We start from the raw sequence: 69,629 nt of genomic DNA, 5'->3' as shown, positions 1-69,629 counted from the left end.
ATCTTGAACTCCTGGGCTCAAGTGATCCTCCCACCTTAGCCTCCCAAAGTGGTGGGATTACAAGCGTGAGCCACTGCACCCAGCATGGATCTAAATTTTTTTCTCCCATAAACGAAGAGGGGTAGGATCAAAGGCTTTTGGGATTCACTTCTAAAATCATGATTCACGATTCACTGGTTCAATAACTAGAATTTCACTTTCAGATGAACCTGGTAGCACCGTGCAAGGTGAATTAGAAAAAAGACAGAATGGCAGGAAAGAGTTTGGAGCTAATGAATAAATAACATGTTGAACAGTGAGAGAAATAGGTTTTTTAAAACATGAGAACAGTTAAAAGCCTGGGTATAGATTAAGCAGCCCCAACAAGCAGCAGTTAGGAGCTTCAGAAAAAAAAAAGACAAAAGGGGATAGTAGATGAGAAACATCAGAGGAAAAACTGGCTGATCATTTTTCAGAATTTAAGACATGAGATTTCACAATGAAATACAATCTGGGAACTAAGCAAGAGAAAGAAAAGTAAGCATTCATGTAATCACATCAGAATAGAATTTCAGAATACCAAAGAGGAAGAGAAAAATCTCAAAACCTATGAAGAGAAACACAACTGCAGACTTCTCATAACAAACAACTGACAGTGGACAATGGAGTAACAATGCCAGAGGCCTGAGGGAAAATAACTTTGGCCCAGGGAATTCTACACTCAAACTACTGTTTAGTATAAATGTAACATATCAAAACCTTTGGAATGCAGCTAAAATCCTATTTGAAGGGAGATTTATATCATTTATTATAAAACAGAGATAGTGAAAATAAACTAACTATTTAATTCAGGAAAGTAGAAAACATCCACAGAGTAAACAAAAAAAGCAGAAGAAACAAAAGAATAAAGAATGGAAATTGATTAAATATATACCCAATAAATATTTAAACGAACGAAACAGAAACAACAAAACCAGGGCCGGGCATGATGGCTCACACCTGTAATCCCAGCACTTTGGGAGGCCGAGGTGGGTGGATCACAAGGTCAGGAGTTCAAGACCAGCCTGGCCAACATAGTGAAACCCGGTCTCTACTAAAAATACAAAGAAAAAAAAAAAAGAAACAACAAAACCAAAAGTTTCTTTTTCCCTCTTAGATATGTAAAATTGGCAAATTTCTATAAAGACTAATAAGGGAAAAACAGAGAAACCAAAACTAAACACTATTAGGAATTAAAATGGGTTCACAATACAAATGCTTTAGAAGCTCAAAAACTCCCTTTATTTCACAAAAACATTTTAAGTAATAAAACAGGGCCGGGAGTAGTGGCTCACACCTGTAATTCCAGCACTTTGGGAGGCTGAGGTGGGTGGATCACCTGAGGTCAGGAGTTTGAGACTAGCCTGGCCAACATGGTGAACCCCCGTCTCTACTAAAAATACAAAAATTAGCCGGGCATGGTGGTGGGCACCTGTAATCCCAGCTACTCAGGAGTCTGAGGCAGGAGAATCGCTTGAACCCAGGAGATGGAGGTTGTAGTGAGCTGAGATTGCGCCATTGCACTCCAGTCTGGGCGACAGAGTGAGACTTGGCCTTGAAAAAAAAAAGTGATAAAACAATGCTATGAAAACTTAAAATAAATGTGAAAACCTAAGATCAACAGGACAATTTTCTAAAATTATAAATATCAAAAAAAGAGTTAAGAAGGGATAGAAAATTAGGATAACCCCCATTGCCAAGAAAGAAACATATTTGGAAGTCTCAAACTTTCCCCTGAAAAAGACACTAATCCTAGACAGTTTATAGAAGTTACTGACAAAAATTTAATGAACAGGCCAGGTGCGGTGGCTCACACCTGTAATCCCAGCACTTTGGGAGGCTGAGGCAGGAGGATCATGAGGTCAAGAAATCAAGTCCATCCTGGCCAACATGGTGAAACCCCGTCTCCACTAAAAATACAAAAATTAGCTGGGTGTGGTGGTGCGTGCCTGTAGTTCCAGCTATTTGGGAGGCTGAGGCAGGAGAATTGCTTGAACCCGGGAGGCGGATGTTGCAGTGAGCCGAGATCATGCCACTGCACTCCAGCCTGGCAACAGAACAAGACTCCATCTCAAAAAAAAAAAAAAAAAAAAAATTAAATGAACAAAAAAATCACCATACTACACAGTGTTTTAAACAACAGAATAAAAGTTGCAAAATTCATTTTCTAAGAATAAACTTCATACATAACTAAATAGGAAAAAGAAAAAGAAAATAAAATTATAGGGTAATTTCAATTAATAATACTGATTTAGGTGGGGTGTGGTGGCTCAGGCCTGTAATCCCAGCAGTGTGGGAGGCCGAGGCAGGCGGTCAGTTGAGCTCAGGAATTCAAGACCAGCCTGGCCAACATGGTGAAACCACATTTCTACTAAAAACACAAAAAAATGAGCCAGGCATGGTGGCGGATGCCTGCAATCCTAGCTACTTGGGAGGCTGAGGCCAGAGAATCGCTTGAACCTGGGAGGCGGAGGTTGCAGTGAGATCCGGCCACTATATTCCAGCCTGATTGACAGAGACTCCGCTTCAAAAAAAGAAAAGAAATTGATTTAAAAGTTCTAAATAAAGCATAAACTATGTCAATTCATCATAGAAAATAATATATGCTTTTCTGTGGAGGATGTTTCAAAAAAAAACAAAAATTTTTAAATTAAAAAAAAAGAAAATAGGCTGGGCATGGTGGCTCACGCCTGTAATCCCAATATTTTGGGAGGCTAAGGCTGGAGGATTGCTTGAGGCCAGGAGTTTGAGACCAGCCTGGGCAACACAGCGAGTCCTCGGGAGGCAGAGGTTACAGGTGAGAGGAGATCGTGCCATTGTACTCCAGCCTGGGTGACAGAGTGAGGCTCTGTCTCAAAACAAAACAAAACAAAACAACAACAACAAAATTTTGCATAGGATATTAGCATTGGAAAGGAAGAGATAAAACTGCCATTTTTAAAAGATAGTCTCCAAACTATTAGAATAAATAATTTCTTTTTTTTTTTGAGGCAAAGTCTTGCTCTGTCGCCTAGGCTGGAGTGCAGTGGTACAATCTTGGCTCACTGCAACCTCCGCCTCCTGGGTTCAAGCGATTCTCCTGTCTTAGCCTCCCAAGTAGCTGGGATTACAGGCACATGCCGCCACGTCTGGCTAATTTTTGTATTTTTAGTAGAGACGGGGTTTCACCATATTGGTCAGGCTGGTCTCGAACTCCTGACCTCAGGTAATCTACCCACCTAGGCCTCCCAAAGTGCTGGGATTACAGGCATGAGCTACCGTGCCCGGCCGAGAATAAATAATTTCTAAATTCAAGACCAAATAAATTTTTTTTTTTGAGACAGAGTCTTGCTCTGTCACCCAGGCTGGAGTGCAGTGGTACCATCTCAGCTCACTGCAACCTCCACCTCCCGGGTTCCAGTTCCCCTGCCCCAGCCTCCCAAGTAGCTGGGACTACAGGTGCATGCCACCACCCACAGCTAATTTTTGTTTTTTAGCAGAGACGGGGTTTCACCATGTTGGCCAGGCTGGTCTCGAACTCCTGACCTCAGGTGATCCACCCGCCTTGGCCTCCCAAAGTGCTGGGATTACAGGCGTGAGCCACCATGCCTGGGCCAAATACCAAAATTTAGACACTAGTGATGATGATAAATAATAGCAATAGTAGAAGAAGGTGCAGTATAAAAATGGTTAAGAACAAATACAGCCAATAGAGCTGGGAACCACTGACAATTAAGAACTCACATAGAAATTAGAAGGAAGGGGCTTGGCGTGGTGGCTCACGCTTGTAATCCCAGCACTTTGGGAGGCCGAGGCAGGAGGACTGTTTGACCTCAGGAGTTTAAGATCAGCCTGGGCAACTCTGTCTCTATTTTAAGAAAATTAATTGATAAAAAATTAGTAGGAAGAAATAGGGTGACATTAAGATTTAGAAATCAAGGCCGGGCGCGGTGGCTCACGCCTGTAATCCCAGCACTTTGGGAGGCCGAGGCGGGCAGATCATGAGGTCAGGAGATTGAGACCATCCTGGCTAACACGGTGAAACCCCGTCTCTATTAAAAATACAAAAAATTAGCCTGGTATGGTGGCAGGTGCCTGTAGTCCCAGCTACTCGGGAGGGTTAGGCAGGAGAATGGCATGAACCTGGGAGGCGGAGCTTGCAGTGAGCAGAGATTGCACCACTGTACTCCAGCCTGGGGGACAGAGTGAGACTCCGTCTCAAAAAAAAAAAAAAAGATTTAGAAATCATATGATAAAAACTATTACAGCCCTATTAGAGACCGCCTAGACCTTAAGATCTTTGTTTAAGGCCGGGCGCTGTGGCTCACGCCTGTAATCCCAGCACTTTGGGAGGCCAAGGCGGGTGGATCACCTGAGGTCAGGAGTTCGAGACCGGCCTGGCTAACACGGTGAAACCCCGTCTCTACTAAAAATACAAAAAATATACATATATATATTAACCAGGTGTGGTGGCGGGTGCCTGTAGTCCCAGTTACTCGGGAGGCTGAGGCAGGAGAATGGCGTGAACCCGGGAGGCTGAGCTTGCAGTGAGCCGAGATGGCGCCACTGCACTCCAGCCTGGGCGACACAGTGAGACTTCGTCTTCAAAAAAAAAAAAAAAAAAAAAAAAGATCTTTGTTTAAATCTTAAAAATGAAAAACAATTTTGTTAGTATTTTTCTTTTTTTGAGATGGACTCTCGCTCTGTCGCCCAGGCTGGAGTGCAGTGGCACCATCTCAGCTCACTGCAACCTCCACCTCCCGGGTTCAAGCAATTATCTTGCCTCAGCGTTCTGAGTAGCTGGGCTTACAGGCGCACACCACCACACTTGGCCAATTTTTGTATTTTTAGTAGAGACGGGGTTTCCCCATGTTGGTCAGGCTAGTCTCGAACTCCTGACCTCGTGATCCACCTGCCTTGGCCTCCCAAAGTACTGGGATTACAGGCATAAGCCATCGTGCCCAGCCTTAGTATTTTTCAAAGCTTTCAAAATGAGACTTCTGTTTTTTAGCTGCTTAAAACAACCACTATTTTATCTCATAATTTTGTGTATCAGGAATTTGGATGGGGCTAAGTCTGGCAATTTTTCTTCTCCACGTGATGTAAGCTGAAGTCACCAGGTAGAATTCATCTGGTGAGGCCTGGTGCAGCCAAATAATAACTTTTTAATTCCAAAGAATATTTGAAAAGAGACAAAAACCGGGCGCAGTGACTCACGTCTGTAAGCCCAGCACTTTGGGAGGCCGAGGCGGACAGATCACTGAAGGTCAGGAGTTCGAGACCAGCCTGGCCAACATGGTGAAACCCTGTCTCTACTAAAAATACAAAAATTAGCTGGGCATGGTGGCAGGCACCTGTAATCCCAGCTACTCAGGAGGCTGAGGCAGGAGAATTGCTTGAATCCGGGAGGCAGAGGTTGCAATGAGCTGAGATCGCGTCACTGCACTCCAGCCTGGGTGACAGAGCGAGACTCCATCTCAAAAAGAAAAGAAAAGAGACAAAAGAACACAAAACAGGTGGGTAAGTAGAAAGCAAGTACTAATATAGTAGATGTAAACCAAATATATAAGTTATTACATTCAATGTAGATGGTGTGATGGCTGGAGGATCGCTTGAGCCCAGGAGTTTGAGGCTGCAGTGAGCTACGATCGTGCCACTGCACTCGAGTCCAGGAGACAGAGTGAGATCCTGTCTCTAAATAATAATAATGATAATAAAGTAAAATAAAAATGAGCATAAAGATTGGATAGGAAGAAGTAAAACTGTCATTCTTTACAGGCACCATGACTGTGAATGAAGAAAACATAAAGGAGTCCACAGATAAACCAAATTAATTACAAATTGATCAAGGTTGTAGGATTTAAGGTTAATAACATGAAAAACAATGTCTATATATATCAGTGCATAAATTTAGAAAATAAAAAAATTAAATGATACTATTTATCATAGAATAAGAAATAATAAATATCCAGGAGAAAAATTTTTTAAATGTGCAAGACCGCTATATAGGAAGCTACAAAAAAATTACCGAAAAAAATTAAGGACAACATAAATAAATGGAGGGATATACCATGGCCATGGATTAGAAGACTTAATATCATAAGATGTCATTTCTCCTAAAATTGATCTAATGATTCTAACAATGTAATCTGAATGAAAAGATATTCAAAATGAAAATCAAAGCACATGGAGATGAAAAGTTTTAACATTCTAAATAAACCAGATCTACGTAATAAAGGAAATCAAAACCCATATCTCAGACTATTTAAAAAATGCAAAAGTGAGATCACTATCCATTAAAACCTGTGGGATTTGCCAAAGCCGTACTCAAAAGAAAATGTAACAGCAGCTGGGTGCGGTGGCTCATGCCTGTAATCCCAGCACTTTGGGAAGCTGAGACAGGTGTATCACTGAAGGTCAGGAGTTTGAGACCCACCTGGCCAACATGGTGGAATTCCTTCTCTATTAAAAATACAAAAATTAGCTGGGTATGGTGGTGGGTGCCTTTAATCCCAGCTACTTGGGAGGCTGAGGCAGGAGAATTGCTTGAACCCGGGAGGTGGAAGTTGCAGTGAGCCAAGATGGCGCCACTACACTCCAGCCTGGGTGACAGAGAGACTCTGTCTCAAAAAAAAAGAAAAAAAAAGAAGTAAACTCAACCAATGTTTGAGAGGGGATAAGCAAAGAAATTAATTAGTTAGAAAGCAAGATGTGAGCAAGGGCCTGGTGATATGCATCTGTGATCACAGCTACTTGGGAGGCTGAGGTGGGAGGATCACTTGAACCCATGAGTTCGAGTCCAGCCTGGGCAACGTAGTGAGATCTCAACTCAAAAAATAAAAATAAATAAAATAAGAAAGCAAAATACACAGATGTCCCACACCAGGTGAACAGCCATTCAGGGAAATGCATACTACTCAGCAATAAACAGGAAGAAACTGTTGATACATTCAACAACTTGGATGAATCTAGAGGGCATTATTTCTAGTTAAAAAAAGCCAGTTAATCTCAAAGGGTTCCACATTATATGATTCCATTTATAGAATATTCTCTAAGACAAATTACAGTGATAGAGACCAGATTAGTGGTTGCCAGGAGTTAAGGCTAGGGTGTTAACAATTAGGAGCAACACAGGGATCCTCTTTGTGGTGATGGAACAGTTCTGTATCCTGATTTGGTGATGGTTATTCAAATCTACACATGTGATAAAATTTCAAAGAACCATGTACACATACACATATACATGACTGCATGTAGAAACTAGTGAAATCCAAACAAGGTTAGTAATTTAATTACTGTCAACTTCCTGATTTTGATAATGTACTATTGTTATGTAAGATATTGAGTAACCTGGATGAGTAACTCTACCATTTTTGCAACTTCTGTGTGTCTTAAACTATCTCAAAATAAAGTTTAATACTTTTTTTAAAAAGAAAAAAAAGACATAAATGGAATATTAGGAAACTAAAACTGCAACATGTATAATAGCAAGAAATACTGTCCAAATCATATGAAGCCCCTATAAATCAATAAGAAAGTGATAAATGACCCAATCAATAAATGGACAAAGCCCAGGCACAGTGGCTCAGGCCTGTAATCTCAGCACTTTGGGAGGCTGAGGCTAGAGGATCACTTAAGGCCGAGTTCAAGACCAGTCTGGGACCCATAGTGAGACCCTGTCTCTATAATAAAAGAAAATGAGCTGGGCGTGGTGGTATGCACCTGTAGTCCTAGCTACTTGGGAGGCTGAGGCGGGAGGATTGCTTAAATCCAGGAGTTCAAGGTTGTAGTGAGCCATTATTGCACCACTGCACTCTAGACCGGGTGACAGAGCAAGACCCTGTTTCTTTTTTTTTTTCAGATGGAGTTTTGCTCTTGTTGCCCAGGCTGGAGTGCAATGGCACGATCTTGGCTCACTGCAACTTCCGCCTCCCGGGTTCAAGCAATTCTCCTGCCTCAGCCTCCTGAGTAGCTAGGATTACAGGCATGTGCCACTACGCGCGGCTAATTTTGTAATTTTTTTTAGTAGAGATGGGGTTTCTCCATGTTGGGCAGGCTGTTCTGGAACTCCTGACCTCAGGTGATCCGCCCGCCTCAGCCTCCCAAAGTGTTGGGATTACAAGCGTGAGCCACCGTGCCTGGCCAAGACCCTGTTTCTTTAAAAAAATAAAAAAATAAATAAATAAAATAAAAGATGTGACAGACTAGGACTTTTATTTATTTATTTATTTATTTATTTATTTTGAGACAGAGTCTCACTCTGTTACCCAGGCTGGAGTGCAGTGGTGCAATCTCGGCAAGCTCCGCCTCCTGGGTTCTCGCCATTCTCCTGCCTCAGCCTCCCGAGTAGCTGGGACCACAGGCGCCTGCCACCACGCCCAGCTAATTTTTTTGTATTTTTAGTAGAGATGGGGTTTCACCGTGTTAGCCAGGATGGTCTCGATCTCCTGACCTTGTGATCCGCCCGCCTTGGCCTCCCAAAGTGCTGGGATTACAGGCGTGAGCCACCGCGCCTGGCCAGACTAGGAATTTTTAAGTAAGCGTAACAAACTTACTGAAATCTGTGGATTCTAAATTCTAAGAGTTAAAAGCACATAGTTGTGGTTTTTATTTTTATTTATTTTGAGATAGCATCTTGCTCTGTTGCCCAGGTTGGAATGCAGTGGCGTGATCACTGCTCACTGCTGCTTCAACCTCCTGGGCTCAAGCAATACTCCTGCCTCAGCCTCCTGAACAGCTGGGACCACAGATACGTGCCACCACAATCAGCTACTTTTTTATTTTTCATAGAGATAAGGTCTATGTTGCCTAGGCTGGTGTTGAACTTCTGGGCTCAAGCCATCCTCCCACCTCAGCCTCCCAAAGTGCTAGGAGTACAGGTGTGAGCCACCATTCCGGCCAGTTGTCGTTTTAAAGTGCTAATATTTGCAACATGATGGAGATTACATCTCCTGTAACTATTTAATTTATGACTAAAAGTTTAAATGTCAGTTTAATTCTTATTTATTTTAGTTTTAGAGACAGGGGTCTTGCTATGTTGCCCAGGCTGGTTTCAAATACCTGGTCTCAAGCAATTCTCCTTCCTCAGCCTCTAGAGTAGCTGGGACTATAAGGGTGTGCCACTGTGCCTGGCTAAATGTCATTTTAAATGTGTGTAAAGTGGCACATAACTTTTCAACATCATTTTAGAGGTTATCTGAGCACAAAGAAAATCATTACTCCCAAAGGCTCTGCACTGTGCTGGCTGCCTCATCCTCACCATCTCCTGAAAATGGCCTCTCAGTGGCTGAAGCCCTCCAATGTGAATGTTCTAGACACATATGATGTGGTGACACTCACATCAACATCAAACAGCTCCATCTGGTTGTCCACCCTGCTTCCTGCTTAACCATTTCCTGCCGACTTCTGAGTGAGTGACACATAAACTAACTACAAAGTTGAACTGGGCTGCTCCTGAGACTTGTGGTTGTGGCGCTGCTGTGCTGTGCTACACTAAGAACGTTGGGCTGGGCGCAAGGGCTCATGCCTGTCATCCCAGCACTTTGGGAGGCCGAGGTAGAAGGATAGCTTGAGCCCAGGAGTTTGAGACCAGCCTGGGCAATATCGTGAGACCTCATCTATCTATCTATATATAAGTAATTGGCAGTTCATATTAAAACAAAGTTTTTGAGAGTCTGGAATTCTGGAGTTAGTCAGACCTGGGTTCAAATCCTAGCTATATTATCACCTATGAAGTCTTCTTGCCAATAACTTTTAGCCTAAGTCTAATAACGACCCCCCCGCCGGCCTTTTTTTTTTTTTTTTGAGATGGAATTTCATTCTTGTTGTCCAGGTTGGAGTGCAATGGTGTGATCTCGGCTCACTGAAACCTCTACCTCCTGGGTTCAAGTGATTCTCCTGCCTCAGCCTCCCAAGTAGCGGGAATTACAGGTGCCTGCCACCACATCTGGCTAATTTTTGTATTCTTAGTAGAGATGGGGTTTCCCTATATTGGCCAGGCTGCTCTCAAACTCCTGACCTGAGGTGATCTGCCTGCCTCAGCCTCCCAAAGTGCTGGGATTACAGGTGTGAGCCTCCAAGCAGGGCCTAATAAAGCCTTCTGACCTAACTTCCAGTGAGAGTACAGGGGTCAGGAAAACAAGTTGATTGACACTGTGAATAAACAATCAGGCAAATGTAGAATGTGGGACCTCTACAAGAAAACTGGCCTGTACTTCAAAGTCAATGTCGTGGGGAAAAGAAGTGGAGGAGCTTTACTAAGAGTCTAAAGCAACATAATAACCAAACGCAGTGCATGTACTTAATTAGATACTGCACCAAAAAAAAAAAAAAAAAAAAAAAACCCAAAAAACTATGAGACATTTTTGAAACAATTGGAAAAACAGGAATATGGACTGGATATTAGGTGATATTAGAGAATTATTGTTAGTTTTCCTAGGGATAAATGTGGTATTGTGGTGATGTTAACAGAGTGTCCTAATTTTTAGGAGCTGAAACGTTTAGGGGTGATGGGTTATGATATCTATTACTCACTTTCAAATGATCCATAAAAAAGCATAAGCCTCATACACCCACAGAGGGGGTGTCTGCCACATTTGCCATGAAGCAAATATGGCAAAATGGAAACAGCTGTTGAATCCTAGCTGGTGGGTGAACGCTAGAAATCTTTCCATTATTTTGTATGTTGAAAACATTCATAATAAAAAGCTAGGGTAAAAACGTTCTGCTGTGCAGTTGTGCTGTGCGACCTTGGGCAGTTTTCTTGCCTCCTAGGCCTTCATTTCATCACCTATGAAACAGGGTTAAAAATACCAACCCCAGTGGGGCGGTAGCTCACGCCTGTAATGTGAGCATTTTGGGAGGCCAAGGCGGGTGGATGGCTTGAGCCCAGGGGTTCAAGACCAGCCCGGGTAACATGCTGAGAACCCATCTCTACAAAAAATTAAAAAATTAGCCTGGCGTAGTGGTGCCTGCCTGGAGTCCCAGCTACTCGGGAGGCTGAGGGGGGAAGGATCGCTTGAGCTCGGAAAGTTGAGGCTGCAGTGAGCTATGATGGAGCCACCAGCCTGGGCAACAGAGCAAGACCCTGTCTCGAAACAAAAAACTCAAAAAAACAGCCTCACATGATCCAGGCGCCCAGAGGCTGTGGGTGCTGCAGCCTTAATTATTATTATGACCACCTTCGGCACGGCGTCTGGTACACAGTGAGTGCTGAGCTCCCCGGGCCGCGGTTTCTCCACCCTAATGGTGAACAGGTAGGAACAGCCTTTTAGAAGCCGCGCTAACCTCGGCCTGGGACCTGCAAACGCGCCCAGGCTGGGGCGTGTGAGCCGGAAAGCGCGCAGCGCAAACGGGGGCACCTGAGGCTGGGAATGCAGAGTAGCCTTCCGGGGGGCGGGGCGGGGCCTCCCGTGCAGACCAATGGTGGAGTGGATGCAGATGTCAAAACGCGCGCTCAAGTGGCTTCCGTCAGGAATCCAGACGCTTAGGGAGGCGGAAGGAGGATCGCTTGAGGCCAGGAGTTTGAGACCAGCCTGGGCAAACAAGCGAGACCCTCGTCTTTTTACTTAAATAAAACCAAAAAACGAGCACCGAGGGAAAAAGGAGTGAATCCCGGGGCTAGCAGCAGCCTGCGGCGGGCGTTCTCCTGGGAGTGCATGCATCGCCCGACCCCCCAGAGGCGGAACCGCCCGCATTACCGCGTGGCCCTGGGCGCCGCCACCTCCTCCGCAGCGGGGCAAAGTTGCCGGACCTGGGGGGAGGAGGGCCACGCCGAGATGAATCAGGTTCAGCGCGGGAGGGGAGGATGGCGACTTCACCCGGCCTCTAACAACACGTACGCGTCTTTCGGCGTCTTCTACAATGGCTATGTTAATTACGTGACGAGGAACTAAACTATCAATGAAGCCACCTCTGGCTACTTCAGTTACAGTGAGTTTAACAGGAGCAAAAAAGCACGTGGCCCCCTAGGGCAACCGAAACGAGGGTTTTAGACGTTGATTATGGAAAATTGAAACCTGAGTTGAGTATGAGATGACACCAATAAATTATAATTTTGTTAGATAATAGCTTTATCAGCCATAAAGTAATCAATAAAAATACCAGTTTCCTGGAGATGGATGCTTTAGTGTGTTTGGGGTGAAAATGGCAATGAATGGCGAGTTGCTTTAAACAAATCATGCTACACCGAAGTTTTAGTTGTGGCTTTGTGTAAGGAACGTGATGGTCACTTATTCCTGCAACACGAGAACACTTCGATTACAAGTCCGTAGTACTTTTAAGAAATGAGAGAAACAGACCTAGGTGGGGAGGGTACCTGTCCCACCCCACCCTCTTTAAAGTATCTTATCTAGAAAAGGCTTTGTGAAAAAAAAAAGTCCCGGGTCTCTCAATAACAGCCTTGAGCGCAGCTGTTGAAGCTTTCTCCGGTCAATGGTTTCTTCCTTGGATCTTAAAGTTTCTTTCTCTTGCTTTATTTTTGGCATTTTGCCCGTTGCAGGGCCTGGCAAATCAGAAAGCCACATAGAAAATTAAATGAAAGCTATTGCTAAGTTCCAGTCTCTACCCCAGTGGAGTTTTCAAACTCCTCTTCAGCATATTTGATGCCCAATGAGTAGTACATTAATCCCTGGTCCTAAAATCATTCTGTGAACTTTCTCCCAGAATTTTTGCTCAGTTTGCAATTAAAACAACTTTTTTTCTTCTCTTTTTAATGGCAGGGGCGGGGTCTCACTATGTTGCCCAGGCTGGTCTCCAGCTCCTGGCCTCAAACAATCCTCCTGCCTCGGCCTCCCAAAGTGCTGGGATTACAAGCGTGAGCCACCGCGCCCAGCCACAGTTTGCAATTCTTAAGGCAAGGGTGACAATAGGGGACAGGGGTCTGACAGGAGACAGGATTTCTGTGGAAAACTGCACCAAGGGCCTTCTCTCCATGTCCTGTAGTTTGAAGGTTTACAAAGGACTGCACATTTTACATGAGTCATCTCAACGAACGCTCTCCTCGCCGCATTAACACCCCACACGGTTACGAGTCCCATTTTACTCACGGGGACACCGAATCTGTAAGAAGCCTGGTCGCTTGTCCCAGTCACAGCAAAACGAGCCGCGGGGCTCAGCGGCCCTAACTTTTAGGCTGTAGGGTCCTCGCCGACCACCCCGCCAAAATGTCAGGCCTCGGGGCCCTTGCACCCCCACCCCAGGGACACGGATCGAAAGGGTCGCAGCAACGCCTCCCCCGCACCCAGGAGCGTTTTCCAGGCCTTTGCACCAACCTCGTTGGCTAAGCCCCCTGCCCAGAGGCGGCCGGGCTGGGAGGAGGTGCTTTCGGGAGGCGGGGCAGCGGCCCGGGGATCGTCTCCCGCCTGCGGGCTCCAATCGCTGCGCCTCACGCAATCTTAAACGGTTCCCGGGCGAACCGGGGCCCGCGCGCGCCAAGGCCGCCGAGACCCTCAGGAGCTGCGACCCTGGTCCCGTGGGACCTGTGGGGGCCTGGGCGGCGGCGCCCCCGACCCAGCCAGCGGACGGGCCGGGGGGGAACCGGGAGGTCCCGGGGGGCGTCCACGGGGGTGTCCCCGGGGGTCTCCGGAAGGCGCCGGCGGAGGCTCCCGCGCTGCGCTTGAAAATCGCGCGCGGCCCCGCGGCCAGCCTGCGTAGGGGCAAGGCGCAGCCAATGGGAAGGGTCGGGGGCATGGTACAGCCAATGGGAAGGGCCGGGGCACCAAAGCCAATGGGAAGGGCCGGGAGCGCGCGGCGCGGGAGATTTAAAGGCTGCTGGAGTGAGGGGTCGCCCGTGCACCCCGTCCCAGTCGTCCTGTCCTGGCCGCTCGCTCTGCTTCGCTGCGCCGCCACTATGCTCTCCGTCCGTGTCCCGCTCGCGCCCATCACGGACCCGAAGCAGCTGCAGCTCTCGCCGCTGAAGGGGCTCAGCTTGGTCGACAAGGAGAACACGGTGAGCACGCGGGGAGGGCGCTGCGGGCAGAGGAGGGAGGCAGGGAAAGCGAAGCCGCTCTTCACTCACACGCGTCTCCCCGCAGCCGCCGGCCCTGAGCGGGACCCGCGTCCTGGCCAGCAAGACCGCGAGGAGGATCTTCCAGGAGCCCGCGGAGCCGGTGAGTGGCGGGAGTGGGGCAGAGGGGCCAGGGGCGGCCTTGGGCGTCTTGGCGCCAAAGCCGCATTGTTTCCTCAGCTGTTCACACGCCCGCGCCGGCTCCTTTCCCGCCTAGGCGGCCCCTCCCCAGGGCGGCCTCCCGCGCCCCTCGGCCCATTTCCCGGTTCGGGCGTGCGCTCCTCTGCTGCGACCCACGGAGTGCGACGGGACAGCCACGTTTTCACATCGGGCCCCATGAAATTGCCGCCAATGGAAAGGACTTGGTCCAGAAAAACGTTAGTTTCATATGGTTCGCCCCGTACTTAAGTGTTTTATTTTCTCCCCCAACAGAAAACTAAAGCAGCTGCCCCCGACGTGGAGGATGAGCCGCTGCTGAGAGAAAACCCCCGCCGCTTTGTCATCTTCCCCATCGAGTACCATGATATCTGGCAGATGTATAAGAAGGCAGAGGCTTCCTTCTGGACCGCCGAGGAGGTAATCGGAGGACCCCAGAAGACCCCTGCAGGGGTGACCGTGACACCTCAGACATAAATGCACTTGGAGGTTCCCGTTGGCAAGGGGGGCTAACTGTGGGGCATAGTAAGTGGTGCCAGCACACTTAAAGTTTGAGTGCTCAGTGTGAGTCCTGCAGGCTTTACTCTCTTCCTTTTATGCTAAAATTGTGACTTCCGAACCTCAGGTGGACCTCTCCAAGGACATTCAGCACTGGGAATCCCTGAAGCCCGAGGAGAGATATTTTATATCCCATGTTCTGGCTTTCTTTGCAGCAAGCGATGGCATAGTAAATGAAAACTTGGTGAGTTTCCAAAACATCTTTCATTCATTTGACGTTGACGATCTGAGGTCGAACTAGTTCGCTCTCCTTGTCTTGTACGTTTTTCCATGCTGAGTGCATCTGTGTGTGTAAGCTGGGTTTTATATTAGATGGCATTTACTGTTTTGTAACACTTTGCAGTTCTTTCTTATGGTATTTTCCTGACTCTAGAGAAGCTGAGACAATATTAAGTGGTGGCAATGTGATGATTCCTTGTGGCCACCACATCTGCTCTCTCTTTTTTTTTTTTTTTTTTTTTTTTTTGAGACGGAGCCTCACTCTGGCCCAGGCTGGAGTGCAGTGGCGCGATCTTGGCTCACTGCAACCTCTGCCTCCTGGGTTCAAGCGATTCCCTAGCCTCAGCCTCATGAGTAGCTGCGATTACAGACGTGCACCACCACGCCTGGCTAATTTCTGTAGTTTTAGTAGAGACAGGGTTTTACTATGTTGGCCAGGCTGGTCTCGAACTGCTGACCTCAGGTGATCCGCCCACCTCGGCCTCCCAAAGTGTTGGGATTACAGGTGTGAGCCACCACGCCCGGCTCTGCTCCCTCCTTTTTGTGGCTTTGCTGTTTTAATAATAATTTGGTTGTATCTCATTGCGAATGGATCTTTCTTGACATAAATTAATTAGGAAATCATGGAGCACTCACAGAAATCCTATTTTATATGTATCTATTTCCTGATCTGTAAGTTGAGCATATGACATAAAATATCAAAGAACTGTGACAAATTGGATGAAACATATAGAAATAAACCTTACAATGGTAGAGTGCGATGCTGCCAGTAGTTTTTTCTCAAGCTTAACTTTGATGTGTTTTGCCACTAGGTGGAGCGATTTAGCCAAGAAGTTCAGATTACAGAAGCCCGCTGTTTCTATGGCTTCCAAATTGCCATGGAAAACATACATTCTGAAATGTATAGTCTTCTTATTGACACTTACATAAAAGATCCCAAAGAAAGGTGAGTATTCAAGTGGTATGCAAGATTTTTAGGACTCACTAATTGTTGATTTATTACGAATTTTTAGTTCATCTAGGGATAAAAATGATTCCAGAATGACTAAGCAGACAGTCATAGGCATTCCCAGCACCCATGGTCATGCCTGCTCTTAGCAAGGGGCCTAAATTCACTTTATTCACTTAGAGTTGTGAAGGTACTCCACTTTTAGAGTTGGATGTTTACCAATCTAAAACCTTCCTTTGAAAAAATTCCTAGATATTGGGTAAGACAAACTGAAACCTATGTCTGACCATCTTTGTTCATTTGGTAAATTTGTTGAGAAGCTAGAATGTGGGGCTGCAGTGGGATGAAGGACGGGGAGGACTTGCCTCCTAAGGAGCCTGCAGTACGGTACAGGCAAATAAGACTTAGTAGGAGTTACATAAGGCAGAGGCAGCAGTGAACCCTGAGATTGATTTAGGCATGCAGCAGTTTGGCTGAATAAAGGTAGCTTAAGGTCAGTTTTGTTTTGGAGATTGGAGGTGGCGGGATTAGAAATGAGCTGTTGGAGTAGTCTAGATACAAAGGTCAGTTTTAGGGTGGGCGCGGTGGTTCACGCCTGTAATCCCAGCACTTTGGGAGGCTGAGGCGGGCGGATCACGAGGTCAGGAGATCAAGACCATCCTGGCTAACACGGTGAAACCCCATCTCTACTAAAAATAAAAAAATTAGCTGGGTGTGGTGGCAGGCGCCTGTAGTCCCAGCTACTCGGGAGGCTGAGGCAGGAGAATGGCGTGAACCCGGGAGGCGGAGCTTGCGCTCCAGCCTGGGTGACAGAGCAAGACTCCGTCTCAAAAAACAAAACAAAACAAAAAAAAAGGTCAGCTTTAGGGACCAGAACCTTGTATGGAGTGGAAGTGGTGAAGCTGCAACCTAAAGCAGCTATTGTAGACTTTGAAGTACATGAAAAGGAAAAGTGGTAACTTGAAAGGACTGAGGAAACTCATTGGGGGTAAAGAGATTTTAACATGTTTATAGGTGGAAATTGAGAAAAGAAGGCAAAGATTAGGGGTACGATTGGGGGCAAATGCCCAGAAGGGGAACAGGAAGGTCTGCTGGGGAAGCCTCAAAAACAAGGGAGAGGCAGACCCAGGTCTCAAAGAGAGGGACAGAGTGAGATGGAAAGAATGAAAGACAGCTGGGCGTGGTAGTCTGAGCTAGTAGTCCCAGCTACTTGGCAGGCTGAGGCAGAAGGATGGCTTGAGCCCTGGAGTTTGGTTTTACCGTGAGCTGTGATCATCTCGCTGCACTCTAGCCTGGGCAACAGAGTGAGACCCTCATCTCTTAAAAAAAAAAAAAAAAAAAAAAAAATGAAAGCTGCCCAATGTCTGGTGACCTTGGCTTCAGAACACAAGGTCATCTGGGTAGGAACAGTCTGGGAAATCAGTAGCCTTTCAAGGTGGGCACCAGAATAAAGGGAGGCAGAGAAGTGTGGTAAGGGAGACCCAGTTAACTGTAGTACCCATGGATTTGCTTTCCTGACCTGGGATCGACAGTGTAACACAGAGTTCTAGTAGGGAAGCAATCTTAGTTTATTGATTGGTTTAATTTTATGATATAGATGTGGCAACTGGGGCCAAATAATGCACCCAATCATAGTCTGATAATAGCACAGCAGTTAGGATTTTATGGTTCTTCAAATTTAAATTCTATGATTCTTCAAATTGAACAATGATCTGGACTTGAAATAATTTTAAAGGCAACAAATGTCCCTGCTGTACTGGACTATGTTTTACAGTTTGTAGACCCTGAAGCTCAATAAGAACTACAGAATACCCAAACTTGTATTAATGTAAATCAAATGTTGAGATTTTTAAAAGAACACTGGAGGGAAAAATTGACGAGTAAAAATCAAACATTCCGGTGTGAGTTCTTCCTTTAGGAAAAGGATTGGCAAATACTTGAATTTGGCCTTTGTCCCAGAGCTCTTATCTAGCAGTTGGTAATCGGGGGTCTTTTACTATAATGCTTCTTTTGCTGATATCGTATGTGCCTACTAGGGAATTTCTCTTCAATGCCATTGAAACGTTGCCTTGTGTCAAGAAGAAGGCAGACTGGGCCTTGCGCTGGATTGGGGACAAAGAGGCTACCTATGGTAAGGAGACCCTTGCCCCTACTTAAACCTGAGCTTCATTTTCCAAGTAATGTTACTGGATTTTTGGCCCTTGAATACCAACTCACTAGAGTCATTTTGGTGTTAACTCCTAAATAGGTGAACGTGTTGTAGCCTTTGCTGCAGTGGAAGGCATCTTCTTTTCCGGTTCTTTTGCATCAATATTCTGGCTCAAGAAACGAGGACTGATGCCTGGCCTCACATTTTCTAATGAACTTATTAGCAGAGATGAGGTGAGTCTAAATCAAATAATAGGGTGACCTAAACCCCAAACACAACTCGGGCATACTCTTGTGTTCACTGACGGGGACCTGAGATACTAGATGGCATATATCCACATTTAATGTGTGAGTTCAACCATACACATACTTGACAAAAGAAGGAAATATTTTCATTTACTGAAACTGTTTTACTTGCATTCTCAATATATTGTAATACATTAGTACGTACGTATTGCCCATAAAACTACAAGTTCTTTGTTTTTTGAGGGGACAGAATCTTGCTCTGTCGCTCCAGGCTGGAGTGCAATGGCGTGATCTTGGCTCACTGCAACCTCTGCCTCCCAGGTTCAAGTGATTCTCCTGCCTCAGCCTCCCAAGTAGCTGGGATTGTAGGCGCCTGCCACCATGCCCAACTAATTTTCGTCTTTTTGTAGAGACAGGGTTTCACCATGTTTGCCAGGCTGGGGTTGAACTCCTGACCTCAGGTGATCCGCCCGCCTCGGCCTCCCAGAGTGCTGGGATTATAGGCATGAGCCACCATGCCCAGCCAAAACTACAAGTTATTGATGGGATTGGGATTTTAAGGGATGTTTCATTATTTTTGCCTGGTATTAATATGTGATCCCCTTTTCCGTAAAAATGTTCACAGTAGAGCCAGGAGCGGTGGCTCACGCCTGTAATCCCAGCACTTTGGTAGGCCGAGGCGGGTGGATCATGAGGTCAGGATATCGAGACCATCCTGGCTAACATGGTGAAACCCTGTCCCTACTAAAAATACAAAAAATTAGCCGGGTGTAGTGGCACATGCCTATTGTCCCAGCTACTTGAGAGGCTGAGGTGGGAGAATCGCCTGAACCTGGGAGGCGGAGGTTGCAGTGAGCCAAGATCGCACCACTGCACTCCAGCCTGGGTGACAGTCCCCCCCTAAAAAAAAAAATGTTCATAGTAGCCATTATGTTTCTCCTGTTTGATCTAGAAATTGCCCCTCTACTTCAATATTAATAAGCATTTCAATGAAATGAGTATACATTTTGGTCTAGTGTATGTCTTTGATTAAGTCACATTTGAAAAGCCAGGAGCATGAACTCCATCTTACTTGGAGCCCAGTGGGCAAATCAAACATGGTTACCTTGTAGGAGGGCCTTCCTTACTGGATTGGGAGATAAGCTGTGAAGCTTGGTGTTTAATGTACTAACTTGCAAACTTGATTTACTTGAAATTGCGTACAAATTTCCTAAGCATCTAAAAACTAGCTTTATTACTGAGCTTTGCCTTTCCTGCTGGGAGTAGTGGCAAAATTAGCACTCATGGCTGTAGAAAGAACACAGTGAAGCTCTGACTCCTCCTTTGCCAACACACAGCAGAGCAAGAAATAGACCTTGCCTGTCTTCATCTAGGTGGCAACTTTGAGGGCCTTGAATGGGACTGAGCTTGCCTTGGTGACATCAGCAGAGAAGTCAGTAGTTGAAGTCATCTTCTTCCCTTTGAGAGTTCAAGTGCTCTCAGTATGGCTGAGCATGTTGGATAAGGAGAATGCAGAAAAGGACAAAGTAATTTCATATTCCATGTTAATGACAGAAGTCTTCTGGCTTTAGTGATCTTGAATTTTTTTTTCTAGGGTTTACACTGTGATTTTGCTTGCCTGATGTTCAAACACCTGGTACACAAACCATCAGAGGAGAGAGTAAGAGAAATAATTATCAATGCTGTTCGGATAGAACAGGTAAGTGGGTGATGAAATGGGTCACTCAAGCTTGCTAGAAAATGCCTGTGCTTTAGTTGCATTCAGAAGCTGTATTTTGGTTCCTAGGAGTTCCTCACCGAGGCCTTGCCTGTGAAGCTCATTGGGATGAATTGCACTCTAATGAAGCAATACATTGAGTTTGTGGCAGACAGACTTATGCTGGAACTGGGTTTTAGCAAGGTAAAGTATTGTTTACATAGCCTTCTGCTTGTTTTGAAACTGGTGCTCTGTATTTATATCTTGATGTGAACCTTTTCAGGTTTTCAGAGTAGAGAACCCATTTGACTTTATGGAGAATATTTCACTGGAAGGAAAGACTAACTTCTTTGAGAAGAGAGTAGGCGAGTATCAGAGGATGGGAGTGATGTCAAGTCCAACAGAGAATTCTTTTACCTTGGATGCTGACTTCTAAATGAACTGAAGATGTGCCCTTATTTGGCTGATTTTTTTTTTCCATCTCATAAGAAAAATCAGCTGAAGTGTTACCAGCTAGCCACACCATGAATTGTCCGTAATGTTCATTAACAGCATCTTTAAAACTGTGTAGCTACCTCACAACCAGTCCTGTTTATTTATAGTGCTGGTAGTATCACCTTTTGCCAGAAGGCCTGGCTGGCTGTGACTTACCATAGCAGTGACAATGGCAGTATTGGCTTTAAAGGGAGGGGTGACCCTTTAGTGAGCTTGGCACAGCAGGATTAAACAGTCCTTTAACCAGCACAGCCAGTTAAAAGATGCAGCATCACTGCTTCAGCGCAGATTTTAATGTTTACTTAAATATAAACCTGGCACTTTACAAACAAATAAACATTGTTTGTACTCACAAGGCGATAATAGCTTGATTTATTTGGTTTCTACACCAAATACAAAGCATTCTCCTGACCACTAATGGGAGCCAATTCACAATTCACTAAGTGACTAAAGTAAGTTAAACTTGTGTAGACTAAGCATGTAATTTTTAAGTTTTATTTTAATGAATTAAAATATTCGTTAACCAACTTTAAAGTCAGTCCTGTGTATACCTAGATATTAGTCAGTTGGTGCCAGATAGAAGACAGGTTGTGTTTTTATCCTGTGGCTTGTGTAGTGTCCTGGGATTCTTTGCCCCCTCTGAGTAGAGTGTTGTGGGATAAAGGAATCTCTCAGGGCGAGGAGCTTCTTAAGTTAAATCACTAGAAATTTAGGGGTGATCTGGGCCTTCATATGTATGAGAAGCTGTCTCATTTTATTTCTCACTATTTTCCTCAACGTCTGGTTGATAAAAAATTCTTGAAGAGTTCATATGTGGGAGCTAAGGTAGTAGTGTAAAATTTCAAGTCATCCTTAAACAAAATGACCCACCTAAGATCTTGCCCCTGTTAAGTGGAGAAATCAACCAGAGGTGGTTCCTACAAGTTGTTGTTTATTCTAGTTTTGTTTGGTGTAAGTAGGTTGTGTGAGTTGATTCATTAATATTTACTATGTCTTTTAAATCAGAAATTTTTTATTATCTATGTTCTTCTAGATTTTACCTGTAGTTCATACTTTAATCACCCAGTGTCTTATTCTGGCATTGTCTAAATCTGAGCATTATCTAGGGGAATCTTAAACTTTAGTAGGCAACCATGAGCTGTTAATACAGTTTCCATTCAAATATTAATTTCAGAATGCAACGTAATTTGGTTTTTTTTGTTTTTTTTTTTTTTTTTTTTTTTTTTTTTTGAGATGGAGTCTCGCTCTGTCGCCCAGGCTGGAGTGCAGTGGCGTGATTTCAGCTCACTGCAACCTCCGTCTCCTGGGTTCAAGCAATTCTCCTGTCTCAGCCTCCCTAGTAGCTTGGGACTGCAGGTATGTGCTACCACACCTGGCTAATTTTTGTATTTTTAGTAGAGATGGAGTTTCACCATATTGGTCAGGCTGGTCTTGAACTCCTGACCTCAGGTGATCCACCCACCTCGTCCTCCCAAAGTACTGGGATTGCAGGCATGATAAACAAATATTCTTAATAGGGGCTACTTTGAATTAATCTGCCTTTATGTGTGGGAGAATAAAGCTGAGACATTGCATGAAAGATGATGAGAGATAAATGTTGATCTTTTGGCCCCATTTGTTAATTGTATTCACTATTTGAACGTCGTCCTGTTTATTGTTAGTTTTCTTCATCATTTATTGTATAGACAATTTTTAAATCTCTGTAATATGATACATTTTCCTATCTTTTAAGTTATTGTTACCTAAAGTTAATCCAGATTATATGGTCCTTATACTTGTACAACATTAAAATGAAAGGCTTTGTCTTGCATTGTGAGGTACAGGCGGAAGTTGGAATCAGGTTTTAGGATTCTGTCTCATTAGCTGAATAATGTGAGGATTAATTTCTGCCAGCTCAGACCATTTCCTGATCAGTTGAAAGGGAAACTAGTATTTCAGTCTCAAAATTGAATAATGCACAAGTGTTAAGTGATTAAAATAAAACTGTTCTTATGTCAGTTTCTTGATTGGTAAAATTTGCATTTTAATTCAGGAAGAGAAATATTTTTTGGCCAGGCATGGCTGTAATCCCAGCACTTTGGGAGACCAAGGTAGGCAGATCACCTGAGGTCAGGAGTTCGAGATCACCCTGGCCAACATGGTGAAACCCCATCTCTACTAAAAATACAAAAATTAGCCGGGCGTGGTGGCACACGCCTGTAATCCCAGCTACTCGGGAGGCTGAGGCAGGAGAATCACTTGAACCCGGGAGGCAGAGGTTGCAGTGAGCTGAGATTGCACCACTGCACTCCAGCCTGGGCAACAGAGTGAGACTCTGTCTAAAAAATAAAAAGTATTTTTTGTAAAGGCTAACGAATTCATTTGCTTGCCACTGGTTCTGGGCAAGAGACTTGCCTTGTGCCTATTCTGGCACAAGGTGTATAGGAGACAGGTACACCCCAAAGGTGGTGCCCGAAAATATTAACTGCCATACTGCATGTGGGGTTTGTGAAGCCGGGGCTGAGTTAACTTCTCAACTGTGGGGAGCCACTCCTGGGGCTCTTTTCCCGTTTGCAAAATAGGTGGGGCTAGAGGTCTTCCCAGCTGGAGTTTTGCTTTGCTGTCCTTCGTCTGACCTGTGTGGACTCCAGCTCAGGTTTGGATTGGTCCCTGTGTCTATAAAGGCCCTTTCCTGACTCGGAATCCCACCCACTTTGATAAAGCCTTTTAGAATTCATGACACCCATCCCCAAACGAACCAATCATTCCTTGTACTTCACGCCACTGCCATTCAGTTCATTGAACAAACAGCAGCTCTCTTGTCAGGTGCCATTTTCTACCTGCATTTTAATTCAGGAAGATGGGGCGCTGAGCCAGAGGGAAGGCCCCTTCCTCTGGAGCTTGGGTTTACTCCTAGAGAGGAAAACTGATAGATGAGTAGATCTGAAGTGTTGGGCAGTGGTGAGGGCAGCAGAGAATTCTAAGGTGGATGGGAGTGATTGGGAGAGGTCTCATGAGGGAGATGATGTTTCCTTGGTGGAGGGGACTGGGACTAGTGTCTGAGGTTGTGCTGCTTCCAACTCCTGTGTTCTCATGAAGATTCCTTCCCATGCTGCTCTGTAAGAGAAAGTTGTCTTTGAGGGCACAGCTTTTTATCTGTCTCTATATTTATAAGCATAAGGCCTCCAAGGATCAGGTATTGAAGTGACTGTTACATGGGGAAATAAACTAATTGGAACTGAAGTATTTTGGGGTGGATGGTATCTTGGGTAAAAGTGTGATCTGTGTCCCAGAGGAACCTAGTAGAGAGCTTTGCCTTTACACCTAAAAGCGTTCAGTTAAGGTCATTTGATTTGTAATGTCAGGTTGGCACCGGGCCTATTGCAGAAGTTCAGGGCAGCCAGGCTTCAAGAAGATGACCAACTACTAGGACAGCCTCCCTGTGGGTGGCCTGCAGTCTGTTCTGCTCCCCCTGGTCCCATGCCAGCTGCCATGCTCTATAGAACGTGTCTCCCATGCTGCCCGAGGAGGGCCTGCAGAGAGTTGAGTGGTCAGGCTGCTGAGTCAATTGCCCTGGGTACTCATTAGATACATCCTCCCCAGCCTCACCCCCAGACCTACTGAATCAGTCTGGGGGTAAACCAGGGACCCTGTAATCTTAATGGGAGATCTCAGACATTTGAGATCGGGTGAGATAGACTCCTGACATAAATTTCAAACCAGTGGACTTCAGTCCTGGGTGTGAATTATAATCACCTGGGGGCTTTTAAAAGCTACTAAAGTCTGGATCTCACTTGGGGAAAAGGCAGGCCTGCTGAGCTTCAGCATGTTCCAGATGTGTTTTCTGGTGTGTTCTAGACATGTTGCGTAAGAGTTACACTTCATTGCGTGTGCACATTCGGGGTCCTGCTCAGCTGCAGTGGCCAGGCCTGGCTGCTAAAAGCAGACCTACAAAAACCTCCCTTCACCAGTTAACTGCTGTGGCCTCTGACCTGAGGACTTTGTCATACAAAGGAGGAACCAGATGGGTGTTCTGTCACCTGGCCAGGGAGCTAACTGGCTGTATTTTGAGGATCAGTGGCCCTGCCAGTGTTGATCTGGAGATCCTGATAATGGTTTAACTCCTCTTAGCAAGACAGGCACAGGCCCAGCCCCTCATCCATGAGTGGCTGCAGCTGGACTGCGTGGCCTGGCCTCTTCCAGCAGTCCCTGAGTGTAGAGGGGCTACCCTCCTGGTGTCTGTCTGGACACAGAAGGGAACACATCAGTGGTGTCTCCCTGCTGTTCCCTGGAGGGAATATGACGTCAGGATTTTTTTTTTTTTTAACGATGAGAATAGCTGAACCCATTGCTGCTTGAGGTTCAATAGTCATGTTCACCTTAGCCTTGGCTCTAGAGACTGGAGTGGCTCCAGCAAGGTGGTGGACGAAGGAACCGAACTCCTCTTGCTTCAAACACCTGCCCATAATAAATAGCACAGCAAAAGGTTAAATAGGTGGGCCGGGCATTGGTGGCTCACGCCTGTAATCCCAGCACTTTGGGAGGCTGAGGTGGGTGGATCACCTGAGGTCAGGAGTTTGAGACCAGCCTGGCCAACATGGTGAGACCCCATCTCTACTAAAAATACAAGAATTAGCCGGGTGTGGTGACCCGTGCCTGTAATCCCATTACTCCGGAGGCTGAGGCAGGAGAATCACTTGAACCTGGGAGGCAGAGGTTGCAGTGAGCTGAGATTGCACTCCAGCCTGGGCGACAAGAGTGAAACTCTATCTCAAAAAAAAAAAAAAAAAAAAAAAAGTTAAATAGATGATCACCTCCTGGGAAAGGAGAATGACCTCTTTTAGGAACAAAGAAAGTGACCATGGAGGCCCCGGAGCTTGTAGCAGCTCTCCGAGTGGTTGTTAGTCCCTTAGAGAAATTAAACGGGCAGGGGCTGACGTGCAATTGGATTTGGAGGGAGAGGTTAATCTAACCAGGGGAGTAGTTGGGACCAAAACCCTGGCATAAAGCTAGGGGCCCCAGTGACACGGGAACTGGACAAAAATCTCATTGGCACAGTGGGGAAGATAAGGGTTTTAATCCTTCTGGATTCTTAAAAACCTTCACCTAAATTTGTGGTCTAGGAACTACTCGAAGATAAATTAATCCCCAGTATTGATCCCTAGCCTGGTCGCACAGGATTCCCACAGGTGGGGTTCACAATCCTAAATTAGAAACTCAGACAACACAACAGATAAAAGGAAAAAACACTGTATGGTGAAGAAATAGATTTTCGGAATCAGGTAGAATGGGATACAGCATAACTACTAGAGTTCAGGCTCTTAGAGCTATTTCAACACAGCTTAGTAAGATTAGACATAGCTGAAGAGTGGACTTGTGAGTTGGAAGGGATGTATCTAAGGGAATTATTCTAAAGAAGATGAAAGAAAGCATGGAGAGAGTAGACAGGGCAGTGTTTGAGGAGGTAAAGACTGGTGACTTTCCAGAATGGACTCATCTTTGAGATCAGGAAGTCCCCAAGGAATCACATGAGAAGCAAACATTCATTCCTAGTCTCATTTGAATGAAGCTGCAGAACATGAACAAAAAGAACAATCATTAAACGAATGTTTCAACGTAAGCCAAAAGATTATGAAATATCTTCAATGCTGAGGGAATCATTGGACGAAATTATTATTCAGAAAGAAGATACATTTTCATGCCAAGCTTTTACCATTCACATCCCCAAGCCAAAATAATCCTAGCGAATTGAGCCAAAAGAGGATGGTGATGAGCAGAGAAATGGGTTGGTCCACAGTGAATCAATAGATTCAAAAGGAAGCTGGGCATCATGGTGCATGCCTGTGATCCCAGTTACTCACGAGGCTGAGGTGGGAGGATCACTTGAGTCCAGCCTGATCAACAGTGAGACCGAACTCAAACAACAAATGGAACTAGAATAATGGATGCTGCAGAGGGATAAAGAATACTAAGGTCTTTGTACTATTAGGCCTTGGAGATATATGGTTTCAAGTTTAAGGGTGACCACTGGAGGCATAGCACCAGAAGATTTAACTTCAACTTCCAAAGTGGGGGCCCTGGTGGGGGAGGGGAGGGGCACGTGTGCGGGTGTGGGATATGTTGCGGGGGAGTTAAAGCTTGACGGGTTTAGTAGAAGGTGGAAAGGGTCGGGGGTGCAGCAGAGAACAAGTTATTGGAAAGCACAAAATAAGATGGTAGAAATAAAAGCACAGTAGATGTAAATAAACAGAGTTAAAACTGTTAAGGCTCAAATTCTAGCTATAAACGATTGCCAAACTAAACACTTATAGTGTAAACAATTACTATAGGAAAAAGACTTGAAAGCAAAAAGCCCATTAGAGATAGAAGTTATTGGCATAAAGAATGATTGTTCCTCTGGGAAAACACGATGGTGATAACTGCACCAAGCAACATGGTCTCTGCAGTGTTTGGGTGTGACCTCTTCCCTGCCTCCCTAGGGACTGATGAGTCCTGGGCTCAGGCTCAGAGTGATGAAGCAGGTTATTGTCTTGGTGCTGCCATATTCTCTTAGTCATGTGTGTTTTTTTTTTATTCATTGTCCTCTGGCCCTACACACGGTCCCTGGGTTTGCTTTTATGCCAATTGCAGAGAATCTCCATGGCTCTACTGGCAATTGCTTGAGAGCTCACATTCCTACCGGATGTGAGAAGATGTTCCATCTTCCTGTGTCCGGGCAGCACCACCAAAGTGCAGGGCTGGGGCAAGCCTGGATGGGGTAGGGTGTGGTCAAATGACTGCTCACAAGTGAATGGTTTGGACAATGCAACGTGGCCACACTGGAATCTCAATAAAAGGCAGAGGGGTTGAGGCCCAGATGATACCAGGTGAAAAGACAGGTTTGCAGCACGTGCTGCGATAGAGATGCTGGGGCCTCCTAGTCTGGGGCAGGCTGAGCCTTCCTGGGTGTGGGTGGGCCTCCACTGTGCAGGGTGCTGTCCTTCCAAGCTTTGGCAAGATGGAATCTGTGTTGGGTGTGGGTGTGGCCTTGAAAAGGCACGCTCTCACCTAGAGGCCACTGCTTGACCCCCTGTTGCCCTTTATCAGAGGTGCGGGTGGCTAGGTGTGGTGGCTAGTGCCTGTAATGTCAACACTGCGAGGCCAAGGGGGAAATCCCTGGCTTGAGGCCAGGACTTCAAGACCAGCCTAGGCAACATAAGGAGACCCTATCTCTATAGAAAAATTTTTAAAAATTAGCCATGTGTGGTGGCGTGCATCTACAGTCCCGGCTACTCAAGAGGCTGAGGCAGGAGGATCACTGGAACCCAGGAGGTTGAGGCTGCAGTGAGCCATGCTTGCACCACTGCACTCTAGCCTGGGCAACAGAGCAAGACCCACTCTTAAAAACAAATACCCTGGCCATAGCCCCTGGGAGTCTAGTCTCCATACAACCAGGACCCCATGAGCCACACTTTAAGGCTTTTACTTTGGGGGTGGGGGGGCGCAGAAGGGAGGCCAAAGGTTGGAGCTGTTGAATCCATGAGGGTAGACCTGTCCAACTGAGGAAAGGAGAGCTGATCTACAGAGAGGCTGAAGCCTCATGACATTCATTTTCTGAGTCCAGCGAATTCTGAAGTCCACATCCCAAATGTTTCATAGAAGTAAGTCAATACATTCCTGATAGGATAAGGTTGATTTTCCTGCCACGTGCAGTCAGTTCCACCCCAACAGAATTCACTTGATCTGCACAGCCACCATGGGGCAGAGATGATCGCCCCCATTTTACAGATATGGCCGGGAGGCTCAGGGAGGCCATGTTCCTCACAGAGGACTGGCCTGCACAAAAACCAGTGGGTGACCAGAACTTGCACCTGTCTACATTCGTCCCCTCACTGCATGTGCCCCTCTTGATGGGAGAGCAGGCACCTGCCAGCCCCATGCTGGTCCGCCCAGGAATGGCTCCTGAAACCACCAGCTGGCCAGTGAGTCATGTGGAAGGGTTTGGTCATGCCTACCCTCGTCCTGCCTTTCCTCCCTGGTCACTGCACTGTGGTAGCGGGGGAGGGTGACCTCTGCTTTGCCCCTTGTCACCTGGGGCAAAGGGTGGGATCCCGTCCAGATAGGACCAGGGGCTCTCTTACTGTCTGCACTTCACGAGTGGGGGCCACTTTCAGTTTGCTTCTACCTGGGACGCTCTGGGTACCATGCTAGAAAAGTAGCTTATGGCCACAAAATCTAGGGACGGGTACTCACATGCCCAAATGGAGCCTCATGCTTAGTAATGGGGTGAGTGGGAAGCAGTAGCTTCCCTTGGAGGTGGAAAACGGGGAGGTTTCAGTTTCCAGAAAGCCCTGGGGCAGCAGCTGCCGTGGTGAGGTCTTCCCTGAGCCTCTCTGAGTCTTCCCTCTCCTCTACTTCAGGGGGGTCTAGCCTCTCCTCCAGAAGGGGTGCCAGGACGAGATGAGAAGGAATTTGCTTTGGAAGGCTGGGAACAGGTCCTGCAGCTGCTCTGGCCTTCCTCTGGACTGATGCAGGTCCCAGTGTTACTGAAGGGCACTTCCAGGTCCTGTTAGTGCAGGGGCCGCTGCAGCAAAGGGCTGACTTTAGGCTCCCTCTTAGTTTTGTTTTGTTTTTGAGATGGAGTCTCACTGCGACGCCCAGGCTGGAGTGCAGTGATGTGATCTTGGCTCACTGCAACCTGTGCCTCCCAGGTTCAAGTGATTTTCATGCCTCAGCCTCCTGAGCAGCTGGGATTACAGGCTCCTGCCATCATGCCCGACTAATTTTTTTTTTTTTTTTTTTTTGAGATGGAGTTTCTCCCTTGTTGCCCAGGCTGGAGTGCAATGGCGCAATCTCAGCTCACAGTAATCTCTGCCTCCCGGGTTCAAGCGATTCTCCTGCCTCAGCCTCCTGAGTAGCTGGGATTATGGGCATGTGCCACCATGCCTGGTTAATTTTGTATTTTTAGTGGAGACGGGGTTTCTGCATGTTGGTCAGGCTGGTCTCAAACTCCTGACCTCAGGTGATCCGCCTGCCTCGGCCTCCCAAAGTGCTGGGATTACAAGCATTAGCCACTGTGCCGGGCCAATTTTTGTATTTTTTATTAGAGGCCGGATTTCACCATGTTGGTTGGGCTGGTCTCGAACTCCTGACCTCAAGTGATCTGCCTGTATCGGCCTCGCAAAGTGTTGGGATTACAGGTGTGAGCCACTGCACCCTGCCTGTCACCTCCCTTTTGAAAAACTGACTGCGCTTGGAGCCAGTTCTCACTGCTTATGAAACGGTTGGGGACATCACATCACTGCTCTCAGCCTCAGTTTCCACATCGTGAACTAGGATTTGTAATCCAGGCCCAACAGGCTTGTGAGAATTTAGATGAGTGAAGCGCCTGGCATGCTTTCATAAGCAACTTTTTCACTTGCCATTCAGTTTGCCCATCTAAAGGGTGTGGCTCTTGGCCGGGCGTGGTGGCTCACGCCCGTAATCCCAACACTTTGGGAGGCCAAGGCGGGTGGATCATTTGAGGTCAGGAGTTTGAGACCAGCCTGGCCAACATGGTGAAACCCTGTCTCTACTAAGAATACAAAAATTAGCCGGACGTGGTGGTGGGCGCCTGTAATCCCAGCTACTTGGGAGACTAAGGCAGGAGAATTGCTTGAGCCTGGGAGGTGGCGGTTGTAGCGAGTAGAGATTTCGCCATTGCACTCCAGCCTGGGTGACAGAGCGAGACTCTGACTCAAAAAAAATAAAGGGTACAGTTCAGTGGTCTAGTATATTCACAGGTACGGGCAGTCATCCCCACAGTTGAACATCTTGCCCACCCCAAAAAGAAAGCTCATGTCCCTTAGTCACTCCCTGTCTCCCGTCTGCCGCCTCAGCCCTGGGCAGCCACTGAGCCACTTTCTCTGGTTTGATCTGGCACTTCTAAAGTAGAAGTTATTATTGGCAAAGGCACTGGCTCTTATTTCTAAGAGATCATTAGAATGCCAGGGGCAGCAGAGGATGGGTCTGCCTTGCAGAGAGAAGTTTGATTTACATTTCAGAAGGATCTTTCCTGGCATTTTAGGTCACTTGGCATTAAAAAGAGACTTGTGGGGCATTGTCTGGAAGGGGACTTTTACCACTGTGAGCTGGTGACAAGCTGACTAGAAGTGGGGGTGTCAAAGGCTGGAATCACCACCTTGCTGGGGGCAGATGAAGGGACAGTTAGTGGATTTGGGGTCTGCTCTTTCCCATCTCTGGTGACCCTTCCCCTCCATCAGGAAAATGGGGTACTGGGCCATCTCTATGGTCCCAGCCTTCGGTTTTGCTCTGTTCGGGGAGTTTCAGAGAGCTGGACTGTTCCAGGCCCCTTGGGAATTGGAAGCAAGTCCTAGAACTTTCTGGAACACAGAGAGTGGTCTGTTGGGCCTTCCTTTGCTTCCTCAGTTCCCACCCTCCTCCTTCACTCCTTTCTAGGACTTTCCTTCCTCCACCCCTGGATCCTCCAATGTTAATGGAGCAGGGGGCAGGAAATAGCCTGTGGGCAGGATCTGGTTGACTGCCTGGTTTTATACATACCAGGAGCTAGGAATGTGTTTTAAAAATCAAAAGAATGGCTGGGCGCGGTGGCTCATGCCTGTAATCCCAGCACTTTGGGAGGCTGAGGCGGGCGGATCAAGAGGTCAGGAGATTGAGACCATCCTGGCTAACACGGAGAAAGCCCGTCTCTACTAAAAATACAAAAATTAGCTGGGCGTGGTGGTGGGCACCTGTAGTCCCAGCTACTTGGGAGGCTGAGGCAGGAGAGTGGCGTGAACCTGGGAGGCGGAGCTTGCAGTGAGCTGAGATCGCGCCACTGCACTCCAGCCTGGGCGACAGAGCGAGACTCTGTCTCTAAAAAAGAAAAGAAAAAAAAAATCAAAAGAACATTTCGTGTTGCATGAAGATTCTATGAAATTCAAATTTCAGGGCCCATAAATAGCTTCACTGGGGCGCAGCCACACTTGTTTGTTTACGTATGGTCTGTGGCTGCCTTCACCATGGATAAGAGACTAGAATAGCTGCTGTGGTCTGTATTTTCTATCTTTACAGAAAATGCTTGATGAGCTCTGAGTAAGGCCTGACCTTGTTCCTGAGGGCTCCGTGGTGGACCTGATGGGAAAGTAGTGGATGGCATTGGTGGTGGCTGAGCCAGCGGGGTGCCTGCTCAGAGAGCCGGTTATTAATGGAGTGCTAACCAGTCACTCTAGATGAGAAATACGCAGATCACATTTAAACACAAGGAAAGCTGTTTACAGGAAAATGATAAAATAGCAGAATGTAAAATTATGGGTATACTGTGCTTACGCTGTCATAAAAATGTGTACGTGTGGATAGAGAGGAAGGTGTCCCACGTGGAGAAATGAAAAGGTGCCTTAGGGGGCGGGTTGGAGTAAGAACAGTTTTTCTTTCTATTCTATTTTTCTGTTTAAATTTTCCTATAATGTTATTATAATAAGTGTTGATGAGCATTCGCAGCCACTAGGGGAAGCAGCTACCCAGGCAGAAGGCTGTTCCGGGTCTCAGGTGGGCTTTAGGGAAAGGGACCCTGAGCTCTGAACCAGGGTTAGGAGGAGGTGCCCCGGGCATGTGGAGGCTGGCAGCCCTCGCTTCTGTGAGCCGGCGGCTGGGGCTGCATCTCGCCCACGTCGCTGTCATGTGCGGGGCCCGTGTTATGAGTTGTGTGTCTGCTCACTATTGTGCTGTAGCCTCTGGAAGTTGCTTAGGAGCTTGGGATTTCATGGAGAGGTGGGAGTTAGTTGCTTCTGTCCAAAGGGGTCGGCCAGTGGGGGCCATTCTGAGTTCAGAAACATCTGGCTTGGAGCCCAGTGGACCCAGCCAGGCCCAGCTCTGCTGTTGACCAGTTGTGTGCTCTGGTCAACACAACTTAACTTGGGTTAAGTCTGTGGGTGGCAAAACTGGCACCTTCCATCCCATCTTCCCTCCATCCCCTCCCCCCACCCCTGTGTCTCACTCCGAGCCTTAGGGAGTTGGTGCCACCTAGCTACGCTCACTGACACGCATCTCGTGCTGTGCTAGGATGTTTTCCCCATGTTAGTGTGCCCTCTCCAGGGAGACTGCCAGCCCTCGTGGGTGTGCATCTTCTGCTTCTGCATCCTCGGTCACTGCCAGCAGAGGCCTGGGCACATGGTGGTGGACAGTGGCTATTATCTGTGGTTGTGCTGGAATGGAGGAGGCCTGGTGTCTGGTCTTGGAGTCAAGAGTGCATGTGCTTAAGGGTTCCAAGATCACACGGAGGAGGGCGTGATTAGCTCTTGGAAGCGGGGAGGCAGGAAGGAGGGCAAGAGACCTTGATCTGTTCTTGGGAAGGAAAGAGCAGGTGAGGGTGGGCTACTGTTCCAAGCACGGGAAACAGAACACCAGGAGGTGGCCATGGCCCTGGGGCTGGGGCTGGGAGGCGGTTGCTCCAGCATGCAGTCACCGAGCCCTCCTGTATGCACTGCTGCAGGTGCTGGGAGACTGTGAAGTGCAAAGCAGATGGAGTCCAGGCCCTCAGGGAGACAGCACGCCAGTGGGGGAGACGGAGACCAATCACCCACCCAGTGTGCGGTAAGTCAGACGGTGACAAGCTCTGAAGACAAGGAAAGCAGGGAGGAAGGGGCAGGCTATGCCCCTTGCTCTTTCATGTGGGGAGACAGAGGGAGCCAGAGGATGTGGGGATCGACCACGTGGTTAGGGGAGGAAAGCATGTTTCAGGCGGAGGGTGGGCAAGCGCAAAGGCCCTGTGGCAGGCGCGTCTGTGAGTGGTCAGAGCAGAGTGAGGGGTGGGAGATGGGGCCGGGTCAATGGGGTGGGGTGTGCACATGGCAGGTCTGCAGACCCAGGTAAAGAGTCTGGATTTCATTTCTAAGGGGATGAGAAGCTCGGGAAGGTCTGACCAGCCTTACGTCTTGAGAGGGAACCCCCTGCTTCTGTGTGTCAGGTGTTACTCGGGGTGCGCCAGTGGAAGCGGGAGGCAGTTGCAGCTTTCAGGTGAGAAATGATGGCAACTCGCACGCTCGCACGGTGGGGGAAGAGGGGCCACCGTGGAGGTGGCTTGCGGGGCCTGTCACCTGCTGTTCCCTAGCTCAGTGAACAGGGCCCCCACGCACACCTGCCAGGTCGGAAATCAGGTACTGCCAGCCTCTGCCGTTCTACGTGTGGCCAGGCGGGGGCGCCTTCACCCTCCCATGTCCCTTGCCCCATGCCCCAGACAGCGTGGTCCTGCGAGCCCCCTCCCATTCCAGTGCTCAGCATAGCCATATCCCTCTGGGGCTCAGGCCCCCACCATGGCCAGACCCACCACCCCACCTTTACCCTCCCCCAGTCCATTGCACACATAGCATCTGGAATGGTCTCGGGCAGCACCTCAGATGATGTGGCTGTGTTGCATGAGCCCCTCCCCTCACCGCAGCTCTCGGCCCTGCCTGAGCCCAGGTGCCTGCGGGCTCCCCACTCACCCCTGCCTTGAACCTTCCTGAGTCTGAGCTGCTTTTTTTTTTTTTTTTTTTTCTTTCTGTTTTGAGACAGAGTCTCGCTCTGTCGCCCAGGCTGGAATGCAGTGGCGCGATCTCGACTCACTGCAAGCTCTGCCTCCTGGGTTCATGCCATTCTCCTGCCTCAGCCTCCCGAGTAGCTGGGACTACAGGCGCCCACCACCTTGCCCGGCTAATTTTTTGTATTTTTAGTAGAGACAGGGTTTCACCGTGTTAGCCAGGATGGTCTCGATCTCCTGACCTCGTGATCCGCCTGCCTTGGCCTCCCAAAGGGCCGGGATTACAGGTGTGAGCCACCGTGCCTGGTCGGAGCCTGAGGTTCTTAAACACCCATCCTCTAGCCTCCTGCCTTCACACAGGCTGTTCCCTTAGCCTGGACTTTGTCCCCACCCACCCGCTCCTGATCCTTCAGGTCTCAACTTAGAGGTCACTTTCCCTTGGAACCTCCTCAGACCCAGTGAGGCCAGATTAGGGGCCTCCTCAGAGCCCTCATGGCCCCAAGTGTTTACCACTTCGCTTTTTCATACTATCCAAAGTGTACAGAATCGTACACTTTTCTGATGCCTTGTTCCAGCTGAGTGCCCTGAGGGCAGGGATGGGGTCCGTGTTCCCCGGTGTGCTCAGCCAGCACTTGGCCGGGCACTCTCAGTGTTGTTGAATGAATGAGCGAGTGAGTGACCTGCAGGGGAAGCTGCTGTGTCTGACACAGTAACGTGCAGGTTGCACTGGGAGGGCCTGGTTGAGATCATGACTGGAGCCCCTGGCCCCAGAGTGAGAGTCATCAGTGGGGCTCGCTACCTCTGCACATTTTTTTTTTTTTTTTGAGACGGGAGTCTTGGTCTGTCGCCAGGTGGTACAGTGGCACGATCTTGGCTCACTGTAACCTCCACCTCCTGGGTTCAAGCAATTCTCCTGCCTCAGCCTCTCGAGTAGCTGGGACTACAGGCGTGCACCACCGTGTCCAGCTAATTTTTGTGTTTTTAGTAGAGACGGGATTTCACCATGTTGGCCAGGATGGTCTCGATCTCTTGACCTTGTGATCCACTCACCTCGGCCTCCCAAAGTGCTGGGATTACAGGCGTGAGCCACCGTAACCGGCCCCTCTGCCCACTTTCTTCCCCTTCTTCCTCCTCTCCTGTCTCCACCAAGGCTGTCTCTGGAGTGGCTGTGGATGCTGACAGAATGCATGTCTGCTCTGCCGTCACTATTCACGCACAGCGCCTGTTGGGGACTCTCCTGTAACCCAAAGGGGTGGCGGAAGGATGGAGCTTCAGGCCTTGAGGGCCAGGAAATGAACGTGGAAGACTGAATCCTCAGGGGACCCCAGCTCTGGGCCGGGTCCGGGGCTCTGTTCTGAGGACTGGGAGTGGGAGGAGGTGGCAGCAGGAGCCGGAGTCTGAGGCATCTCCTCACACTCTTCCAAGGTCAGAGACGAGGTCTCAGATATGCTTGCTAATGCACGATTTATTTCTTTTTCAATTTCCTTTGGAACCTGTGCTGTGCAGATGTTCACATGATGTGGTGGGGAAGTGAATTTTATAAAACTCTTGGCAGAGTACCATTCGGCATCCCTGTGGTGCTAGAGATTTCTGGGGCCTCGGGGCTGTAGCACCAGCTGCAGACAGCTGCCTGCCTTCTTACAGTGCTCAGCTTTTGAGTCCAGCAGCTTTCTCAGTCCCGAACACATGTGTGACCTCACGATTCTGGCCCTTCCATGATCCGCAACAAAATGTTCTGGTGTGTAGGTGGAACTCCTATTTTTAATAGCCAAGTTGTTGAGAAATTGTAGGGCTTCTATTTCCTTTTGAACGGAAGGGCTCCAGAGATATTTATATCTTTGCTTCTACAGAATCTAGGAGGTCGTCTTCACCCAGGGAGGGTCAGCATGTGGAGAGGGTCACCTGGGAGAGGCCCCGGTGTCAGCCTGCACTTGCTGTCAGTAAATGGTATGACATTGAGCACCAAGGAGCTCAGCCAGCCCCTCGAGGGAAGTCCCAGCTGCCCCCTGGGGGAAGGGCGGGGAGGCATGAAAACAATGACCCCACCGGCTGGCGGGGGTGACCGTGTTATGCAAAGTGTACACCATGTAGCATGAGCACCGGGCCGGGAGCCCCCAAGGCTGCTGGGGAATCAGGGAGACACCAAAGAGGAGGTGGCCTTTCCCTTGAAGGGTGAAGGATCGGTAGGAGTCTGTGGGAGAGTGGAAGCTGCAGGAGGGGAAGGAGGGAGGGAAGGAGGCCCAGAGGAAGGAGGGAGGCTCTTGCATTCCAGGCAGGTATGGGAGCTCCTGGCAGAGTTTGCAGTACCCAGTGGCTCAGTGTGGTTGGAGTTGGCTGTGGGCCAGCTGGGTGGGTAGACAGGGGCCAGGTCTGGAGGGGTTTTTAGTGCTGTGCTGAGGGGTCTGAAGTCCATCCCGCAAGTTGTAACTGGGAAGTGTCACGGTGGTGGGTTAGAGCCACGTCATTCAAACTTTCTCAAATTCCCGTACATAGAGACCTAGTGTGCACACTCGCAGCCCAGGCTTGTGAGCTGCAGTCGCCCTTGCCATGTGCAGCTCGTTCTGGCGTGTTCTGTTCTGCTTCTATTCTGGCTCATTTGTTCTTTGAACAATGCTGTTTGCAATCCTCTACATTGGCTTCCTGTCTCCCTGAATATTTTTGATCTGCAGTTAGAACAACACTGGATTGGCAAGAGGGAGTCTGAGGTGGGAACCCAGGCAGAGGCTGCTGTCAGTCCAGCTAGGATGAGACGCGGGTGCCAGGCAGTGGGCCTGGGGCAGACCCCAGGGACTCCGCAGTGAAGACCCCACCTCAGTGGTCCTGGGCCCCAGGCCTCAAGAGACTTGGGGCAGCTCCCGAAGCAACAAGAGGGGTCCTGTCATCGTGAGGCGTGTTGAGGATCCAGAAGCTGTGGTTTCATAACTCAGTAACTGTGTGGTGTCTGAAAGCCATTTCATTAAATGTCACATGGAATCAAAATAGAAATTACATCTCTGGGACAAAGCCCATTGAGCCAGGAGCCAGGGATTCTGAATTGGAACCAGAATAGCCTCTGAAGCTGGGACTGTGGATCCAAGGCTGCCCCCACCCCCTGGGTCTCGCTCACATCTGAACTCCCCAGAGGGGGCAGGTGGTCCTGGAGCCTAGCCTACCTGCCGAGAGTCAGAGGTGGCTGCAGGGGAACCATGACAGCCCTCCTTCTCACACTCATCCTGGGCACCCTGCACCAGCAGAAGGGTTAACATGTACAGTCACCCATCCCTAGCCCCTTCTGGGAGGGAAGCATATCTTACGGATGGCGACCTTGAGGCTCAGGGAGGTTAAGGTGCCAGCCTGAGATCACACAGCCAGTGAGAGGCAGAGAGAGGGCTTAAACTCCAAACGATGGCTCCAGAGCCCCCTCTCTTTTCCATGCCCTGGGCTGCCTCTTTCCCCAGTGCACCTTGCTTTTTGGAACCAGATGACCAACGTGGAGAGACATGAACTGATTCAATCAGAGTGTATGGGGAAGGGACTTAGAGACCCTGGCATTTTTAAAGCTCCCTGGTAATTCTCACATGCGGCTAGGGTGGGGCGCCTCTGCTCTGGGGAATAGGGAAGGGGTGTAAGTGGCCCTGTGTCTGCCCTCTGTCCCCACCTGCCACCTGCTGGTCCATCCATTCAGCCGTTGCACGGACAGGTTGCCTTCTGGGGGCTGCTAGCCCCCTTGCACTGGGCAGCGCTGTGTCCCCTCTGCCCCTCCCCCCAGCATATGCTCCTTGCTCTGCCCCTGCTGCAGGTGGGCCATGCTTGGAGGGGCGCAGGAGAGCTGAGATGGGTTGGAGATGGATCAGGCCTCGAGGGGGTGCCTGGTAAGCCCCGGGAAGGGTAGGGAGGAAGAGGAGGGAGAGGAGAGGGCAGTGCAAGGGCAGCGACCCCCAGCCTTGCCCCCGTTTTGAGCATGGGGAAAGTGTACACAGGTAGTGAGGAAATGCCTGCATTTGGGTGCGTGTTCATTTCTAATCCATTTTCACTTTTTGTGTTTTCTTTCTATCTACTTTTTAAAGGTTTGTTTCTTTTCTAACTTCCTGTTTTAGATGTATACTTTAATTTCTTTATTTATTTTTATTTTTTTTTGAGATGGAGTCTCGCTCTGTCGACAGGCTGGAGTGCAGTGGCATGATCTTGGCTCACTGCAACCTCTGCCTCCCAGGTTCAAGCGATTCTCCTGCCTCAGCCTCCTGAGTAACTGGGATTACAGGCGCGCACTACCACACCCAGCTAATTTTTGCATTTTTAGTAGACATGGGGTTTCACCTTGTTGGCCAGGATGGTCTTGATCTCTTGACCTCGTGATCCGCCCACCTCGGCCTCCCAAAGTGCTGGGATTACAGGCGTGAGCCACTGGGCTCGACTTAGTTTCTTTATTTGAAGATAAGGGTTTTTTTTATTCTGTTTTGTTTTTGAGACAGAATCTCACTCTGTTGCCCAGGCAGGAGTGCAGTGGCACAGTTGTAGCTCACTACAACCTCAACCTCTTAGGCTCAAGTGATCCTCCCACCTCATCTGAGTGGCAGGGACTACAGGCGTGCACTACCACACCCAGCTAATTTTTGTATTTTTTTTTGTAGAGATGGGGTTTCGCCCTGTTGCCCAGGCAACAAGCAAATCTGCCCACCTCAGCCTTCCAAAGTGCTGGGATTACAGGCATGAGCCACCACACCCGGCTAGAGATAAGTTTCTCAAACTCCTGGGCTTAAGCTATCCACCCACCTCGGCCTTCCAAAATGTTGAGACTACAGGTGTGAGCCTTTGCACTCGTCTTGAATTCCTTTTTCAACAGTATGTTTCCTACTAAAAACACTTATGAAAAGTGTGTATTTTCTCTTACCCCTTCTCCTTTTTTGCCATCTAATTTTAGATTATATTTCTTAGTGTTTGTCTTTAAAATGTATTTATACCTCTATGCTATCTTTTTCTTATTTTTGCCCCCTCCCCCATAAGAAAGATAAAGAAATCAGAGACTTAGACCGGGTGTGGTTGTTCCCGCCTGTAATCCCAGCACTTTGGGAGGCTGAGGCTGATGGATCACTTGAGGTCAGGAGTTTGAGACCAGCCTGGCCAACATGGTGAAACCCTGTCTCTACTAAAAATACAAAGTTAGCCAGGCGTGGTGGCAGGTGCCTGTAATCCCAGCTACTCCAGAGGCTGAGGCAGGAGAATCGCTTGAACCTGGGAAATGGAGGTTGCTGTGAGCCAAGATCATGCCACTGCACTCCAGCCTGGGCAACAGAGTGAGACTCTGACTCAAAAAAAAAAAAAAAAAAAAGAAAAGAAATCAGATACTAACAACTCTCTCCTTCTTTCTTTCTTTTCTTCCCAATTTTTGTTTAATGTATCATTTCTAAATTCAGTGTTTATATTTATATATGTCCTTAATCCTCACTCACATTGGCCCTACAGGTAGATTCATTGCTCACTGTCAGTTCTCTTGCTGAAGTTTTCCTGTTTTTCTCTTGATTTGCTGAAATTCCTTCTCCAGTAGTTTAATCAAAAGGGACTAAATGAAAAAAAATCATTGAGTTATTCCAAGTTCAAAAAGGTTTCTAGTCTTTGTGTTTGATTGACAGCTTTCCAGGATATAAAATTCTTAGGCCACACTTTCTTTCCTTGAGAACTTCGCAGATGTCACTTCTGTCTTTAGAGCAAATGCCACTGTGGGAAAGTCTATTTTGTTACCCTTTATGAATTGATATTTTCACCTGACTGTCCAAAGTCTTTTCTATTTAGCTGTTTCCCCCTTTCTTCTATATTTTGTCTAGTTACTTTCATATAAATTACCTTGTTATTGACAGATTTTTGTCATTTTCCCCAAGACATGGTGTGCCCTTTCAGTTTGTAGATTTATCTTCTTTTATTTCAGAAAAATTTTCTTGAATTATATCTTTAAATATTTATGTTCCCTTATTTGAGTTCTCTATTCTGGGATATATGATGGGTCCTTTGTAGATCTTCCAAATCTGTAATTTTCTCTGTAATCTCTTTACACCGTTCATTTTCATTTCCTTTTGCTCACTTTCCTCAGTCTTGTTCTCAGTGTCTTGATTGCGTTTTGAGCAATATTTGATGCTCCTCTGCACAGCTTTCCATTTCGTCATGACTTTGAAGATGCGATGTTTTTCCTTCTTTCTCCAGTTCTGTCAGCTCCAGTTTCATGTTCCACCTGAGCTCTCATATCTGTTTTGTGTGCTTGCTTTCTGGAGATGATTGCTGTGTTAATTTTTTTTTTTTTTTTTGAGATGGAGTCTTACTCTGTTGCTCAGGCTGGAGTGCAGTGGTGGGATCTCAGCTCGCTGCAACCTCTGCCTCCTGGGATCAAGCGATTCTCCTGCCTCAGCCTCCCAGGTAGCTGGGATTACAGGCTTGCGCCACCATGCCTGGCTAATTTTGGTATTTTTAGTAGAGATGGTGTTTTGCCCTGTTGGCTAGGCTGGTCTTGAACTCCTGGCCTCAGGTGATCTGCCCGCCTCAGCCTCCCAAAGTGCTGGGATTACAGGTGTGAGTCACTGCGCCCGGCCCTGCTTTATTAATTTTTGTTGTTGTTTAATTTGCAGCGAAAAGTTTGCTGGCAATTTTCATCTGTTCTATGACAACATTTTTACTAGCGAGTTTTCACTTGCCACTTGTTTTTCCTGTTCCTTTTCTCGTTTTTATTTTTTAATTCTTGCAGTGTCTTCCTGTAGATGCTGCGCTGTTTGCTTTTTTATTTCTCATCTTTGGGTAAGGTAAGTTTTTCTTCAACCATCTATTTTCCAGAGGTTTGTGTGGGAGAAGAAGCGAGGACTACACCCAGTGCCGTGTGCAGTTGTAGGGCTGCTCATGTGCAGTCTGGTGATTCCTCTTTTTGCCTGCAAGTATGGCTTGTCTGTGTGATTGTCTGTGTCTGATCTGCTGCTTCTGCTTCTTGGTTCCAAGCTTACCTATATCTCAAATGCCACTGTCATGAGATCACAGGCCCCACTCCTGCTCATGCAGATAAGGGATGTTGGTTGCTGGGCAGTGTGATCCCTTCTCACAGCTTCTTCCCAAACACCTGTGTGGTATTTCCTGCTCTGGGCAACCCTCTGACTCGTTTCTAGTTTGGGTTTCATCTCTCTTCTGTTTTCATTGGAAATGGAGCGTAGCTGGGCGCGGTGGCTCATGCCTGTAATCCCAGCACTTTTGGAGGATGAGGCGGGTGGATTGCTTGAGCCCAGAAGTTCGAGAGCAGTCTGGCCAACAAGGTGAAACCCCATCTCTACTAAAAACACAAAAATTAGCCGGGCGTGGTGGGGCAAGCCTGTAATCCCAGCACTTTGGGAGGTCGAGGCGGGTGGATCACGAGGTCAGGAGATGGAGACCATCCTGGCTAACACAGTGAAACCCCATCTCTACTAAAAATACAAAAAATTAGTCAGGCATGGTGGCAGGCGCCTGTAATCCCAGCTACTGGGGAGGCTGAGGCAGGAGAATCGCTTGAATCTGGGAGGTGGAAGTTGCAGTGAGCCGAGATCGTGCCACCGTACTCCAGCCTGGCGACGGAGCGAGACTCTGCCTCAAAAAAAAAAAAAAAAAAAAAAAAAGATGGCGTTTGCATCCTGTTTCTCTTTCTCCTTGTTACTGTGGGACGATTTTTTTTTCGACTTTATTGGTGTATAATTGACATACAATAAACTGCGCCTATTGAATGTGTTATTAGTAAGTTCTGACATATGTATACACCTGTGCAACTGTCACAACCATCAGCCACTAGACATCCTGTCACCCTCCACAGCTTCCTCGTGCTGTTTCTTACCTCCACTCCCATTTTCAGACAAACTCTGACCTGCTTTCCGTCGCCAGAGTTTATATTTTCTAGAATTTTATGTAAATAGAATCCTACAGTGTGTTTTTTTTTTTTTGATGTGGTTTCTCTCACTTAGCATAATTATTTTTTTCTTTTGAGAAAGAGTTTTGCTCTTGTTGCCTAGGCTGCAGTGCAATGGCGCGATCTCGACTCACTGCAACCTCCGCCTCCTGGGTTCAAGCGATTCTCCTGCCTCAGCCTCCCAAGTAGCTGGGATTACAGGTGCCCGCTACCACGCCCGACTAATTTTTTGTATTTTTAGTAGAGATGGGTTTTACCATGTTGGCCAGGCTGGTCTCAAACTCCTGACCTCAGGTGATCCACCGGCCTCGGCCTCCCAAAGTGCTGGGATTACAGGCGTGAGCCACCACGCCCGGCCTAGCATAATTATTTTGAAGTCCATCAGTTGTATATAACAGTGGTTCATTCCTTCTTATTGCTGTGTTGCATTTCATTGTATGGCTATGCCATATTTATTCATCCATTCACCTGGTGATGGGCATTGGGGCTGTTTCTAGCTTTTGGCTGTGATGAATCAAGTTGCTGCCAGTCTCCATGTAGTTTTTTTTTTTTTTTTAGACTGAATCTTGCTCTGTCGCCCAGGCTGGAGTGCAGTGGGGCGATCTCAGCTCACTACAACCTCTGCCTCCCAGGTTCAAGCGATTCTCCTGCTTCAGCCTCCCGAGTAGCTGGGACTACAGGTGCCCACCACCATGCCCAGCTAATTTTTTTTTGTATTTGTAGTAGAGATGGGGTTTCACTATGTTGGCCAGGCTGGTCTTGAACTCCTGACCTCGTGATCTGCTTGCCTCGGCCTCCGAAAGTGCTGGGATCACAGGCGTGAGCCACCACACCTGGCCACATTCCTGTTGAGGAGGTGCATAGGAGCAGAATGACTGGGACATAGTAGGTTTCACTTTTTAAGAAGTGACCCAACTGCTCTTGAAAGTGACCATACCGCGTTACATGCCTCTGAGCACATGAGAGCAACACAAGAGTCCCAGTTGCTTCATACCCTTGCCAACACTTGGCATGGCCAATCTTTTACATTTTAGCCCTCCGAGTGGGTGTCTAGTGTATCTCCTTGTGGTTTTCAGGTACATTTCACCAATAACAAATGGCATGAGCCTTTTTAAATGTACTTATTTTTTATATGTACACCATCTTTGGTGAATTGTTCAAATCCTTTGCCCATTTATTTTTATTTTTTATTTTTTTGAGGCAGTGTCTCGCTCTGTCACCCAGGTTGTAGTGTAGTGGCCTGATCTCAGCTCACTGCAAGCTCCGCCTCCCAGGTTCACGCCATTCTCCTGCCTCAGCCTCCCAAGTAGCTGGGACTACAGGCGCCCACCACCACGCCCAGCTAATTTTTTGTATTTTTAGTAGAGACGAGGTTTCACTGTGTTAGCCAGGATGGTCTCGATCTCCTGACCTCGTGATCCGCCCGCCTCCGCCTCCCAAAGTGCTGGGATTACAGGCGTGAGCCACCGCGCCCAGCCCCTTTGCCCATTTAAAAATATCGAGTTGTGTTATATATTAGATTTAACAGCTCTTTATTCTAGTTACACGTCTTTTATCAGATATATGACTTGTAAATATTTTCTCTAGTCTGTGCCCTTCTTTTTCATTTTATTCAATGTCTTTTGAAAAGTAAAAGACTTTTAATTTTGGTGAAGTCCAATTTACTGTTGCTTTTTTTTTCTTTTATAGTTTATGTTTTCTGTGTACTATTTTTTTTTAAATTTTTTATTTTTTGAGATGGAGTCTCGCTCTATCACCCAGGCCGGAGTGCAGTGGTGTGATCTTGGCTCATTGCAGCTTCGGCCTCCTGGGCTCAAGCAGTTCTCCTGCCGCCTCAGCCTCCCAAGTAGCTGGGATTACAGGCGCCCGCAAGCACGTGTGGTTAATTTTTGCATTTTTAGTAGAGACGCGGTTTCACCATGTTGGCCAGGCTGGTCTCGAACTCTTCACCTCAGGTGATTCGCCTGCCTCGGCCTCCCAAAGTGCTAGGATTATAGGCAAGAGCCACCACAACTGGCCCCTGTGTACTATTCTTAAGAAATCTCCCTGTGGTGAAAAGGGAACTCTTGGACATGGTTGGTGGAGGTGTCAATTGGTACAGCCATTATGGAAAGCAGTGTGGAAGTTTCTAAATAAATAAAAAATAGAACTACCATATGACTGACCAAAGGAAGTTATATCACCACCTTGTAAAGATAGCTGCACTCCTGTGTTAATTGCAGCATTATTCACATTAGCCACGATATGGAAACAACCTAGGTGTTGATGAATGAAGGGATCAAAGGGCTGGGTGCGGTGGCTCATGCCTGTAATCCCAGCACTTTGGGAGGCCAAAGTAGGTGAATCATTTGAGGTCAGGAGTTTGAGACCAGCCTAGCCAGCATTGTGAAATCCTCTCTCTACTAAAAAAACAAAAATTAGCTGAGTGTGCTGGCACGCACCTGTAGTCCCAGCTACTTGGGAGGCTGAGGAAGGAGAATCACTTGAATCTAGGAGGCGGAGGTTACAGTGAGCCAAGATTGTGCCACTGCACTCCAGCCTGGGTGACAGAGTGAGGCCCTGTCTCCAAAAAAAGATCTTTTTCGACTCTACGATACAAAGATGTTTTCTTCTAGGTACTTCATAGTTTTTACATTTAGGTCTATGCTGCCTTGTTAGTTAATTTTTGTGTATGGTATGAGGTTGGAGATTGGGGTTTATTTTTCTGTTCTCTTTTAGCCGGTTTCTGGGAGGAGAGAGAGGACCCACCAGCTCCTCTGCTGTGTCAGGCTATTATACAAGGCCCCATAGGCTGAGGTTTCTGTTGTTTTCTTCTCTAGGAAAAAAAGAGGAAAAGCCATCAGCAATACCAAGGGAAACAGTAAGCTAAGATTGGCATAGTTCTCAGCAAGACTCACAGCGATTCTATGCTCCCTCCCTCACCCCTTGCCTACCTTTAATCCAAAAATGATTTTACCAGAAAGTCCAACAAATAAGACAAGATCCAAAAGCACTGAGAACTTTTTCTTGCTGCCAAGTATAAAACACAGACCGGTATAGTGGCTTAAAAAAGCAAATTCCCAGGAAAATTTATAGAGATGGAAAATAGGACAGTAGAATAGCAGGGACTGGGGAGGGGAGAAGGGAGAGGTGCTGTTGAACAGGTAGAGTTTCTGTTTGGGCTGATGGAAAAGTTCTGGAAAAAAGAAAGTGTTGATGGTTGCACAACATTGTGAATATTCATAATACCATTGAATGGCACACTTAAAAATGGTTAAAACAGTACATTGGGTTACCTATGTTTTACCACAATTAAAGAGTATTTTTTAAAAAGCATATTCCCTCTGGGGTTAGTTAGCTGTAGTCAACACCTAAGTTCCCCAGTGATGAACTGAAGTATGGACCATCAGCATAAATGTGAATTAAAATTAAATATTGCCAGGCAGGGTGGGCGTGGTGGCTCACGCCTGTAATTCCAGCACTTTGGGAGGCCTAGGTGGGCAGATCGCTTGAGGTCAGGAGTTCTAGACCAGCCTGGCCAACATAGCAAGACCTCGCGTCTACTAAAAAAAATACAAAAATTAGCTGGGTGTGGTGGCGCACACCTGTAGTCCCACTACTTGGGAGGCTGAGGCAGGAGAATTGCTTGAACCTGGTGGGTGGTTGGGTGGAGGGTGGGCGCACATAGGTTGCAGTGAGCCAAGATGGCATCATTGCACTCCAGCCTGGGTGACAGAGCGAGACTCCATCTCAAAAAAAAAAAAAAAAATTACCAGGCAATATGAGGTTGCATGGTTAATATCCTAACAGTCACAAAGCAAGCAAGTGATCTTGATGGGGAAAGGGAGGAGGTGGGAAGAAAGGAGGAGGACCAAGTTCCGCCGAGTGGCTAATAAATATTATTTTGGTTAAGTCCCTATCTCCACAGAGTAAGTCTCTGATTCTTTTTTTTTTTTTTTTTTTTTGAGACTGAGTTTCACTCTTGTTGCCTGGGCTGGAGTGCAGTGGTACGATCTCGGCTCACTGCAACCTCCGCCTCCCGGGTTCAAGCGATTCTCCTGCCTCAGCCTTCCCAAGTAGCTGGGATTACAGGCATGCGCCACCATGCCTGGCTAATTTTGTATTTTTAGTGGAGACGGGGTTTCTCCATGTTGGCCAGGCTGGTCTTGAACTCCCGACCTCAGGTGATCAGCCTGCCTCAGCCTCCCAAAGTGCTGGGATAACAGGCGTGAGCCACTGCACCCGGCCTGTAAGTTCCTGATTCTTAAGCCTAACATAGTTAAATTGCTCTGTAAAAAAAACAATGGCTTTATATTCAAGACCATGTTGCTTCCAACTGAATTGGCCACTGACACTGGGATACTGAGCAGTGAACAGACCATAAGGAAGACATCACTCTTGGATCCTGTTTGAAACCAACAGCTACAGCAAAACACTAGTCTTGATTCAGGACCTAATGGGGTTTCTTTAATTAGCAAGTTTACATTCATGGAGTCTTGTGAAAATGGTTAGATAAATTGCAAAGAAATAAATAAGTATTTTGTACATCCGAGTATTATTGTTAATTTCCACCTGGCTACATGAGGCTCCCTCCTCTGGGTTTTCTCTCTGTGCCCTTTTGCTGTGGACAGAAGGTACCCTGCTCATTCATCCTTCCAGCCGGTGAGCCACGGGGCAGCCCGGAGGGAGGAGTGGAGGGGATGTGGGCCTGGAATTAGACTGAGCTGGGTGTGTCCCCAGCTCAGGCCGCACTGCCAGGCCCTGGTTTCGTTACTATGAAATGAGGGGTGGGGTGGATATCTGGTCTCCCACTCCCCATTACTGAGGGGTTCCGGGGCTCTCCTCCACCCTCTGATTCCTTCCCCTCTTCTGTTCCAGTCCAGAATGCCTCCTTTCTGCCTAAACACCTCTGATCTTCATTTGCTCATCAGCAGCTGCAGACCCATGAGTCACTGGGCCTGACCTGGGAGACACTGGCCCTCCACTTCAGCACTCTCCAGCTGGGATTTCCTCCAGAACAGTGGCAAAGAGTTCGCCCAGAGCTGTGTCCCCACACTGGGAAGCAACGCTGAGTCAGGGTTACCTGGCTCCACTGTGCCCCTAGCGAGGTGAAATTGTACCATCAAATTCGCACAATGACATTGGTTCTCGGGATAAGGAGGCTACCGCCTAAGGAGCTTGTGCACCGCAGGCAGAGCCACTCAGGTCATCTTCCAGAGCGGGATGTCTGACTCCAGAGCCCGGCAGCCCACACTGCTCTCCTGAGGACTGGGTTTCTCTGGCCTGAGTCTGCCTGAGTCTACAGGAAGAACCCTGCTGGCACCCCAGTAAGCCCCTCTAGACCTTGGAGCTCTAACTGCTCTCAGAGCTCGCTTTGCAGTTAGCCTGTAAAGCAGGAGAAGAATTGGCTTGTGTCACACATAAAATACACTAACACTAACGATAGCTGATGAGCCAAAAACAATTAAAAATCACAAACTCATAATGTTTTAAGAAAGTTTATAAATTTGTGTTGGGCCACATTCAAAGCCATTCTGGGCTACGGGTTGGACAAGCTTGCTGTAATGGATCAGAGATATGTACAGTCTTAAAGAAGAAACAGCTCCCAGGCCTGTAAGACCTATCAGGGCACTCACTGAATGCTGTGAGCAGGGGAAGGGGCAGTCCTGGGCAGTGGGGTCCTCTGTGGGGGTCCAGCTGTGTCTCCAGTCATCTGGGGAGCCGGGAACAGCACACCAGGGTCCTTGCCTCCTGGGAAAGTTCTCACAGAAAGAGAGAACAGAGGTGCAAAAGCTAGGCCATGTTCATTATTCCTTCATTCCCTACTTATTGAGCTTTGACAACGTGTGAGGGACTGCTTGATTGATTGACTGATTGATTGGGACAGGGTCTCACTCTGTCACCTAGGCTGGAGTGCAGTGGTACAACGTCAGCTCACTGTAACTTCCGCCTCCTGGGCTCAAGCCATCCTCCTACCTCAGCCTCCTGAGTAGCTGGGATTACAGGCCCACGCCACCACACCCGGCTACTTTTTGTATTTTTTGGTAGAGACAGGGTTTCACTGTGCTGCCAGGCTGGTCTTGAACAACCAGGCTCAAGTGATCCTTCTGCCTCCCCTTGAGCTCCCAAAGTGATGGGATTATAGGCTTCAGCCACAGTGCCCAGCCAGAGGAACGTTTCAGATGCTGGAATCAATGGTAGCGTGTTGGAGGAAGGGAGTTTCTGAGCTCAGCCCATTTCTTATACTTGGATCTTCCCAAAGTTTCAGTGTGAGGGGCTTCAATGGAAGAGAAGTGAAAAGGGAATGGGCCATGTCCCTTGGCAGCAGGGACAAGGGATGTAGCCTGAGCTTTAGCAGCATGATGGGTCAGGACAGGCCACACCATTGCAGGGAGCGGAAGAAGAGACCCATGTGGGGGCCAGGTGACAGCACTGTGCCTGGCACCTTGGGCCATCCAGGGGCTTTATGACTGCCCAGAAAGAGTCCTGGGGTGGCAGATGAAGGGAGGACTGCATCTCTGGGAGAAAGTAGTCCAGTGCTTGCCACAGCTCACTTGCTCATTATTAATGCAAAAAATGGCTCCTGGTTTATACATCAGCCATGTAAACTTGGCTAATGTGAGTCTTCCTTGCAAGCTACTATGTGTGCTGGTTCTGGCATGGCAGTGAGGTTTCTGAGTTGGGTCAGCTGACAGGTAAGTGCTACCTGGGAGGCCTCTTGGAGGACAGTCAGCTGGCTTCAGCCATCAGTAGCTCAGTAAGGAAAATGTCATGTTCAGTTCAAGTGCAAAGATTGTGAAGCCCAATGGTGAAAAGCCAGATGAATTCAAGTCACCTGAGCTTTTCTCCAGCCTTTGGAGCCTGGACCAAGGCTAGGGTCATGATGTGAGCCGGTGAGAGAGAAGAAAGACCTACATTACATATCCAGACTCTCTGCCCTATGTGCCAAAACCAAGTGCTGCTAGGGCTGGTCATTCCTTCATTCCAAACTGTGCCGCTTTTCCACCGCTCTTTGCGGCCTATGCTATGTGCAGGATGTTGACCTGAGCTCTGTGTGGGGCAGAGAGGTGAGCTGACCCAGTTCTTGTCCTTGAGGCCCTTGGGGTCTAGAGGGGGCTGAAATGGGGCCAGAGAACCGAGCTGCCTGTGTATGAGGGGGGTGAGTGTTGGTCCTCTCTGGCTCTTACGTGTCTGCACCTGCTGTCCTTGGTGTTTTTTCTGTTCTAGGGGGCGGCTGCTGCAGGGCCAGCCTATGGCGAGGCAAGCTGTCTGCCAGCAGTCAGGTCCATGAAGCAATCTGGCCAGTGGAAGGAAAAGGGTTTTGGGGTCAGACACAAAATTTCCACTCTCCCACTTCTGCGCTTTCCTGTTCTGGGCAAGTTGCTGAACCTCTCTGAGCCTTAGTTTTCTCATCTGTAAAATGGGTTCTGAGAAACGTATCTAGTTGAGCACCTGGTGCCTGATTGCTTAATTCAGGATAACTCCTCCCACAAAGGGCACCCCCTCCACCCCATCTGCTTTGCTTCCCTGATGGACAACCTGATTCAGAAACCTTTTTCTACCCAGGAAAAGGTCCAGGGTAGTGAGGTCTTGGAGGCTGAGTGAAGCCAGGGAGGTGAGTACTGAAACCTTCTGTTGTTTGCCTGATCCATAACCCAGGTCAGATTACCATGAATGCAACATTACATTACACAGTTCTGGGTTACATTGTTGCTGGAAGTTTTGAGAGAATGCACAAGGAGCTTAATCAAATTAAAACAAATTTGCAATCACCGAGTTAATGACTGTGACAATACAAATAATTCACAACCAAATTAATGTAATATTAAATCTCATCATTATACTAATAATCTTTGCACAGCAATACAAAAACAACTGTTTGGGGAGGAATGATTTATTACATGAGAGAACAGAGTTTTGGGAAAGTCTCTGGCTGGGCACAGTAGCTCACGCCTGTAATCCCAGCACTTTGGGAGGCCAAGGCAGAAGAACTGCTTGTATGCAGGAGTTCGAGACCTGTCTGGGCAACATAATGAGACCTAGTCTCTACAAAAAAATTAAAAATTAGTCAGCCATGGTGACTCATGTCTGTAGTCCCAGCTACTGGGGAGGCTGAGATGGGAGGATCACTTGAGCTTGGGAGGTTGAGGCTACAGTAGCCATGATTGTGTCATGGCGCTCAGCTTGGGTGACAGAGTGAGACCCTGTCTCAAAAAAGAGGCCAGGCATGATGTCCCACACCTGTGATCCCTTTGGAAGGCCAAGTACTTTGGAATCTAAGCAGTTTGGAAGGCCAAGGTGGGAGGATCACTTGAGCCCAAGAATTGAGACCAGCCTGGGTAACCTAGTGAGACTCCATCTCCAAAAGAAAATAAGTAAGTCTCGGGGCTGGGTGCGGTGCTTCATGCCTGTAATCCGAGCACTTTGGGGCAGATCACAAGGTCAGGAGTTTGAGACCAGCCTGGCCAACAACATGGTGAAACCCCATCTCTACTAAAAAAATACAAAAATTAGCCGGGTGTGGTGGTGTGCACCTGTAAACCCAGCTACTTGGGAGGCTGAGATGGGAGAATTGCTTGAACCCGGGAGGCGGAGGTCTTGTTCTTCCTTGTCCCCCTCCTCTCTGCAGCTGGCTACAGTCTGGCCCTTGCTCATTCTTTGTCCCCAAAATGCTTTTATCAAGTAACCTTCGTGTTGCCAGACCCAAAAGTGGGTCCTCAGGGCCTCATCTTGCCTGACTCTCAGCAGCACATGCTCCTGGAAACTTCCACTGGCCTCTGGGACCCACCCTTCCTTGGTTTCCGCCAGCATCACCAGCTCCCCTTCTTTGTTCCCTTTGCTGGGTCCTCTCCCCTCCCAACCTCCCGCACCCTAGAGCTCAGCACCCCCGCCTTCCTGTGCTGCTGGCTCCCACCAGGCCCACCGACAACGCTGACATTCATGGCTCTGTCCTGGCCCTCCTGGCTGCCACACTCAAGTATCTCATTGTCTATGAAGCGCTCCCCCTGGGATGTCTGAAAGACACTTTTTTTTTTTTGAGATGGAATCTCGCTATGTCACTCAGGCTGGAGTGCAGTGGCCTGATCTCAGCTTACTGCAACCTCTACCTCCTGGGTTCAAGCGATTCTACCTCAGCCTCCTGAGTAGCTGGGATCACAGGTGCATGCCGCCACGCCTGGCAAATTTTTGTATTTTTAGTAGGGTAGAGACAGGGTTTCACCATGTTGGCCAGGCTGGTCTCAAACTCCTGACCTCTGGTGATCCTCCTGCCTTGGCCTCCCAAAGTACTGGAATTACAGGTGTGAGCCACTGTGCCTGGCTAATTTTTGTATTTTTTGGTAGAGATGGGGTTTCACCACGTTGGCCAGACTGGTCTTGAACTCCTGACCTCAGGTGATCTGCCTGCCTCTGCCTCCCAAGTGCTGGGATTACAGGAGTGAGCCACTGCAACTGGCCCTAATAGACATTTTTTTAAACTAAATTATTACACTACAGAAAAATGCACACATCATAAGAGCACAGCTCGATGCCTTTTCTCAAAGTGTATGCACTTGTGAAGTCAGCCCCCAGATGGAGAAAGAGAACATCATTAGCACCCAGGAAACCCCTCCCGGCTCCTCCCAGTCCTGAGCACACTAAGGCGCCTCCATCTCCACTTCCATCCCCAGAGATGGCCGCTGCTCGGTGTGGTACTTTATGCAGACAGGATCAAGGATGGTACACTTTTTGGTGCCCTTTTTTGGCTTGACTCAACATTATGCTTGTGAGACTGTGTTGCAGGTAGCTGTAACCTTTTTTGTTGCCGTAGAGAGTATTCCATTGATTGACTATACTACAGTTTGTTCATTCTACCCGTGATTGGCATTTGTGCATTTCATTTTTAAAATTATGAATAACTCTATTAGAGGCAACTAATGGCTCAGTTTTGCTCCTTACTCTGCAAACCAACCCTGCCCATAGGAACTGAACTTGTGAAGGGGCAGGTGACATATTTTAGTGACAACCTTCCATGGCGTATCCTAGTAGAATGCCTAATGTTGGAACCTCGGGCATCACAGCTGGCCTATTTATTTTAAATAAATGAGTTCATGGATAAATGAAGGAATAAAGGAATGAATGAGAGGAGGGGTAAGTGACTAAATGAATGCATTTCTGGGAAGAGCATTATTGGGTACTCACCTGTGTCAAACACCTCTGGTCATCTTCATAAATGGTGCCATATGTAATCCTTGCCACAAACCTTTGAGATGGGATGGCTACCTTGATTTTATGGATGAAAAAAATAACAAGACTCAGAGAATCCAGGTCATTTAACTCTTCTGAGCTCTCCGTTTTCCCATGTACGAAATGGGTGTCAGTAGAGCTCAGCAGATTGTTGAGCGGATGAGGGGGTGATACACACAAAGCCGTCAGCAGTCCTGGCACAGGAAAGTGCTCACAGACTTCCTGCGCATCATTGTTCTGGTTTGTGCTCATGTAGCCTGTAAGTGGCCTGGCCAGGATTTGAACCTACAGCCTTCCATCACCCCCCTGCACAACTCCTGCCACCCCATGCTGCCTGCCTCTGGGAGATTACGTGAGCAAAGGGGTCTTGGCCATGTCTTTCCATCTGAGGCACTCAGTACAGAGGGTGAGGGGTCCCTGAGCCACCTGTGCTCCCTGCCCTAACTCCGGGCTGTGATGAAGCAGCTCTGTTGGATGCAGCAGCCCTGGCTCCGATGCTCTTCCTCCCCTCACCTTCTTTACCCAGAGGATGAGGTTGGAATACAATTGCAGTGTCTGTGCTCACTAATTTCATTTTCTGTGTCTGGAGTAATAGGGGACCTCAAACTCATTATGCTTATTTGAATTTCAATAATAAGCAGCCAAGCGGGAGACTGGCATGGGGGCCGGGGCCGTGCTCTGAGGAAGGCCTGGCTGCCCCAGCTGGGGAATGGATGGGTGCTTCCGAGGAGTGGCCTTCTATGCCGGGAGCTCATGGTCGGTCAGCTGGTCAGCTATGACCAGGCAGAAGCTGACACTGACCTGACCCAACCTGGGCAGGCCTAGGAGAGCTCGTCCCCAGACCTTCACCTTGGAGAACCAAGTAGTAGTGAGAACAGTGCCGCGGGGCTGGCCCAGATCATTGGTCCTTTGGACGTCTTCTTCCATAAATGAGTCATTTATATCACACTCTCTTGTCAAGAAGTGGAAGTCAGTTTCCAATGGGGACCAAATTGGCCCTAATTTTTGTTCACCTCTGGTACTGAGAGGTTAAGGTGGTGGTGGGTGACATTTTCAAAGGGGCTGTATCCCTAAATGAGGTAAGACCACTCCCTCGTGGGTGGAGACACCCTCAGCCCAAAGGCTTGAGTGGTTGAAGAGCTGTGAACAGTGGCCACCAGGTGCCCCAGGTACCCAGACGATGAGCAAAGCCCCAGAGGGTTCCGAGGAGGTGACGCCAGCATTTTCCCCTGACTGGTTCTCGCCCTCAGCCTGGGAATGTCGCTGAGTCTTCGGTTCTTCCAGAGACCCTTTTGGCTGCCAGCCTTTGCACAGTGTCCGCTCCTGTATCTAATTCTCAGGATAATGAGGTCTGGCCTAGTCAGGTCTCTCCTCCGACTCAGTTCCATGCACTGGATTTGACCCCTGGGCCCAGATCAGACACAGGGTCTTTCCACGAGGCCCTCACAGAAGGTGGAGCTCTGAGCGGTGTTTTTCAAACAGGATTTTAATAGTGCAGCAAGAAAAGAAAGACTCCAGGATGACTGAGGTTTAGGTGTCACTGGGTTGAAATGGTTAAAGAGGCTTCTTTCCTGCAGGGCTGCTCAGAGCCTTTACTGGCCGCTGTATTGTGTGTTCACACACACAGAGATGGAGACTGGGGCTTTTCCCCAACACTCAGATCTTTGTTTCCCAGAAGCCTCTCCAGGGAGAAGAGCCCAGCATTTCAGAAACGCTGGCTCGAAGGAGCTCTGGGAGCCTGTCCCCCAGTTTCTCTGTAGCCTCTCGGTTGTTCTTTCTGCTGGTGAGGGAGGTGGCTGGAGGTGGGAAGCGCCCAGGAGGCCTGGCTCTCCTTGAAGACACAGCTCTGCTCTTACCCTTTGTGCTTAGTGCATCCCCAGGGCCCTCAGGGGACAGTCGAGCCCCCTCTCCCTGCCCCTCCAGGCCCTCTGTGATGAGTTTCTTCCCTGCTCTTGTGTGATTTCCTGTGTGCTCCTACATCCCAGGCAAGCCAGGGGGTTCCTGCTCTTATGGGCTGCCGTCTTCTGCTCATGCTGGGCTCAGCCTAGATGCCCTTCCCTACACCTTGCACATAGTTTGGGTTTCACCTGAGCTGCACCCCTTTCCAGGAAGCCTTCCTGATTGCCCTGTGCTAGCTTTTCATTTCACTGCTCCCCAGCATTTTGTACCAAATCCAAATGCCTTCTGAGCTGACAGCATCTCACTCCCTGACAAGATGTGGGCCCCTGGGGAGCGGTGCCAAAGTCTGGTTAATCCCAGGGTCCCTGCCGCCTGCACGGAGTGGTGCTGAGTGGAGACTCCAGGAAACCCAAGAGCTTCACCTTGGGCTTGCCCATCGGACCTTGCAGCTTTGAGCAAATCGACCAAAGGTGCCTACTGTGTGGAACCCAGCAAGGGGAGCCATGCAGACCAGGGAGAGGAGGCTGGCAAGGGCAGGGTCTCCTCCCTAGAGGCTGCTTGGATTTGAGGCGGTTCCCTTATGCCCAGCTCCTCTCCTTCCTCCCCACATTCACCATAGAGGTTTGGGTCCCCTCTCCCCTCTGCCTCTGCCCCAGGACCACCTGTGCAGACCACACCCTCCTGCCAGACACCAGTCTCAGGGCATCTGATGGCTTCCCTGCCTGCTCTGCCCACATCTCAGCCCAAATCCCCGGATGTCAGGACACTGCATCATGTAGCCCACTGACCCCGCCAGGTGAGCTGGCTGCTCTCTTGGGAAGCCAGAACCTTCCTGGCCACCTCTGTCTGCCCCATTGCCTGCGCCCCTGCAGTGCTCCCACCAGGCTTTCTGAAGCTGGCCTGGCCCTGAGACCCCCAGCCCTGCTTCTCCATGGAATCGTTTCCTAGCTGGTTGCTCCATCCTTCCAAGCCTCCCTCTTTGGGGCTGCAGGAAGCATGGTCTGGGCTACACAGCACCGAGCTCCACCCTGTCCCAGGCTGGTAGTTCTTATTTGTTGTTGTTTTTTGACACAGGGTCTCGCTCTGTGGCCCAGGCTGGAGTGTGCGTGATCTCAGCTCACTGCAACCTCCCAGACTCAAGCAATCCTCCCACCTCAGCCTCCCAAGTAGCTGGACCACAGACATGCACCACCATGCCTGACTAAATGTTTGTATTTTTGGTAGAGACGGGTTTCCTCGTGTTGCCCAGGCTGGTCTTGAACTACTGAGCTCAAGTGATCCACTTGTCTCTGCCTCTCAAAGTGCTGCAATTACAGGCATGAGCCACTGAGCCCGGCCTGGTGGTTCCTTATTAGCACAGGTCCAAGACTTTAACTTCTTTATCGCAGGGCAGATATGGATGTGTGTCATGACCTCCACCACCCGCGTGCACGAGGGGCACAGCCTCCTGCAGGTGTGTCACGTGGCAACCTGGACCAGGAATCTCCCCAGCCCAGTGAGGGGCCAGCCTCATCTCCATTCTACAGATGAGAAAAATACATACACTATTTAGAAACACTTCTATCCAACACAGCCACACACACACACTCATATGCACACTCACAGATGCTCACTCATGCACTCACACATACACTCACACACATTCACACACACAGTCACATGCGCACTTTAGCTCTAGGGAAATGAACTCACAGGACTCTAATTTCCTGATGCCATGGGAAGAACAGCAGGCATTCCTGTCATGTTTTTCATGGGAAGCTGATTCAGAGAGGCTAAGGGGCATCCCTAACGTCACACAGCTAAGAGGCAAGGCTGAGGTTGCACTTCCACTGCTCTGATTTGGAAGCCCAGTGAGGTGCTCAAATTAACATGAGAAACCCTTTCCTGTTGTCCAGGCAGAAAACCAGGAGAGGGGAGAGGACAGCCACTAGGGCGAGGACAGAGCGCAGCCACTGGGCAGCCGGGGAACCGAGGCTCGCGCCTGGCTGCAGACTTCCCTCTTCAGGCCCTTCTGGCACCATCTGCTCCAGAACCCACAGCTCCCACCCGCCGCTTCCAGGGATGAATGGTGCCCTGTCAACAGCGATGCACCTGCTGTTTAGTGGGAAGAGAGGTGCCAAGAGTGCACGGGATGCCCAGGCGCACGGAGGGGAGGAGACAGGGCACAGCCGAGCTGCCAGGCCAGGCACAACTTCCTGATGAATAGAGTGGTGTGGAGCCGCCTGTCGCTCATGTCGATTCTCTCAGTCAATCAAAACACTGCTACAGCAGGCTTTGGGATGCGGTGTCTCGATGTGTGTGGGCGTGTGCAGGGCGGTTGCTGATATTAGTCATGAGTGCCGGCCCAGGAATCAGAGACGGGGATGAGTCTCAGCTCTGCCATTTCTTGGCTGTGTGACATCTGGGCCTTGATTTCTCCACATGGAGATAGAGAACGCCTTCCTTCTCTGTCCCCAGAAAAAGTGCTGGCCACACTCTTCTTGGCCTGTCAACAGCGATGCACCCGCTGTTTAGTGGGAAACCATCTTCTTTCATGAGGTCAAAGCCCTCGCTTTTTTCTGGGCAGGATGACTGTGCACCGTGAGTTAGCCTTACAGTCAGGGCCAGGAAGACACCAGCGCCCGCCGCCCCCCTGCCGCCCCCCACCCGCCTGCCGAGGCCTGGGGAGTCACAGCTCTTCTTGATCTTGCTGTGTGGCCTTGGGCAGGGCGTTTGCCCTCTCTGGGCCTCAGGCACTCCATCTTGACAATAAGGCCATTGCACTTGCTGTTCAGATTGGTCCATCCGCGCCAGCCATCCACGACAGGGGTTCTTTAGGCAGAGACAAATGGCCTGCAGGGGCGGGGCCCCCGGGGCATGGCCGTCCACTGCAGGTCCCAGGAGGAGCCCCAGCCTGGCTGGCTGCTTGCAAGAATAGAGTAGACAGGGTCTGTGCGGGGCCGCCAGCGGGCCGCTTCTGCACGCAGGGCCCCGGGTCCTGAGCTCATCAGCAAAGCAGGTAATTATGTGTGTGCTTTGTTCCTGCACAAAGGCGCTCTCAGAGAACTTCCAAGAGGCTCTGCTTCCTTGCTGATTTGATTTTTTCAGAACTGGAGTGTGAAAGTCAAGCTGAACCTGCCTAATTGTGCCTGCGAAGGCTATTCAGAGAGGCTGCTCTTGGAAAGAAATCAGGACAATTAGCTCTCGGCTGCTGGGAGACGGGGAGCCAGCGCTTGATGGTGAATGTCAGCCTGTTCCTGGGAGAACCAAAGGGCAGAGCTGGGCAGAGTGGGGGAAAGAGAGGGGGAAATCTGCAGCTGTCTCTGGGGGCTGGGGCCAAGCCCACCATCTGCAAGGGGCACCAAGCTCCATGTGTGGGTGTGGGGCAGCCAGGCTGCGAGCAGAGGCCAGGTCCGACAGCAAGCTCAGGGCCACTCCCCTCAGTCCGGTGAGGGTTGTTTGTGTGACCTTGGGCAAGTCACACAGCCCTCTCGGCCTCAGTTTCCCCAGGTCTGCAAAATGAGTGCTGTGCAGAATGAGCAGATGGAGCCCACTCATCCCAGGCAGCGGCGGGTGGGAGCTGTGGGGTCCACAGCAGATGGTGCCGGAAGGGCCTGAAGAGGGAAGTCTGCAGCCAGGCACGAGCCTCGGTTCCCCGGCTGCCCAATGGCTGCGCTCTGTCCCCGCCCTAGTGGCTGTTCTCTCCCCTCTCCTGGTTTTCTGCCTGGACAACAGGAAAAGGTTTCTCATTTTAATTTGAGCGCCTCACTGGGCTTCCAAGTCAGAGCAGTGGAAGTGCAAACCTCAGCCTTGCCTCTTAGCTGTGTGACGTTAGGGATGCCCCTTAGCCTCTCTGAATCAGCTTCCCATGAAAAACATGACAGGAATGCCCGCTGTTCTTCCCATGGCATCAGGAAATTAGAGTCCTGTGAGTTCATTTCCCTCGAAATAAAGCGTGCATGTGGATGTGCGTGTGTGTGAATGTGTGTGTGTGCATGAGTGTGGGTGTGAATATGTGTGTGTGCATGAGTGAATGTGTGTGTGAGTGTGCATATGAGTGTGTGTGTGGCTGTGTTGGATAGAAGTGTTTCGAAATAGTGTATGTGTTTTTCAACCTTTTTTGAATGAAGCCCAGGGTGTATTTCCCAAATTCTTTTTATATTATTTTAAAGAGAGGCAACAGAGTGTTATGACAGAGAACCAGCTATGGAGCTGGCCCGAGTCTGCGTCTGGGCTCTACCTCACCAGCTGTGTGTGAAACCACTTTGTTCCTGTTTTCTTATTTGTAAGTAGAGATCATATCATCTGTCCACATCTCTGCCTAGGTGTGTGGACAGCTTAATACACTCGGAAGCCTCAGAACAAGGACTGGCAGTAAGTGCTCAATACATTTTATCATCATTGTTATTTTTGACGCTGAGGGTCACTGTAACGACCACATGAACCAGCCGGTGAAGTGGGATGAATCCATTCAGGAGCACACAGGGCTCGGGTTCACTCAGTGCTCACGGGCAAGGTGAGCAGGCTGGCATCTGTTTGGATTGGTCTCTGCTTGAACCCTGTTAGTTACTAAACAGTTTGTATGCCATCCCAGGGTAGAAGAGACAGAAACTTAAGGGCTACTTACAGATGCAGGGACTAGGGGAGGGATGTGGGTGTGGCCAGAGAATCCAGCCCTGGGGACCACCCAGTTCCCATCTGGGCGGCCAGGGCCCTGCAGGAGGTGCCCCCGTCACTTACAAGCCAGGGCCCCCACTGCCCCTCCCTGGTCCTGCAGTCCATCTGGGATGTGAGGCTACTCAACCAGGCTGTTTTTGCAGCCAGGCACACAGGGGAAGACTGCCACTGGCTGCCATCACCGACGGCGAGGGGTTCCTCATTCTCAGCTGGCTTTACCCTTTGCTGCTCCTGGAATAAAGTGTTTTGAATTCTGCCGCACAGAGGGGACCCCGCTTTACTCTTTTGGTTTCCTTTTGCCCAAACACAGCTCACTACAGCCTCAACCTCTTGGGCTCAAGCCATCCTCCCACCTTAGCCTCCTGAGTAGCTGGGACCACAGGTGCACATCACCACACCTAGATGATTTTTTATATTTTGTAGAGATGGGGTTTCACTATGTTGCCCAGGCTGTTCTCAAACTCCTGAGCTCAAGCAATCTGGCTGCCTCGACCTCCCAAAGTGTTGGGATTACAGGCGTGAGCCACTATGCCCGGCCTCTTTTGGTTATCTTCATCGGAACACTTGCAGGGCCTTTGAGAGACCCCATCAAACACATTTCCCTTTGGGCACCTACACTGAATCCTCTGGGATGAAATTTCGGCCAGGAGAGGGACTGAAGTAGAGTCACATGTGGGGACCTCCCAATTAGTGGGCTCCGTAGCTGACGGTCCCAGGACAGGGGCCCTGTGTAGGAAGAAGGGCAGACCTAAGCGAAGCCAACAGGGGTGAGGACACGGCTCAGGGGCCACATTTCACCGGCCGGGGACCAGCTGTTTCTAAGGCTCCCGCCGCTCATCTGGACAAAAGGGAGATAAATATTGTAAAGCTTACGGGAAATAACAGTTTTAAACAAGCTCTGGAAGTGTAACGTGCCCACAGGCGTTCATCATCATCGCCGCTCTCATCCTTTCCTGGGTGACCAGGGTGATGAATGACCCAAAACACCACACTTGAGGAAAGGCAAAGAGATCAGAGACTGGTTCACCCAGAGAGACCGGGATGCTGCCTTCCAAAATGGAAGAGCTGTGCTGGAAAAGCTGCATTTGATTCACTGGAATCAGTGCAGGGGTCCAGGGCCTGCTGATTGCTTCCTGGTCCCTGTGCACACGCCCCGTGGTGACTGCGTACAGTGCTTCACAGCCCTTTTGCTGAGGAGCTGGGAATGGGCAGGGAAGGAAGCTTGGACTGGGTGCCTAGAAGCTCTGGGCAGCAGCCACATCAGAGGCGTTTGAAGGCAGTAAGGGCAGCCAGCGGCCCAGGGGGAGCACAGCAGCTGCTGGTGACAGCTTGCTGGGTCGTCACAGGGGCTCTGGAAGGTCCTTCTGCCCCGAGGTTCAGCTTAGCTCGGCGAGGGCAGTGTGGAGGACACCACTCTATCTTAATGCCTTTCCAATAAAGCCTTAAAGATGACAGGCCCCATTTCCTGAGCAGAGCTGAACAGTTACTTTACACTTCATCTAATTGATTAAAATGACTCCTCTAAATTAACCAGGTCTTCCAGAGCTGAGTGCGGGAGAGTGAAGTCCAGAGACTACAGCCGGCTGCAGGGGCAGGCCGGGGGCCCACAGTTCTTCTCCTGGGCCCTACTGTCCACCAGCCCCGCTCGCACCCCAGGTTCCTGGTGGCCGGCGCGCTTAGGTCAGCCGACTGGCTTCTGTGCCCTGCCCCTGAACACCAAGCTGCCCTGAACAAAGCCCGGTCTCTCAGGGTGAGGGTGGGTCAGGGACACCGCGTGTGCTCCCTGCTCTCTGTGTCTGTGTCTGGCAAATTGGTGAGGGGTCAGGCGTCCCGGGTCTCCTTTTATCTTCCACACTAACCCTGGGGGTAGAGAATTATGGTCCCATTTTACAGCTGAAGAAACTGAGGCCCGTCTGCGATGCGTAGCTAGCAGGTGCAGAGGCAGGGACCAAGGCTCGGCCTGTTGCCTGCAAAGCCCTCGCCCTGTTCCCTATGGCGCGCCAGCTGCTTGGATCCTCTCACGGAGCAGTGCCTTGTCATCACATTCTATTTGCTGAGCGGCGATGGAACAGGCCCTGTGTCCCCGCCCGTGTCCTAAGCACTCCACAAGCATGAGCGTATCTAGATGGTGATGGTTTGCTCATGGTCTCTCTCTCAGAGCTTTTACCCTGGTGGGGTTGGGAGCGTGGCAATGGGTCACCACTGACCCTGTTAGGAAACAAGTGTGTCTGTACATGCCACTTAGGATGGGGACAGGCCATGGTCGCTTTGCTGGGGCCAGTGTCAGCAGGATGGCAGCTGCCTTGAGAACACGGCTAAGAACTCTGCCTTCTGGAGCAGGATGTCAAATGCTGTTTGATTCATGCATGTGATACCTGTCAAGAGCCCTGGCGCAGCTGCTCTTGAGACACGCCTCGACTGCCACTCTCCCACCCCTGCGTGGCACCCTCCCAACTGTTTTATCTGCCTTGGTTTTTGTGGCTCTGGTGTAGCACCTGCCCCATAAGAAGCGCTCAGTAAATGATTGTTGATAAAAGATTGAACCAATCAAGGAACGATGAGCCAGTGAAGGGCAAATGACTGGAAGCAAAAGGCCCTCTTGATGGAATTGGGAAGAAGCTGATCCGAGGGCCCAGGACAGCCTTCTCTCAAATGCCCTGCTGCTGAGATCTCACTGCTCAGCTTGGACTCGCCTCTCGCCCTGCCTGGCTGCAGGGGACAAACAGTGGGGTGGTAGGTGTGTGTCCGTGCTTGTGTGTAGGATGTGGTAGCTGGTGATTGTCAGGGCTCTGAACACCGCGCCCTGCCTTGCTTCTTTCTGTTCTCTCAGGCTGTGTGTAGTCCTGGGCCAGGTGTTTTCAGCGGGCGCGGCGGTGGGAAGGTCCTCTGTCCCTTGCTCATCCTGTGTCCTGGCTCTTCCTCCTCGTGTCTTCTCTCTGGGCCAGGAGGAAGTGGAGAGGTGGGATCAGGGCCGATGTCCCCAGCCTGGGTGGCAGTGTACTGGACCGTGGGTTCCCACCCAGAACTCTTCACGGCAGAGACTTACGGCCTGCCTGTCCTCATCTGAAAATAACTTGGCCGTTCTGATTTCTCTTCCCACACAAGGCCACGGTGGCTGCCTCTGAGATTTAATAAGCCCTTAGGTCAACTGTCTGCTTGGCCAGAGGAATTGTCTCCCGGGCTTTCTTGGAGACAACTCTAAAGCATGCAAACTACAGTGTTAGGAGGAAAAGCTCTTCCTCTACCCACTTTGTTCTGTGTTTGGGAGTCTGAGAAATTTAACAGTCAACAGATCAACAGTAGAAAAGACAAAGGCTTTTCTGTTTTTTTTTTGTTTTTTTTTTTTTGCCTTAAGCAAGAATCCTGCTAGGTTGGTTTAGCCAGAGCCCCCTCATTCCTGGTGTTTCCCCATAGTAGTTTTCCCTCCACTGACTCCCACCCTGCTCCTTGGCTATAAATTCCTACTTTTCCTTGCTGTATATGTGGCTGAGCCAACCTCTCTCCCCAACTGCAGAATCGCATCACAGTGGGTCCTATACCTAAGGCGATAGTTCCTTCCCCCAACCCCTGACGCCCCCAATAAAATGTGCCTTCTTACCATCATTAACAAGCATCATTGAATAATTTTGATTTAACAGCAGGTTCGAGAGATCTCCTCCACCTTCATCCTGGCAGGGCTTCCCCTCCACCCCAGAAAGGAATTTATGGCAGTTTCGCTCTGGGCCTCCTTCCTAGGAGTGAAGCTGCCCCTTCTTGAAGAGGGGGTTTATGGCAGCCTCACTCCCAGAAGTTTCTGCTTTTAGTCAGATAAGGGAAACTCCAAAAATGCTTCTTTCTGGATCTGTTGAATCTCAAATGTCTTCAGTTTAAAATAATCTTGATACCAACTCTGGGGGTTGCGGTGTGTCCCACACCACTCTCCTATGCATCTCTACCTGCTAAAAAGATGTGCCGGCTCTGGCCTGGCCGGCTGCTCCACCTTCCAGCCCCCGTCCTGTTTATTCATTTCTTCCCTCTCTTTTCTCCTTTTCTTTTCCCATTTATCCAGTCATTCCTTCCTTCTGCCCACCCACCAACCTGATCACCCACTCATTCTTCCTTCCTTCTACCCACCTACCAACCTGATTACCCACTCATTCTTCTATCCTTCAATCCAAACTTTCCTCAGTACCCAACCTGTGCAACTGTACCATGGACTCCTTCAGGCAGTGGCTCCCAACTCCCATCACAGAGCAAATGCTCAACACACACCCGTTTCATCTGTTATTCAACAAACACTGGTCACTTGCTTCTCTTAATTATTATTATAATGTTTATTTATTTATTTAGAGACAGGATCTTGCTCTGTCACCCAGGCTGGAGTGCAGTGGTACAATCACAGCTCGCTGCAACCTCCACTTCCTGGGCACAAGCCATCCTTCCACCTCAGCCTTCCAAGTAGCTGGGACTACAGGCACATGCCACCATGCCCAGCTACTTTTTGTATTTTTTTTTTTTTTTGTAGAGATGGGGTCTCACTGTGTTGCCCAGGCTAGTTTTGAATTCCTGGGCTCAATCCTCCTGCCTCAGCCTCCCACAGTGCGGGGATTACAGGTGTGTGCCACTGTGCCCAGCTGCTTCTCTTTGTAAGTTCCCAAGTTGAAGCACCCTCTTCAGGTGTAGTTTTAGACGTGCAACCTGAGGGGAAATCTTAAGTTAATTGCTGGGTCCAGAATTGCTCTGAAAGACAAAGACTGTCTTTGTTCTAGAAAAGTGCTCATAGGCGCTGTGAAGGCCTCGATGTCCCCTGGTGCCAACGCAACAGAGGAGCCAGCAAAATGCTCTGCGTGGGACAAGTTCTGGTTTTTGCTACAGAGACTGTAAGAGATGCAAAGCCAAGACGGTAAGCGTGAGCTGGGGTGGGGGAGGCGCAGGGGGGCTCCCCAGCAGACAGAGGGCATTTGAAGACGGGGCGGCTGCTCCTCGGAAGCTGGCAGGCATGGCCACGAATATGTGCCCCTTTCCTGGCCCCCTCGAGGTCTGCACAGCCCTGAGTGCTCATGCCATGAAAATGAGTGTCTCTGAGTTTGGAGAGCTGGCCTCCGCACCGGGCTTCCTAAGGACGGGAGCAAGAGCAGGAGCCTGAGGCCAGGGGGATGGCAGCCCCTGGGGATCTGAGGAAGTCTGGGAGCTGGCTTTGAACTTCTGCCCACGCTGGAACTTGGGGAGAAGAGGGAGATGTGAGTCAGGTTTTCCTAGTTCCTGAGGGCCTGGGAGGCCTTGGCTGGCATCCAGTTTACATAGATAGTGGCCCCACCTGATGGTTCTGATCCAGATTCTGGTACCCGAGTGAGCTAGGCCACGGGAGCAGCTGGTGCCCCTGCTGTCCCTGAAGGCATCATGGGAGGCCCCCGGGACTAGGGCTCAGGCTTTCCAGAGAGAAGGAGGTGCCATTCCCTGCCAACTTCCTAGCTTTAAGGCAGCTCCGGACATCCAGAGTGAGCACCTGCACCTGCCGGAACCCCTTGAGCTGCCTCTACCTTCCAGGGTGACCCATTCCCAGTTTTCCCATTTCACATTTCCTCTTTGGAAATGGAATTTGATTTTGAGGCTGAGCAGGTGGCTGGAGACATAGAACATAAATATATCATGACTTGGGAGTTGACTTGCTTATCATGGAAATAAATGTCCTCCCTCCTCAAGAAGGGGTCGCTTGGCCAGGTCACTTTGATCTTGCCCCGTGGTGAAATCAGACGGCCCCTGGCTCGTGGGCGCTGGAACCAGGGGGGAGTTTCAGGGTGAGTCATGAATGCTGGGGGTGCAGGGGTGAATGGGCTGTACTGTCAGCTTTGTTTTCCTGTCAGGCGAGAGACAGAGAAAGGAGGGGGACAAGAGAGAACGATGCCAAGGAGGCGCCTGGGGAGCTGATGAGCTCAGCCCCAGAGTGACTGAGGTCATTTGGGTTGGCAGTGGGGACAGACACCAGCCCCAGCTGGGACATGGGTCATTTATGGCCTGGGTCTCCCCCTCTCCTCCCTCCTCCTTCTCTCCAACCTGCTGTCTTGCTGCTGGAAGGGGGTGTGCAGGCTCCTGTGTGCCTGGCACAGCAGAGGCAGCACAGGAGACTCCATAGGGCCTGTGTCCCGCACCCCCACGCCCCCGCCTCCAGCCACAGCCCTTTGAGAGCACAGCGGAATGAATGCCTGATTAGGAATCAGATGCCAGAAAGAAGCTGTGTCTGTTCCAAAGTCAAGAGACCAGGAGAGGTGGCGTCCTTTAAAAGGAGAGAGCTAAGTGACAGAGAGGGGGCTTGTCCCCAGCCCAGGCACCTCAGGGCTGCAAGCTCCTTTGAGATGTGGGGCTCAGGCCTCATCAGGGGAAACGTGGGCATCTAGGTGACCCTCCACACTGAGCAGACCCAGCACAGGCTGTGCCACTCATTATAGGCTGCGGGGCCTGCACAGACCCCAGGCAGCGAGCATGTGATGGGGCAGGGTGTGGGGTGGAGGCCAAGCCCCTCCTCTGCTGGCTGGCAGCTTAGCCCAGCCTCCTCACTGGTGAACAGTCAGCTCTGCCCACTGGGCTGTCAGGAGGATTAAATGAGATAAGACATAAACACAGAGCAACTCCTTGCTAAGAGCCATGCAGTACCAGGCAAGGCACAGCAAAGGGAAAGAGAAATCCAGCGGCACCAGTGGGCTGAGAAGCCGTTGGGTTTGGCTGCTGCTGTTGTCTGCGTCTCCCGCCTTCCTCCTGAGCCGTGCTTCCAGGGCAGCCCCGGCCCTTCATGTCAGCTGGTGACATTTCTGCAATTGTTCCTAAAGAGGGGCCTGTGGGTCGAGTGAGCTAAGCAGGGCTGGGCAAGGTGGTGTCCACTGGTCAGTGCCAGAGTCTCCCCAATGTTGCCTGTAAGACAGAGCTGGTGTTGAACAAAGGAACAGGGTGATCTGGGAGCAGCAGCCGCCGCTGTCCTGAGCATCTGGGTCAGTACGACACGGATGCCACCCCAGGACCCCTGGCATAGGGAGCCGAGCAGGGCAGCCAGGCAGAGGCAGGAACGAATCCTGCTCGGCTGCAGAATAGTCACAGACACCTCCCCACCAGCAACGTCCCTGGAACAGTCTTTCTTATTAAAAAATATTGAGTGTCAGTTATGTGTCAGGCACTGTTCTGGACACGAGGTCTCAGGAACAAACAAAATATACAGAAACTTGGCCCTTGTGTTGCTCGGGATGAAGAGGAGAAGACAGGAGCTGTGAGGTGTCCCCACCTGTCCAGAGGCTGGGAAAACTTAGGAGATGGTGCTGCTTGTTTAGAAAACCGGGCAGAGGAGCCCTGCTAGTCCAGGCCGGGCCAATGCCCAAGGATGAGGGAAAGCACAGCTCCTTTGGGGTCTGCGTGAATTTGAGCATGAGTGCATTAACAGGGGGAACGTCTGTGTTTACAGGGCATGCGTTTGGGAGCCAGACAGACCTGGGCTGAGTCCTGCCCTATCTGCTAACTAGCCTGCTGTGTCGCCTTGCATGGGGTGAAATTTCTCTGTTCTAAGTCATGGGTGCTGAGGCCCGCCTGTCTGGTGAGGGTCTGGGGAAGGTCGGACGAGATGAAGGAGGCCGGGGCTGGCACCATGGTGGTCCCTGGGCTGTGCCTGTTTCCCTCCCACTTCCGCTGCCTCCACCTGACCCTGCTCGGGAGGGACGGGGGAAGGGGCGGACAGAGGACACTGCTTCTGCAGCGCTTCTTGTCTCCGTCAGTGATTTATAGGAAGCCGGCTCAACCGAGAGCCGAGGGAAGACGCTGAAGGCCCTTTTGTTTTTAGTTCAATTTTGTGAGCAGAATGCTCCTGGGGCCAATAGATTTTTCCAGTAATGAAATTGTAAAAATAATTGAATTATGCCTTTCCAGCTTCAAAGACAACCTGTGCCCTTTCCCCAGCCCTCCGCATGGCATTAGAGGACATTCGCCTCTTGCTGGGTCGGCCCTTTCCCCTCTTCCTTCTGTCGGTCGGTGCAGCCTCTGAATAGAATCCTGGCGAAGGGAGGGGCTGGGTGTGTTGTTGCTGCACCCAGGACTGCTCACATCAGTTGCAAAATGCAATGTGGGGCCCTTTGTTAAAAAACAATGAAGAATTTCAAGATGGTGGCAGCAGAGCCTGAAACCGAGCTCAGGGCACATCTGAGCAGGGGCCCGGTGTGACCACACAGATCCCACACCTGTGATGCCAACCCCCTGAGTCCCGGGGAACAGTGGCAAATCAGCACTCAGGAAATATCTGTTGAATGGAAAATCCGGTTTCCTTCGCCTTCTTCCTTGTCTGTCCTCTCCTGCCGCCTCCATTCAACTTTCTCCCTTCTTCTCACAGCACTCGACAGTGTGGACTCTGGCTGCCTGGGTTCAAATGAGCTCACCACCTCCTAGTTGTAAGCCCTTTGACAAGTGACTTAAACGCTCTGTGCTCAGTTTTCCGCATCTGCAAAATGGGGAGATAAATAGCCCCTACCTCCTAGGATCGTCATGAGAATGAGGTGTGTGAAGCTTGGCCGGCATGGGTTCCATAGCAGGCGCTCAGTGGTGTTGGTGACGAAGATTATTCTTTCTCTTCTCTCTTTGCCATCTTATTTCATCTCTCTCTGTTATTTGGTTCCCCTGTCCTTAGTCCCCTTTCTCCCCCAACGGCATCCCAAGATGCACAATAGTGGCAAGTGTCTAGCCTGTTTCCGCAGCCAGATCCCCACCACTGGGTTGGCCAGTCACCCAAGAAGCAGCTGGACCCATCATCTGGCTCTAGGGATGACCCAGTTCCAGCACCCCCGCAAATCCCCATCTATCCCCCTACCTCCCTCTGCAGAGGCCCAGACCAGTGCAGGCCCGTGGCTGGATGGGAGTAGCTCTTCCCACCGCCTCGGGAAGGGCTCTGTGGAGCTTGAGAGCCTCACCTGGAATCGGCCCTCATGCCTCAGTAGAGAAGGAGAGCGAGGAGAGAGGTGATGGGGCTCCGCGGGCACCCCCGATGCACAGTCTCCTTCTGGGCTTCTGATGGCCACACGGCTGGAAGACCTGCCCAGAAGAATTCAGTATAACCCAGTTCAGTGAACTTGGAGAGAATGAGGGCCTGAACCGGCTGGGCAGAAGGCAGGGTTCCTGCCCTCTGGAGCCCCTGGCCTGGCGCGGGCTGATTAGGACCTAGATCTGCCTGGGTGGCTGGGTGGCCGAGTGGCGATTGGGCTGGTTCTGTGCAGGGTGGGCTCCGTGGGGGGGCGTGATCTGGCAAAGCCTTGGAGGTGGGACTATGGAGGCACCATTGACTGAACTGTGTCCCCTGCAATTCACATGTTGAGGCCCAAACCCCCAGTGTGGCTGCATTTGGAGTAGGGCAGTAATTATGGTCAAATGAGGTCGTACGGGCGGGTGCTGATTCACTAGGATTAGGATCCTTATAAGAGCCTGCCACCTTCTCTCTGCCACGTGAGGACTCGGGGAGGAGGCAGCCGCCTCCCACCCAGGAGGAGCCCTTACTGGACACTGGGCCCTGGCTGCACCTTCACCTTGGACTTCTGGTCCCAGAACTGTGAGAAGTAGATTTCTGCTGATTACGCTGCCCCGTCTGCGGCCTGAGCTAAGACAGCGGCGCTTGGGGAGAAGCAGAATTTGAGGAGCTCCTTAGTGGCAGGCTGCCCTGGCCGTGATGTCAGCAGAGGGGAATGGCCATCCATGCTGGCCCCTCACCGGCCGGGCCTTCAGTGAGCTCCCTGGGCAGGTGAAGCTCTCCCAGCTCTGTGTCCCCCGTGAAAGCAGGCCCACGAGCGAGCACCTGTGGGGTGGCGTGAGGAAGAAACATTCCCTGAGGTGTCACTGTCTTCAGAAGACCTCAATGACTGTAGACTACTGAATTTTTTCCTTAAAAAAAAAAAAAAAAAGGTTAGGTATGGTGGCTTATGCCTATAATCCCAGCACTTTGGGAGGACAAAGGACCACCTGAAGCCAGGAGTTCCAGACTAGCCTGGGCAACACAGCAAGACCCCATCTCTACAAAAAATTTAAAACTTAGCCAGGTGTGGTGGCACATGCCTGTAGTTTCAGGTATTTGGGAGGCTGAGGCAGGAGGATCACTTGAACCCAGGAGCTAGAGGCTGCACTGAGCTATGATTGCACCACTGCTTTCCAGCCTGGGTGACAGAGTGAGACTCAAAAATGATTAAAAAAAAAAAAAAAGAAAAAATGTTGATAGCTACTATAAAGTTTCTCTTATGCAGTACCTCCTCATTTTACAGGAAATTTGGAGATAGGGAAAATACAAAGAAGAGAAAAAGATGCCCAGAAAGGCCCTGCTAACACTCTGCTGTAGTCCTTCTATTCCTTAATCTAGGCATGTGGGCTTTTTTCTTATTTAAAAATGTTGATTTAGATATAATTACATGCAGAAAAGTGCACAAATCTGAAGTCTGTAGTTTGATAAGTTTTAGACATGTGCATATTCTGCACCCACCACCTGTGTTAGGATATAGAGCATGGCCAGTGCCCAGAGGGCACCGCAGGCCCTGCCCAGCCTCACTCACACTCTCTTCAGTAACCCCTCATTCTGACTCTGTTGCCATAGAATAGTTTGGTCTTTCTTAAACCTCATATAAATGAACCGTGTTGTATGTGGTCTTTGTGTCTGGCTGTTTTTTCCCCTATTTTAAAAATTGTGTTAAAATACACATAAACTTTATCATCTTGACCATTTGTAAGTGTACGGTTCAACATTATTAAATACATTCATAATGTTGTATAGCCATCACCGCCATCCATCTCTAGAACTCTTTTCATCTTGGAAAACTAAACTCTATACTCGTTAAACACTAACTCTCTATTCCTTCCTCCCCAAAGCCCCTGGCAACCACTATCCTACCTTCTGTTCATATGAATTAAAAAAAAATTTTTATTTTAGTTTTTGAGATGGAGTCTCACTATGTTCCCCAGGCGGGAGTGCAGTGGCGCAATCTCGGCTTACTTACAACCTCCGCCTCCCAGGTTCAAGTGATTCTCCTCCTTCAGCCTTCTGAGTAGCTGGGATTACAGGCA

At 49.3% G+C, this 69,629-nt stretch overlaps 2 protein-coding genes and 1 non-coding gene across 6 annotated transcripts; 2 read left to right on the top strand and 1 right to left on the bottom strand.

Annotated features, from left to right (window-relative positions):
• The first annotated feature begins 13,607 nt into the window (after positions 1–13,607).
• RRM2 (ribonucleotide reductase regulatory subunit M2) lies at positions 13,608–20,832 on the top strand. Its single transcript, XM_054475967.2, has 10 exons — positions 13,608–13,945; positions 14,031–14,105; positions 14,435–14,578; positions 14,784–14,900; positions 15,748–15,881; positions 17,921–18,015; positions 18,133–18,266; positions 19,873–19,977; positions 20,065–20,178; positions 20,258–20,832. Exons 1-10 carry the CDS (start codon positions 13,667–13,669, stop codon positions 20,408–20,410), a joined length of 1,350 nt encoding a protein of 449 aa, XP_054331942.1. The 5' UTR covers positions 13,608–13,666; the 3' UTR covers positions 20,411–20,832.
• A 12,083-nt stretch (positions 20,833–32,915) lies between these two features.
• On the top strand, positions 32,916–47,378 carry LOC134737821 (putative uncharacterized protein C2orf48). Of its 4 annotated transcripts, none has more exons than XM_063648975.1 (4): positions 32,916–33,018; positions 33,392–33,441; positions 46,439–46,469; positions 46,686–47,378. In XM_063648975.1, the coding sequence occupies exons 1-4, from the start codon at positions 32,947–32,949 to the stop codon at positions 46,767–46,769; spliced, it is 237 nt and encodes a 78-aa protein (XP_063505045.1). In that variant the 5' UTR covers positions 32,916–32,946; the 3' UTR covers positions 46,770–47,378. The 4 variants fall into 4 exon arrangements, 2 of the variants coding, with proteins under 2 accessions (XP_063505045.1, XP_063505044.1); XM_063648974.1 differs by having other exon boundaries at positions 33,321–33,441; XR_010123148.1 differs by lacking the exon at positions 46,439–46,469.
• On the bottom strand, positions 46,129–46,263 carry LOC129030973 (small nucleolar RNA SNORA2/SNORA34 family). The gene has a single exon (XR_008500864.1). It is a non-coding gene; the product is annotated as a small nucleolar RNA SNORA2/SNORA34 family (small nucleolar RNA).
• Positions 47,379–69,629: the final 22,251 nt, after the last annotated feature.

The sequence above is a fragment of the Pongo pygmaeus genome, chromosome 12 (genome assembly GCF_028885625.2).
Source record: "Pongo pygmaeus isolate AG05252 chromosome 12, NHGRI_mPonPyg2-v2.0_pri, whole genome shotgun sequence".
Lineage (NCBI taxonomy): Eukaryota > Metazoa > Chordata > Mammalia > Primates > Hominidae > Pongo > Pongo pygmaeus.
This window is presented reverse-complemented; position numbering and strand designations above follow the sequence as displayed.

What these genes read in the sequence shown, in the direction of transcription:
- LOC134737821 (XM_063648974.1), top strand. Translation starts at nt 32,947, where the DNA reads ATGGAGTCCAGGCCCTCAGGGAGACAGCACGCCAGTGGGGGAGACGGA. An exon ending in AATCACCCACCCAGTGTGCG is followed by an intron (nt 33,019 to 33,320) that starts GTAAGTCAGACG and finishes TTCATTTCTAAG; the next exon opens with GGGATGAGAAGCTCGGGAAG. An exon ending in GAGGCAGTTGCAGCTTTCAG is followed by an intron (nt 33,442 to 46,438) that starts GTGAGAAATGAT and finishes TGCTGTGGACAG; the next exon opens with AAGGTACCCTGCTCATTCAT.
- RRM2 (XM_054475967.2), top strand. Translation starts at nt 13,667, where the DNA reads ATGGGAAGGGTCGGGGGCATGGTACAGCCAATGGGAAGGGCCGGGGCA. An exon ending in TGGTCGACAAGGAGAACACG is followed by an intron (nt 13,946 to 14,030) that starts GTGAGCACGCGG and finishes GTCTCCCCGCAG; the next exon opens with CCGCCGGCCCTGAGCGGGAC. An exon ending in GCATAGTAAATGAAAACTTG is followed by an intron (nt 14,901 to 15,747) that starts GTGAGTTTCCAA and finishes TTTTGCCACTAG; the next exon opens with GTGGAGCGATTTAGCCAAGA.